Consider the following 72,089-nt stretch of genomic DNA (forward strand, 5'->3'; position numbering starts at 1 on the left):
ATTATTACGACCTCGGTGAAATGGACGGAGAAATGAAATATATATATTAACTTTGCTTCCGAGTAAAAGTTTTTCCTCTCAAAGAATTTAGACTAGTATTTAACCGATACTCGACCCTCAGAAATACTATTTTATTTTATTTAGCCCAGTCTTGAACAATTAAAAACGATTTTGATCGACTGAAGAAGCATACCGACGAAAAGGAACTTGGAATCTACGGTGACCGATAAATGTATTTAAAATGTATTTCTTTGAAAGTTGCGAAAAATCGAAGCACGCAATAGGTATGGCATGTACGTCGAGCATCTATTCTCATTTAGCAGTCATGTACAGAGAAATCAATTACATTCCCCGCTGTGGCGTTGCAGCAAGATTTACTATACACGTATTCTTTGAAGCGAAGAAGCGACGCGCAGAAGCTGCGGCGTAAGAATTTTTATGTCCCGAAAAAAGACAGAATCGGCTGCTCGTTGGCGCGTGTACGCGTACGCACACAAGCGAACAAATGAAATATGTTAAATTTTGTAAAAATTTTCGTGCAAATTCGCGATCGCGTATCGTGAATTCCGATTTGCGTCAAAGAACCGCGAACGATATTTATGACCAGAGTGCACATTAAAAGTAAACAAATTATTAACCGTAAAGGGAAGCAAAAAGTTACATTCCATAGTTGTTAATTAAAATTTGAATAGTCAGAAGACACGACAAATAATATCTTGATATTTACTACAGAAAGAAAAAAAACGAATATGGAAACGAAACAATGTAAAGCTTGCGCTGGCTTCGAATTTTTATTTTGTTCTGTTTTTCTTCCAACGTCATTTAAATTATGTTGTAAAAATTTGTCCGTGTCAAGAAAAATAGTGAGTATTTTGGTTGGACACTCAGTATACTGAAGTAAACTTATATAGAGCCAGTCATGAACTCTAACAGACTATAGGTTGGCGAAGAAGTTGAACCCATAACAGAATTTCTTTTGAAAGCATCGTATTCCACGTTGTTATAGAATCGCCATGTCCAAAGCTGAAGTGAACAACTTACGTGTAAAAAGAAAAGGCTTCCTCATTAATCTTAACGGCGCACAAGTTGAAAGAAAAGAAAAAAAATACTTTCGACACGAAGTGTAGACGTAAGGACGTACCTGGCTGTTCGCGTGCAGAGGATTTAAATGTACTCGCGTGGGCGAAGAGCCTTCCCGAAGAGTGCAAGGAAGTCGAAGACGAAGCAAAAGCATTTCGCAACGATAACGTATCAGTAGAAAGTTGAATATTTCAGCTGGAGATTAAATATGATGTAAAAAGAAACGAAATCAATGCAACGAAGATATCGTCTCGTTAAGTTTTGTATAATTAGGTACAGTAGTCACAATTAATAATACTATGCATAATGCTTCTTCCATCTTACTGATTCTTTGCGCAATCTTCTAAATAGAAATTCGAATTTGTTTTACATTAAAATTTTGTTAATCCTTTTTGAGCCTGAAACTTACTACGCCATATCTTATTTAAAACTCAATTTCCTTAACTTTAACTCGCTTATAAACCGCTTTCGTTCGAAGATAACGAATTGTCTTTAGCAAATACGTAAGATATAATGTTGTCCTCACATGTTTCGTTAGATTTAAACGTTAGTTTTAATTGCTTTGCTAACCGCGACAATTTTAAAACTTTACTGCCTCGAGAAAGCTTTATATCTTCATTCCGACCAATTCTTATGCAACGATCGTTGCATAAGAATTAAAATCTGCTGAAAGTACCATGAAAATGAAATATCGAAAACCGTTGCAATTACTGGTTGCTCTTAACGGTTAATGTAAGCTGCTGCAGCCAGTACCTAAATGCTATCTACTACCACATTCTACCAACAAAAGTATAACTTCTATCCAAGTATCAGCAATTAAATATGCACGTCTCGTTTCACTGAATGAACATCATTTCCTATTCGCAAAGTCGGCTGTAGCATAGCAATGCATGGAATTTGCAACAAAGTTTCAAGATCTATGAATAATAAATACAACATAATTAAGTTTGATACGAATAATACATTTTGCGATAATACGTTACACAGAATAACTGTAGATCTCGTATGCAATGATTTAAGAAAGCACAGAGTTAACAAAATATGAAAATGACAAACGATAGTAACACGAAACTTTTTTAATAGACTCTAATTACTTTTACAAGAAATATTAAGAATTTACAATTTCAAATGTACTCTTTAAATGTGAAATAGAAAATTTGGAGTAAATTTAGAAAAATAGAGTAATCTTGAAAGCAAATAAAGAAAAATATTGGAACGTTGTATTTAATTTTCCCAATATGAAATTTACTGTAGAACATTCGCATAAAGACATCGAATAGAAATACCTTGTAACATTACTCGACACAGCAAAAATTTGAATATAATTCTGTGTTCGGATCATTTAAACACATGATTTATGTCATTGTCTGCTTAACAAACCTCACAGGTATTGTACAAAACGTATTAAGACTGATTGTAACATTATTCTTATTTCGCAGCGTGCATTCGCGTCAATTTCGCAACCGCATGCGTGAAACATTAAACGCTATAACTCGTGAACGAAACATTTCCCCGACATCCCACTCGAGCCGACCGAAAGATCGTTGATCAAGATATAATTGAGATACTCTTTCCCCAAAATCAAGAGAGAATATTCTTGTTTTACGAGTCTGAATTTTTTATGAAAAACAATTTGAAATCGATAATTTTTTATTATTTTTTTACGCAAGTCTCGTTGGAATATTTTCAATCGTTTTACATTCATGGATTTATTTTGACTTCGTAAATCGTACTTCAAAATCCTCTTGCCACTAAAAAATTTACCGCGTAGATTCACGAATATATCTAGAAAATTTTGGAAAGCATTTCATCCATTTAGAATAAGGCTCTTTGAATTTTTTATTGAATCAGAATAAATTCACTGGCTTCCGTCGAGTTAAAATTTCAAACTAGAGAAATATTTTAAAGATTGAGCGAATGGATATAAAGTAGGACCTTTTCAATTCATAACCGGTATAACATCGTTTTGGTTTTTAAAGGGTTTCGGTCAGAACCTTTATATAACAGTTATTTTCAGAACCTTTTCGATCGTGCACAATGCTTCTCACGTTGACAAATAATATTTCACGATAAAAGATTAATGCATCGATGTACCGATTTTTTAATAGAAAATTCCTCCACGAAATATCAGTCGGGTAGAATCTATAGGAAAAACCGTCCGGTCAAAGTATTTCATAATTCTTCAATCTTGGGGTTCAATGTGAATTGTAGATTATCCGATAAGACGGTCCTCGAAAACAAAGACGAAAGAGGAGAAGATGGAGAAAAAGGATCGTTTACGCCGGTTTACTAAGTTGGCAATTACGCAAATCCTCAAATTTATTCCCTTTTCATTTTCGAACAGCGGAAAACGAGAAGGATTTAAAAGAAGAGAAACCTTTGGTGCACCGACCCATTCAATTTGCAGACGCACATATACATACATACGTGCGACGTTTCATACAAAAGCGTAAATTTAAACGTAAATTCACGATCACGTGCTCGCGGGCGCGTACTTGATCGTTTCGCTCGGACCATTCGGAAAAAGAAGAAAGGATGGAACAGGGAAGGAAAGAGGAGGAGGGGAATCGTACATGAAAATTACATACTCTTTGGGGCCTGCACTTAAAAGCCCTCGAACGTATAACCGTAGGCAGCTAAAAGCTTCGCATACGTCAATGCCAGGTTCGTGATATTTCGTAACCCGCGCGGTTTAAGTAAAAATTGTTCTCCGATGCCACTGCTATTGAACCATCGACGTAAATGTTACTTTCAAATAAGACCTTCGTCTCTGCATGATTAACTTTTTAGGGTAAAAGGTACCATGGACAATAATACACCACTGTTTCAAAATTTTCTAGCCAACCAGCAACAATAATTAAATTATCAATAATAAGAAATAATTAAAATATTTTAAAGAAGTGTGTGCATGACTTTATATAATTATATATACACATTGTGAATTTGTATTCTGTTATTATAATTATAATTTTTAAATGTATGCATTTATATTTTTCAGTTTCTCAATTTCAATGTATTTTATGTATTTTTTAAAACTATTTTTATATTGAAAAGAATTTTAAAAATACCTCCAACAATACCGCAGTAATCATAAATCGAAGCCAATACAAAAAATTGAATCGATTTTTAATTTATCGTAGACGTAATTTGCATATGTTGATATATTACACTTACAGTCAACGTCCACAGTCTTCTATTTTAAACCGTGAAGTATAAATCCTTAGATCGTTAAACATGTTTTTTTATGAATAAATAATTGTTATTACTTTACTCGTTCTATGACTAATAAATTGTGGTTGTCACAGTTTTATTTTGATTCGCACGAACGAAATGAAAAAAATTTAATTTAATATTCCATGAAAATATAGGACCTATGGTCTGGTAGACTGATGAAGACTGTTGGTAAACGTTTTTGTATCAATGACTTCAAAGTACGTAAATGTGTCGGGAACCTCTTAATAACAGTGATTATCAACAATATGCATAAGAAATTATGTGTTAGTACTATTATTATGTATATTCACGATCGTTTTAAAACATTATTATAACATTCATTCAGTGTTCGTGCATCAATTTTGTACATTCAAGAAGCAAGGTTTTAATTTAATAAACTCTTTCAGATATTATGTGTTTTATGTAGTTATTCCATTATTCAAAATTTTATTATTTCAACACATGTTCCGATCTGCAGTAAAACGCAAGTAGAGCGACTAATATACACAATTCACGTCTCAATTATTTCAAAGAACATTGAAGTAGCCATTATCCAACTTATTGCCAATTTTAAGTCATGCCATTACTTTTACAATTTATTGCTAATCGAATAAAGTACTTTGTTCCTTGATTAATTTCTTTTTCAATTTTAAATTATTGAATTCTAACGTACAATATATAAAATGTTTCGAATAAATGGTAAAATTCTGTACTGATTTATAATAAAAAAAACTAAGTCATTTTTACGATTTATGGAACTCCAAACACCTCTAGATAATTGCTTAGGTTTGCCTGTGCCTAAATTCGGCACCGAATATACGCTAAAGGTTGTAACGTGATCAACAATTTCGATTTCTACGAAGAGATAAAATTTAAATTAAGCATATATTTGGAAGCGACTCTTTTGGTAAGCAGAACGTCTTGGCATTTCAGCTCTCGCACAAATGTCAATCCTTTCTAACAAAATTTAAAATAAATCAAGAACTAAATTTACCAAATTTTAAATTCTTTATGAATTCAGTTTCTCAAACATTAATTAGAATTGTTTTATTTCGACAGAATATTATACGTTAGAATTCTAAATTCTTCCTAAGGCGAAATTGTAAATTGTTGGGTTTCATATCGAAATTCCACAAAAGTATTTAATAAAGCTTTAAATGACTTATGTTTATAAACATTTTTTAGGACACCCTGTACAAAACACAAAACTTACAAATTCTATAATACGATGAAACAATAGTAAACTGTAATTGAACTTACCTTAGCTGTGACAAATCTCTTCGAGAACGGTTCTGCCATAATAGGTAGACATCACTTCCCATCTGATCGTCACTGTTTTCGATATTTTTCACAAAAACGTCGATCACCTTAATCACAAATAGGCTGCACTTTTCGAAGTTTTTTGCTTACGCGTTGCACAACACTGCTTCACTTCATCGACGTTCAAACTTTCCAAACTTTTTCTTACGATGTTTAAAATGATTCTTACCGTTTCACCGTATACCTCGATTCCACACAACACTTTCAAGGAGCTTATTAGCTTCACATTTTCACTCGTAATTCACACCGTTAAATAACAAATCTAGACGTTCGTAAACAAAATTAATGAAAATACTAGGAATTAATTTTATCCCGCGAATATAGAAGAATGATTTTTGCGGGATCATGAGTAATACGCTAACCGATCACGCCTGTCGTCGTGACTGCATAATTTTCCACGAGAGTTACGGAATAAATCACTATAAGCCGTAGCTCTAAAAGAACTATAAACTTTCGAGACGCGTCCTGTAAATCATTTTTACAAAAATTAATTTCTTTCGACCCACGCGTTACATTGTCTGAAAGAAATATTTCATACAGATTTATTGGCTGACGGACAGAAAAAGATTTTCAAACACGATTTTTTCGTTATCCCGATCGACATTTATTTGCGCTTCGATCCTATACCTTTGGACGATGATAAATACGACTGCAGAGTCAAATTATTACGTAAATAAAAGATAACAACAAAGTAACTACCTTGCTCCGGAATAATTAAGATAAACCATTAAACGATTGATCCCTTTTATTTCTTCTAATACCTATAGAAAAATTTTATAATCCACGTGTCTTTTGACAATTTTCATGATCGAAGTTAATGCAGATATATTTAATACGACAACGATTGTATGCTTCGGTTTAATAATTACACGTATAGATTTAAATATTTAAAGAAAATGAAACGTAAACATAGCGACAGACCGTAATGGTCAATACACGTTCTTATCCCGCGGCGGAAACGAAAATACTGAGCTATCGACGGCCCAAGATACCTGTTCGAAACCTCGTCGCGACAATAACATTAAGTATTCGTGAATGCACGAAAACGAAGGTGTGTTTATTTCCATTATATTCGTCAACCTTGAACGATTTCGCTCCGAACATTGAAATAGCGATACGGACCAGGTATACCGATTCTGAGAATAAACTACGTTTCCAACAAACATTTAAGGGACATTCTTGATTCGTTCGACGCTCGATATTATCCACCAAATTCATGTTGTTTGAGAAAACATAACTACCGTATAGATGCTGCTATTGCTAAACTCGTGATCGCTGTCAAGATCGAACGCTCGTTACCAAGAGTACAGAATTTTTCCAAACGTCGAGCATCAAAAGTGAACGTCGGAAAACGAAGAATGCTGTCGAACCTGTTGAACTGTTAATGCTCAAGGTCAACCGATCATCGCGTCTATCAGAAGTCAGTCGACTACAGGCAATCGCCTTTGTGGGTCAACCATCGTTAAATCACCGTGACACGTGCGACTGGAATGTCATCCGTCCGAACGGATCTGTGTCAACAGACGTACATACGACACCCTATTTAAAATTATTCGAATCGAGAAATCAGAGTGCACGACGAGCAGCGTAATTTAAAAAACACGTTCGTGTAAAGCGATACCTTTCGATCGACGCAAACTTCTATCGAGACAGCAATACCTATCGATCATAGGATCAATTAGCCAGTGTCAGCAAGAGTCGTTAGGCCCGCGCCTACCCGATAAACGGGTTTTCCGTTTCGCGTTATTCCGTAAACTCGTTCGCATTCTAGAATAAGAGAAACCCGAGGGGTGGCTGCGTTTATGCAAATTGAAATCCGGAGTGTTCTCACGCTAATATGACCGGCGGGCGTGCCGGGACGCGACATTGATTGATTAAAATACTCGCGTACCGCTCTCGCGGAAGCTCCCTACCGACGGTTTGACTCCAAATTATTTCCTCGGTTAATTAAATGAACCTGCATCGCGAAAAGATCGGGCGATCCGCGAGGTCGCGGTGTCTGCCGACGGGTGAATCGCGAACACTGCACCGCGCACTGTCACTCCGTAGGAAGAAAGACGTTCGTACGACAATTTCCATGAACCGGACACCGCAAGAAGCACAAACCGGGCGTTCACTCGCTGGACATCGTCGAGTCACCGACGAACGGTCGAGGCAGGAAAACTCGCGGCACCAGATCGAACGCGGCGATGAATCCGATCGAAGTTCGGGTCCGTGTACGTCGCCTGGCCTCGGGCACGAGCCGAACTCGCTAGCCGGATCGGTGAACTCCCTGGTGTCCAGGTTATCGGCGACGCAGATCCGACAAACGGAAGGTCGAGAACGGTTAAACATAATCCGCTAAATCACGTGGCAGGAGCGACGGAGGAGGTCCATGGATGACCAGAACGCGGGGAAGCCTCGGCGAACGCGCGACGAACGACTGGGCCCGCGAGATCGTAAGAGGTCCCATTACTGCGGGGCCTGATGATACGGTGGACGGCAATCGCTAATGGCCAATGGCACGGATAAGAGGAAAAGACGAGAGCCGTCGAGAGGTTAGGAAGAAGCTCGCGGGATGGAGAAAGAGGGACTGAAGGAACGAACGAAGCTAGCGAGCAAGAAACAGCCAGAGGAGCGTGCCCTGGAGAGAGAGAATGGGCGAGGAGAGAAGTCGGACTGGAAAGGAGGTGGAGGTGAGTTCGGCAAAGGCTGGTCGGGCACCTGGGCGACACTACCTCCTCACCTCTTCCAACTGCTCTCTCGCATGCTGCTCGGTGCCCTAACGTAGAACCCTTTCGTTCATGAGTTGCCTCATGCGAGGATCGAACGCTTCCTGATTTCTGCGAGAGGCTCTTCGATCGAGAGAAAGATTTCGGGCAGATTGGGTAACGCGTCCGGATACGTTCGTAAATTTTACGGTAACATCAAACTTTTACAAGGTCTCTTAACGATTCGTAATGAATTTAGAATGGAATTGCTGGTCGAATGTATCGGAGTAGTGTTTCGAATAGAAATATTTACAACTGCGAAAAGTATTGAACCGCGTAGCGAATTTATATGTAAAGCTTTTTCTTTTGTGTTTCGTCGCGCAGTGTTTCTCGAACTTCGCGTTCTCATGCAACTGCATTTTTCGAATAAAATTAAATATTTATTTCTTTAATGTAATTTAAAACTATCTTTTAAGGGCATTCGATTAAATAATTTTATATTTTTGCACTTTTCCCAAACTTCGTGTTCACATGCATCTACTCGATAGAGAAACGTTTCTCGAGTAGAATAAAATACCTATTTTTTAAATGTAATTTAAAACTAACCTTTAAGGGTATTCGATCTATTATTTTGTATTTAATTTATATAATTTTATATTTTTGCACTTGAATGGTTCATTCAAAAATAATTAATTCAGATTTTATTGAAAAATTGTTCTATGGTTAATCTAATTAAATTCGCTACTTTTTACACAAGCAGAATGAACAATAACGAATACTATAGATATAAAATATTGTTGATAAGATTATTCAGAAAGTTTTAATTTTTGGAATTGATATTTCAGAAACCATTACCTATTTTTGCCTTTATGTTTAGATTTAAAAATACGCCATTAACGCACAATTGTTAATACCAACAATATTCTGCTAACAAATAGGAAAAATAGTTAAATTAATAAAAATCGAAGATTATATTTTGAGAATCCACCCAATTTATTCAACATTATATCATTTTATTAGTACTGGTTCAGATGATGGCCACGCTCATATAAATTAAAAAGAAAAACTTGAATCAGTTAATTCGGATAATTGGGAAGGGCACAGTTAATGTCACTAATTGGCAGCAATTTCAACACAGGATGTGTGGCATCGTACAGTATTAAATATAATTACTCGAAAATTTTTTGCAATTAGTCGAAACATAAATAAATATTTGTACAAAACATCGATGCTTTGCTTCCGGTGGATTCTTCTTATTTCATTTTGTAATATCTATCAATTTTTAATACTCTAATTTTCTTTTAATCATTTCGATATTAAGTGAACCAATTTTTAGTAAACTCAGGTTCAATGTTTGCTCAGTCTTATAGAAAATCATTACTTGCTTCAATCATTTTTCCAAGTAGTTTAAACATATATATTTTTTGGAATACATAATATTAATATGTTTGTACAGACTAGTAATGAAAATTATATACATTATTGTCACTAATGTAAGCAATCCATTAATAAACAATGTATACTGTATATTTAATATCGTTGCCTTATTGAAAATAAAAATTCCTTAAAAGAATGACTTTTTCTGAATTGTTTAATTTTTCTTTTAATACACTCGTATATATTTGTTCACCAATTAGGGCAATCTCTGACTCCAGGAGCTGCTAGATAACCCTAAATCAACAATTTCAACACGACTGTGCTTCGGTATACATCATACGTTTCATGCATCTGTTTGATTATTAATTTTTCTCCAGACGTGCATACTCCCGTGTGATTTTAATATATTAAATTTGAGTTCATCAAAAAATAGTATCTTATACAAAAAATCAGAATCCTTTACTATGTTTTCTGTGAATTATCTCCCTTACTTTTATTTAATAATCTTGAAAGTAAACTCCTATTCTATAACTAATATCAAACCAATGACCAATGTTCTCCTACCTCTTTAAATTTAAAATTAAAAACACTTCTGTAAATCGAGAGCAATAAATACTTTGAAAGAACGAAAATGGTCTCTGTTTGTCTAGTAGAGAGATATTTTGTTAATTCATGGACAAATTGATTCTCACAGCATAAAATGTGCGAATCCCTTAGTATTAAGCATTCATGTACTGACGCGTTAGCATTATTTAATAATCGATGCAAGGTCCATGGCACTCAAGAGGTAGTTTTGGAAACGGAGAAGGAGATGCTGTCGAGTTAAGTAAATTTGACGAAGACTGGTCTGGCACCTGGGTCAAGCTACTTTTCCGCATATTCCTGCTGTTCACAGATGCTGTTTTATGCTTCGATGTACTTTGCATGCAGCTTCGTACTTGCTTCAAGGTTCCGTCTATTATAAAATTATAAAGATAAATTTGAGACAACATGCGTAATTATATGAAACATGTAAGCTCATGGAACTCGCCCAAAGGAAGAGACGGAACGAAAAAGAATTGATTACACACTCCTCCAGTGATGTTAGAAAATTTCACTCTCTATCTCGCACGACGTAGTAGTTAGTTTCTTCTATAAAAATGCTAGCTGAATTACTCGATGCTATCCAAGGTAGAAAACATTGATTAGAGGTAAAAACTATCCTAGTATCCTACAACGTTTTTCATATTAAATTCTGAAGCATAAATAAACGAGTCTCCTGAATTCACCCTCGTAATTAAACGCAGGAAGGTTCAGAGAAAATTATTTATCTCTAATTATGCGAGGAAGTTGCCACGATAAAAAAAAAGCGTGGGAAACGTTAATTTATTTTCTTCCAAAGTGCAACGGCGATAGATTCACCTGATTTAATACATTTTTAGATTTGATTTACGTTTAATATAGGGTTACGTCGGAAGGCACCAAAGGCTAACCTTCCTGCCGTGTTATTTATGGGATTCGAGGAATTTTTATTCCGTCTATTTTTTTGCAAAACCAATAATACAATGTCGTATATAGAATTTAAAAAAATGCAGTTATTAAAAGGCTAACGTTGCTACAGCATCTTTAATTAGTAACGATTTTAACAATCGCCTAGATTAAATTTTTAAATGTACTGTCGATCTCTTTTTGGGGGATACCCTTCGCGTAGGACATCCGGCCACAAAGTCACGAAGTTTGTAAAAGGGATTCGTCGTAATAAGATAATTTACAACAGAACGACACTCTAAACGTCGAGATCGGATTACGTAGCTGACTTTTTACGCCCGCCATCGCCGCCGATACAGCCTAATAAAATCTTTTATCAATTCAATATCTGTCCGACGTGAAACGTATTAAGAAACCCTAAAATTTTCACTGTTGCGTGTCCGCGTAACCTGATCGGTCCGGATACTAAACCGGAGACGTATAATATTTTCACTTTTACCGTTTGTATAAAACGCATTCAACAGGTTATCCTTACAATACTTCTGTAACAGACACGTTAGGATGATGTATCAATCGATGTTGGAAGAAAACCTGCGATAAACGACTCTTTTCGATTCAATTATTTTAGATTAGTCGACGCTATTTAGAAAAAATTCATAGCAAACGTTTGTAGCCTAAACTATTTCATTGAGGTACAATTCTAGTGTCAAACGACTCCGCCAATTTTAATTATCAGAATTCTCGAAGAGTTCATTTCTCGCTCGACTAAATTTCATAGCATTCAAATTTCGCAGAAACAAATAATATTAGTTCCACGCGTCTCTGCTAAGTTTACACAGATAATTGAACGATCTGAATATGTAATAAGTTCGTACAAAATTCTCTGCGGTTCGTACTGTGAGCTACCATTTCTCACTGGCGACTTCCAATTTCCATCGATTTACATACCGCGCGAAAAAGTGCGCCGCTCCAGCATTCCGCGGACAGAGAAAAATGATGAGTGACGATTATTTGGCCCTTTCTCGAATGTTGATTTAACGTTCTTTGCCTTCCATTCCATCATCGTGGATCATGCTTGTTCGGGTCGCGTCGACCATTAAACATAAGGAGCCGAGAAGCACCGCTCATCATTATCTCAGTAAGCGAGCATGTTAATGTGTCGATGATAACCACCGTGCATTCTCGTGTCCTTCATCGCTTACAACGTTGTACGCGTTTATCGCAACCGGCTTCGCAACGAGCGCGTCCGCGAAGTTCTGCTGATGGACTCTGCCCCAAGTCCTTCGGCGACTCTTCCTTTATTCTTTTTTCAACATGTAACGATTGATAATTTTTATTTATTTCATCGTATTGATCTATCGGACCGGTCCATAAATTTGCCGGTATTTTTCAAAATAAGAAACTAACAGACACTCGGGGCTAAAAAAGTGAAACCTTCGTTCAGTCCTTAAAATCCAGCAGCTTCTAATCTTAGCAATTGGGCTAGAAAATTCACCCCGCAGCGTTGCAAGTGCAACGACCTTGTCTGGGCGTATGCGTTTCCGACCATCCAAAAGGGTCAAAGTGTCAAGGAGGGAGAATTCTCCGTACGGAAGTACGGAACGAGTAGTTGAAACGTTCAAAGTTGAAACTTGAGCGAACGAAAGGCGCCAAAGTGCAACAGTCAGAGAAACGTATTTTGAGGAAAAAAGGAAACCCAGGTTTGACGATGCGGTTCGAATGTGTTGTGTTCGTTGAAAGAAAGTCGAAAATGCAAAGACGAAAGCGTTCGGCGAAAAAAGGAGCACACACGATAGTTCTGTTCCCAAAGGCAATAATATTTGATTATATTAACTAGCGAATTTAGATATATTTCATTTTCTAGAAACGAATTCAAATGGAGACGTAGAAAAAAAGGTACTTTTTCAGTTTTTATGCTACATACGTTATTTCTGCAAGGAGACTTAAACAAATTTGTTAAAATATTTGTCAGCTACGGTGAGTCTGACAGATCACGGACAATATCGAAGAGATCCTTGAAAGAGGAATTCACCTGGATGGCGGCCAGTCGGACGGTACATAAAAAACTGTCTCAGAGAACAAAGAAGGACGACGAGACATATCAGGAATGCATACATAAAACGGTCGAAATCTCGCGTCAAATGGATATGGAAACTGTGGCTGTCATAGAGTGTATCGTTTGGTGACGTTCCAGATAAGGAAGCATGCAAGACCGTTTTGCACGATACCGAAAACTTTCCGTGAATTAAAACTGAAACTGGCGATACGCGGGACAATGAAGGACGGTATGAAAGCGAAATCCAAACACGCAGAAGAGATGGAATCGCGACAAAGGGAAACGGACAGCGAACGTTGTTTCACCTGTGGATCCGCATCAGGAAGGAAGCTACTCGTAAAAAGTACCACGAGGAGATAAACATGGCGAACAATAACTTGGTAACTGTCATGAGCACGTGTAACGATTTGAATTTAATACTTGTCGGATAATATGGACGACAACTGCATCGCTTTTAAATAACGAGGACGTTAATTTCTGATATAGATATTTTGACAGATGATGCGACAGTCTGTGAAGGGTTGAGAAGGTGGCCCAGGAGTCAGATTGTAAATAGGCAAACTATTCACAGCATATACATACAAAAATTGTAGTCATGTTGAGTAGATGAAGCTAAGAAATTAAATCTAATGTACCGAATTCTTAATTTTCGTTTGCAAGATGCTGGCCAAGAATAGTGGATCGGTTAATAATCGACTCGAAGACGAGAAGTTAATTAGTAATTCCTTTAAATAATGATACTATTCTTCCATTGGTTTCTTTTCTAGACCCTTTCGGGATTGCCACTTTGCGTTCTTCCAAAAGTGATGCATGATAGAGTACGCTTTTTACAGCTGCCTTTGACACGAAAATGTCGCTAATAGGCTATCTCTATCTGTGTAAAAAAGTAAAATTAAAATATCTTTGAAACCAAAGAATATTCTTCGAGAAGAGTTGATATTTTTTAGGTCAAGACTTAGACTTGTTATTCGATCGTTTTCACAATCACGTAACCGAGGTTGCATCACTCGCGACGAAAGCAATGGGAAATTAGCATATTAGTCACTGAATAAGAAAATTCGTACGATTATACGCTTTTACGAAGGAAATATTTAGAAGAATTTGAATTTATTGCATTCGTGTGATTTAGGAAATTGCAGATTCATTTTCTACGAAATTGTTTCATTCTTTGTACGAATAAGTGAAAGACGCATTGTACCTACGAAAAGAACAAAGGAGAAAGTATAATAAGACTTGCTAATGGCAAAGGAGATGAAAAGTACTATAAGGCGAAACGAGTTACAAAAACTAGAGAAATTCAGTTGTTTCGAAACTGAAAGGAATATTTCATCGTGAAAAGTTTATTTGAAAATAACTTATATACAGGACTATTTATTGTAAGATGTTGTTAATTTTCGTTAAGACTTGTTAACAAAATACTTTCGATTTAATAAAATTCTAAATCGAATCCGTTTAAAACCGGATTTGCGTAGCCACGCGAACTTTGAAGTAAAGATATTTCTGAAGTTTAACTTGCACGCTTCAGCCAATCGTATAGTCGATCTCGTCCGTTCTTTTTGACGCCGTAAAAAGTTGATCGTCCAGTTTGTGCTACTAAGTTGGAATGATCTGAAGAACCTTAAGTGTTTAATAACATTGCGATGTAAGCGCGACCCGAGAGCATATTCTTCAAACGAGATAATTAATTGTCAACGATATCAATACGTTAAAACGATCAACAGCGCGTGTCAATATTTAACGATAGTTAATTTCATTGTTTGCACGTATACTACTTGGATCTCTTTTATGTAACGAACTTTCACGTTCCAGAGAACATTTCGGCAATCTTTCCAAGAACATACCGAAATAAAATTTCGCTTCGATAACAATGCACTACTATTAATACTGGAATTTCAATTTAGTGATATTTATGAAAAGCTATTTCATTGCTGATCAAAACTTCTTATTCCATAAATTAATGATTAATGGTATTATTATCGCGGAAACATAATTTATGGGCATAAATACAAATTTCTCTTACATCGTGAGCATTACTCGAGGGTATTGTATATAGCTTCTGGTAGTACTTAATTCTCAGCAGGAACTTTTCGATCACACGCAGCTTGTATTTTAACTTGCTGCCCTATAAATACGGTCCAAGCTTTATTGCAATTATTCCAGTCGATCTCTAGCTATATGGAAGCAAACAAGAGTGCATTTTTGTTCTTATTTCGTTCATCGTCAATTTCAAATACTCTTGGGTATGCGATTTTCAAATTTTTCAAAATTTTCTCATAATTTATGTTAGCTAAAAATATGCAACGCTAGTACAATTTATCATTCGATCTGTTCCGTTGGAAACGTTCGATGGGTCGTTTTCATCAAATTTTTCCTCGATTATCCGCGAACGAAGGTTACGTTGGTCTTCTTCCACAGTCGTTGCCAGTTCCGCTGTAAATGCAATTTACGAGCGAAAGACGGATTTCTTTCGCACGGTAAACGTCACTTAAGTACATTCTGCATAGATCATTGCTGTACGACCCGAAGGGTCATCCGTGCCCAAACACGACCGGAAATGTTCGACGAGGAATGTAGCGTTTCATCGTAAACGATCCCATATCTCTGCGAGGTTCAACCGATCCATCTCGAAAGGTCGATGGGGATTAAAGTTTCGAAATGCACACGGTTCGTACGTAACTGAAACGGTGAATCCGCCCCTGGCGCCATGGTGTGTGGTTGTTGGTTGCCGGCCGATGCCCAGTCTCCAGTCTGGCTGCAGCTGCGAACCGGTTATATACTTTCATCTGGCAGTCTTAACACGGTGCCTAAAAGAGAATCCGATGACTATAGTCAGACTGCACACGCGAGTAAGAGAGAAAGAGCGCGCGGGGCGTAGAGGGAAAGGTTAATACCTGTACCAAGGCACGCTTATGCATTGGAAGAAAGGACGTCCAGCGTCGTTCTTTTTTTTTCCATCGTCCTGACTTGCTACTCCTTCTGGTGTACCAACGAGCTCTTTTTGGTAACGTTCATCTTTCACTTTTTGTTTGTACCGCGCAGCCAGTACGAAAGCTCACGAAACTGGATAAATGGAGAATATGAGGAACGAATTATGGTTGCAGCGTGAGGACGACTAATTGGAAATGTTTTCGGAGAAATGATGTGCGGATGCAGAGGGATACTAATGCCCGACTGGGCCAGCAATGTGCACAAAAAAGATATACACAAAGAATGCTACCGCTAAGGAGCAAAAGTCGCAAAGAGGTTTCCTGTCGTCCGTTGTAAGGAACGATTCTTCTTATACGGTTTTCGTTCAATGAGGTGTTCTCGCTTCCGAAACGACGGGGCAATTCTTGCTCGTCCATTAGCACGTCCTATATATTTTCCACTTTTCATCACCTTTTGTCGTCGCATTGTAGTTATGGTTTTGTGGTTAACCAGTTATCTTTCGCTCATGAGTGTTTCGACTTTAAATTGGTACGTTTCGTAATTCAAATTACACCATTTTATTCGTGTCTCTTCTTTTCGTAAAAGAACCATTGTAACAAATAGAAATATTCGAACGTTCAAAAAAGTATTATTTTGGAGTATTAATAATGTCAAGGAAACGATTGTCAACGTGTTTACATCGTATCCCTTGTTTACCTCTTATCAACGAAATGCTTAAAAAATTAGTTTCCCAGCGATCGTTTCGAATCCACATGATAAATTACCGAGGTATATTGCGTGATGAAGCATTTCAATAAGTAGCGTGGGCTTTCGGTTCATTGAATTCCGTTTCAATGAAATCCTAGACGAGGTACGGAAAGACTTTAGAGATCTTTTTCTTCGCGTCATCCTTGACATTTCATTCATATTCCGCCCACGGAAACGAGTTTCTTCTCTAGGTGAATATCATTGAATTTCTCAGATACTTTCTTATGCTTAGCATTCCATATAAGAGTTGCCAAGGTTTACGGGTTGGATTTCACGATCACGATCATCTCGTTGCTATCCGCGGATTATCGCAAAAAATCGGATAATGGTAAGGAAAATCCTCGATACCAGTCAGGAATACATACGTACGCCCTTGTACGCGAGCGGAATACACGCGTCGTTAATGACTCGAAATCCAATGAAAATTAATTTATTCCTGAGAAGCGGGCGAAGAAATCACATCTCGGATCAAACATGCTTCTCATCAACTTTTTCTGAATCGAGAAACTGAAAAACTCTAATGCGAGAGCTACCTGTGGAGCGCGATTTACATTATCTGATTCGCGCAAACGTGTAATTTCAAAAATACACACGATAATCTTCTTCGTATCTTTGAACACCGACGGTCTACTAAAACGTACAAAAAATTTTAATGTAAATAAAAGACAATCTACAAATGACTTTAACACAGCTGTATACATTTACAGTTACGCATTACATTTATCAATTAGATTCTGCTAAGATTACACACTTTTTATTGATAGTAAAGGAAGACTTCTTGAATTAAAAACGAAACTATCACTAGAGAACATGTCTTCCTAGAAGGAATTTACATGGATTGTATGCATAGAAAGGTGTTAAGTTCCAGTTCCCTTTGCCGTGGTTCTAAGTACCTCTGTTGACCCTTCTTCTTCGGAAGAAACTGTGGATTTTAGACCTAGGATCCTTCTATGATGATTTTTATGATTTTCCTTCGTTTCTATTAATTTTATTTCTCGATGGTAATACTGGTAACAAAGCTTTTTCTACGTTGCAATGCCCGTCTCCCCTTTTCAGATTATTACTGAACATCTAGTTTGCAATATTTTTTGTTCCGATAGTTGTATTAAAAAATTGAAGAAAATAGTATCTGCACTCTAGTGTCAAAATATTTTGGTCATTCGTTGCACGTCTCGTGTTGTGTTTCGATAATCGTTCGTTTCGGATAATCGATGCTCTGCAGTACTTCCAAACGAGAATTCAGCTTTTAAGATGAATGCGCATACACGTTACGTCCAAGAAGGATCGGTACACAGGAAATCCATTGTGAACATGGTACAAATAAAAATCCCGTACAGTTACCTCATCTTCAAGTACGTAAAAGGACACGGAAGGTCAGCCCTCTTGGAATTCACATGCACGTAGTTTTTGACCGAGGAAGCACTTACAGTAACGTCACGTAACGCTCGAACAGGGAACAAGTCCTGCGAGAAGAAAGACCTGTCTTCCTTAAATAAAATCTGCTCGCTATCCTGGGTCTGCGTGTGTGTGACCGTGAAGTCCGATCCTCTGAGTCACCGAAGAATACTATGCATTAACGAGCAATTGAAATAGCAGACGTGACGAGACCCTTTAATTTCTGTATTTCCCCCTCGTCAGCCTCTATTTCACGAAAGAGAAAAGTATCATCGTCAGTCTTTTTAACTTTCATTACATCGAGGTACTTTTAACCAAATCCGCTTAAATATCTCGATGACGTTCAAACACACAAAAGTGTGAAATACAAAATAAGAGAAGCTGCTGGTTTCAAAGGGTGAAATACGACAACGACTAGGTACTTGTTTCAAACTTATTCAGAAATTTCTAGTACACCAGATTTCAGATTGCTAAATTCAATTTTTCAAGGGTTCCGTTAATAACAACTGATTTTAGAGCTATTATCTATTTTAAAATAATTTATTATTTTAAATTACGCTAGTTTAATGTTATTTTATATCTCAGAATATTTTAAAATTATTTTGTAACAGAAAGAAACTTTCATTTATTTCAAAGAGTAGTTTCGCTTCAAACCTTTTTCAGGATCAAACAGAAAAAAATGGTTTTGTAAGTATCAAAATATTCCTAGTTTCTAGGTTTAATAACCTAGACGCTTACATCTAAACGCTTCAGTTTGCATCTTTGCGGCTAAGAGGCTCTGATATTGCCTTTTTAGTTGCTTAGTTATATGTATATATAGGATTAGTTGATAATCCCTTTTTAATTGCTTATACTGTTACAAGCTGATGTTTCCCGGTGTAATGACCAGGAATCTGCCGAAGTATTCTCTCTATTTCGTTTAGCTGTATCCTCTCACAAAGTGAAGAATGCTTGGTGAAACTTCTTCCCGTGTTCATCTGAGATCGTTTCCATGTCCCCAGGACAAATATCCAAGCGTGAGTGGAAAAAACATATTTTTAGAAACATATTGCATCCAAGTGCATCATACGAAGAAAGAAGCACGTTTACTATTTCTGCATAGTAGTCTTCTATTTTGTTTCCCAAAAAGTTCCCACGCAAGTTCTCAGACGATTCCCAGATTCTCTTCTCAAGTTTATTCAGCTTCGATTTGAAATTGGTGTTCTCAAAAAGATTCTTAATTTTATTTTTACTTTGCTTATACGAGGGATGTTGTGCTTTAAATACTTGAATTCTTTCATCTCTCTATTTACTGTCTTCATAAAATGTGTTATTAAAATCAGTTCCATATAAAGTGTCGGAAAAATGATTTTTTGTTTACCATTCAAAGCAAAATTGACGACGTTATCTGTGACCATAGTTTTACTATGACTGAAAAAGAAAAAACTTCATATAGTTTGAATCCAGTTAGAGAATACATTTTTTTAAGCGAACTGTTCATATTTTCCTGCTTCTCTTTCACGTTTACTGTGTATGGTAGTTGAACTAAACGGTATATCTATCTAGCAAAAATTGCTTTGAAGCTAATTTTGTATAAATCTATGGATAGTAGAGCGCCCTACTTATTCCACTTTCTTCAAAATTTGATTATTCAGGTAACACCAGTAAATGTTGTTGGACAGATGAAATTTGGAGTTCTCCAATAAATCTCCAGCGTTCTTTCACACACTAAACAGAAACAATACTTCATAATCGTTTAAAACCTGACTTATATATTTTATTTAAATATTTTGCAGAGTACAAATTATTGTACTAAGCAATCACAGTGTGCGACATCTAAATAAAGCAGGTGAGATGTCAGAAAGTTCCTAGTCAAATCGAGAAATTTAATTTACAGTAGGTACAAGAACACGTCTACAAGATTAGGAGCTGATAACATCAATTGGATCGTGAACGAGGCACGCTAGTTTTATTCGTTTACGCATTTCGTACTACATACTTGGTATAAATGATGTTATGTTTCCTGTATGCTACTATGCAAGCACGTGCATGCAATGGTAAAAGAATTGTCGGTATGTTATCTCGTTAGTTGATAGCATCTGCACAAGATAAAACAGGAAAACTCGTGGATCGAGATCTAAACTGGTTTGCTTGTCTCCACATAAACTATATGTGAAACAGGTATGCGTACGTAGAAGCAATTAGATGTTAACATGTGAAAAGTACACGCCTCGATATTACGAAATCACCGATGCGTCTTGCCCCGTCAATTTTCAAGGATGGAATAATAATTCGAGTATCTAACCAGATAGTGGAGGAAAGTCTAAACACAGACGAGGTATACGAGTAGACCTTACATCCAATGTATTTTTTTGGCCCATTTTTATGGGGCTCTAGAGCCCCATTACCATTTTCAGGTAACTCGCAACATTACCAACAGGTTACACAAATGAACACAAGAGAAAGTGAGACAGAAAATTAAATTACATCAATTTTATTGTTTTTTAACGAAATGAAAGCTGTACTGCCCAGAATTAGGCATCATTCGATTAGTTTAATTGGAAACAAAAAATTATTAAATACGGCCTTTAGACTTCATCACAGTTTCTGTCAACTATCATTTCTGATCCTACATTATATTTTCGGTAAAGAATTTTTTTCTCGAAAGTGAGCAGGATTTCGGGAGTATGTCTAATCGCCAAAAATGATTGTAATTGACCCCTGCAACCAAAAATAATTATTTCAGAATGATTTGAAATTTTTTAATTTCATCAAACTCCACCTACCGATTTCGTAAAGAATTTTTTTCTCGGAAGTGTGTAAGAATTCGTGGTTATGTTTATTCACCAAAAATGATTGTATTTGACCCCTGCAACCGAAAATAATTTTTCCAGAACGATATGAAATTTTTTAATTTCGTCGAAAAATTTGTCCACCTACCTCCTATCAATTTTTATTAAAAATTCATGAAATTGTACAAAAAGTTATTGAAGTATTTAGATCGAAATATACTTCGTTTAAAAGATATTTTATGCATAAAGTTCCAGCTTAAAAATCAGTTGAAATATCTTCTAAACTAGTTATTTATCAATCTTACAATTAGTACCATAATATACTTTTACAGAGAAAAGCGTGTCGGTTATAAACAAAGTAGGGTTGACCTAAAAATCAATAAATAGCTTCCTATTGAGAATTATGCATCATGTGATGCTTTGCTCGAAAAAATTTGATTTCTTTCTACTGTTTTAACGATATTGTTTCATTTTTGAATGTATTGTTATTGTACTTTCTAGAATCGTTTATTCTATGCATTTTTCTCGTATTCTGAAAATTAGACCTCCATGTACGATAATTTAATCCGTAAGCCATTTCATTAATGTAAACAACTCAATTTCAGAACCACTTGACCATTCAACGTGTAAAGAATTTCGATCTAAGCTTTCGCTAATCTAACAACGGAGGTTAATTTATATTTTTATATTTTTAAATTTGCTAACCTTACCGACTTTGATGGATTCAATGTTTCCAGAGTCACCGCCCATGAAAGCAGAGCGCGCTGAAAGACTATTCATTTTCAGGTGGTCGGTATTTTAGCTCGTCAGATACAAACTCCCATTGATTTTCCAGTCCTTCGTGCATTATGTTAAAAAGAGGGTCTAATAATAAAATTACAAGAGCTTACAATACTCTTGTCATCTTTTAAATTTTATTTAAAATACCCAGTCGAATCAGACAAAAAGATATGTGGATTACTTGGTCACTGGAGTAAATACTGAATATAGTAACCAATGTTTCAAATTTCTCTACTGCTTTGAGGAAGAACTATTACAAGATCGAAACGTTGCTTCTCCATAATATTAAATCATCTAATCAGTTCGTACGATGTCTTAATTAAATAATATTTAATCTATCATGTATTTTCCACCGTTGCTTGCGACCTCTTTTCAACACTCTGGTAACTTTTTAAATTCGCATTTAAAGAATCAACGGTTTTTAACTGAAACTAATTTTCAATTGATTTTTCAATTAGATCAAAATTTCAGATACTGTTTCGTTTTTTATTATAACTGAAAGTCTGTCGGTTCATCCTTTTATTCTTTTAACTTTTTATTTGTCTTGAACCAACTGGTGTTTCAAATATATTGCACTCTATTGTTAGCGAAGCGAAAGGAGATGCGTTGCACTCGAGATGGTAGCAGTTTGTTCCCGAATGTATCAGGAATTTTGGTCGTCGACCGACCATCCGCTTTACCGAAAAGTATAGGCTACGTCGACGGGTGTCGAAGCACAGGTGACCAGAGGTTTCGAAGAGGGGAAATCCATCGGTGCACGCCTCAGGGAACACGATGGGCTGAATTTAACTCCGACAACCGTACGTTTTGTGGTGTTCTGTGTACGGTTAGTGCTCACACCGCAGAACGAACACCAGGCACCGATCTCCGCGCGGTTGTCTCGGCTCTGCCTTCAGTTCGCTGTCGTGAGCACACCTGAACAGGTGACTCGATCGTTCGATAAACCTCACAGTCGACGTATCATCCTCGATCAATAAACACCACTTTCGATCTGTATGCTACTACAATTTACAACGCTTAGAAATTTCGATTACTCGCTCTAAACGCAATTTAAAGTCTCAGGCGATACCTCGTGGCACCCTTAACATTCAAATTTTAGGTTCAAATTCAGTCGCCACGGTGACTACTGCGAAAAGAAACTTCGATGTCCGAATTCCCAAATACTAATTGAGCTGACAGAAAAACGAAGCAAATTTTTGCTTACCATAGTTTAGAATCGATTGTTAATTCTTTCGAATATATATATTGCTTGAAAGATGTCTTAGAGTTTTAATTGCACCTCGGTTCAGCACGAAATTCGCGGCACCTGTAAACAAAGTGAAGTGGGTGATCGACTAGCGTAGGTAAAATGAAGTTTATCGCCGCGAACGAATATTCCGTGTAACGCCGAGAGCTCACCTGGGTAGGTGAACATGCTCGTGTGCTCTGCAGTTTATCAGTAACGTGCTGACAGTCCGCACGGAGCCACGGAACGGGTATGTTCGAATAAAATCTCGCGTCTCACGTGTGTCTTATGATACTTGGCAAATTGTCTTTGATAAATCTCTACCGAATAATTTAAATGTTTGGGAAGTGGGTTTTCGGGATATTAGTGGAAGTGAAACGAATCGTGACATTTGAACCGAGTGACGTGTTGTCGGTGGAAGTATACGAAAAATAATCTGTTGCGCAGTGATATTAAATACTTGACTATAAAAGAACAGATTAAATTAAAACGTTGAAAAGTGCGGTAAAAAATGAAAAATCAATATGCGTTAGTGAGAGATAAAAATTATAAAAAATAAAATAATATGAAGGATTGAAGAATCTTCATGGAAGAAGTGAGTATGGATAGATCGTTAAGCAAAGTTCATTTTGCAAAAGTTTCCGAAACTCGTCCGTAATTTTTAGAAACTTAGACAGCGCTTTGGAATCCTGTCAGCAACTAACAACACGTCCATCGCGTGGAATGTGTTTCTACGAATTCTGTCAGCGTGAAATTTCGCGAACTTATTCAAATGCAATTCGAACTCGTCACGTCGAATTAGTGCTCGAATATCGTTTGACAGCGAGCTTGGAAGCTTCTGATAAATACATTTCCATGAAAAGTTGCGTGATAGTTTATTGTAGTACTGCTTTCGACGTTCGAATCGAAAGGTCTGAAGTTTACGTTATGAAAGTTAAACTACAAAAGAAATTTTAAAGAGTAATAAAAACTGGAGAAATTGCATTCGAAGATTTTTTACTATCTAACATGTAATCAAGAGTATCATAATAGAAAGAAATTTCTGGAAGAGTTACGAAATTCTTTCCATGGAAAAACACGTTTTATAATCCCCTGGTCACGTTTTGACTATTATGGTAGACTTCCCCTAAACTAGTCCTTATGGAACCGGTCTACTAAACGAATGACAAAAGAAATAAAAATAAAAAATTCTAAGGAAACACTGTTGAATGTTAGATTTTCTATTAATTACTGATATTTGGAAAAATTTAATACAGTATAGAAGATAGATAATTTGGTTCTGCAAGAAGTGAACAAAATTCAAAAGCTTAAGTCTCGTTACTATAATGAAACGAGCAAAATCCATTTTCAATTAACATATTATATTAACTACCGTATATTGCAAAATCTAATAAGTAATGTCCAATTAATCTGGTATTGTATTTAATAAGAATTTAAAAAACCATTCCTTTATGAAAACATAAAAATTCCTAACAAAATAGTGATTCAACAATCTTTATCTTGGATACAATTGCTTCCTGCACTTGATTAATATATGCACATTTGATATAACATAAGAAAACAGGTTTAAAAATTCTGCTAACGGTATTATTTGAAAGCTGTGAATTATAGAAGCATAATATAAAGATCGTTCTATTTAAAATTAATGTTATTCGTCCTGAGGAAAGGGTTGCTAGATACGCCTCGATGAGTACCTTCTTCAGCGATCTACAATCTTTTTATTAGTTTTTTTATTAGGATACCATCTGTTCTCATGAAAGAATATCTTTTAAATTCTTCTTACAATATAATAAACTCCAATTTTGAAATAAATCGTCATTCGTGGTGAAAACTGAACTAATATAGAAAAAACAAAAGTAAACAAGATGCTGACTGATGAAGAAGAATATCCTCTATAGATATAAAAATAATATTATCTCATATATAATTTAAATATGAACTAATTAAAAAATATGAAAAAAATTTGTATTAGATAATGAAAATCAATTTAAAATACTTGTAGGTATATTTACTAAAGATAATGAAGCTATTAAAAGTCATGAACTGATAGTTACCAAATAAAATTATACATTTTTCTATTGCTTTTATTTAGTGAATGAAATTGTGGCATAAAATTAAGTAAAACAAAAATAAAGGAAACATTTGTATAAAATGAATTAAATGTGAAACATTTTTTAACACATATAAAATAATATCATTTTTAGTGTAAATTATATATTCAATACTGTTAAATAGGATCATTCTATATTACAATTGAAGTTATTAAATCCATAACGATATTCATAAATGTCTTTGCATAATATTTGAGCAATATTTAATTACACAGATCACGGAAATAACCATGTACAGTAGAATATGTTGTGTAGAATGCATAAAAAAAATTCAACGAAAATGAATAGTACAATCAATATTTGCATTTGTACAATTCGCGTCTTCCGATTAACGTAAAATAAAAATTGCAATACATAATGGATGTGTCGATACTGCAGACACTGATTGCGATTACCAGTGTCCTCAATTTCTTTAATAATTAACTGCTAATAATCGTGTCGCAATCTCGAATGCTGTGTAAGGATGTCATTGTAATCACTTTTCGCCTGTGCCACATGACACAATAACATTACGAAATCACATTTCTCTTTTTCATTCGCGACAAAAAAATTGTGAGAGCGCTATAGAATTAATTTTGCTAGAGTTTTGTTTTGTAGGAGAATTCGTTCTCACAAAGAGCACCTCGTTTCACAGAATCATACAATTACTTCAGTTTTATCATAGCATTAATTGTAGATTGAAAACAACAATATTTACTAATCTGTATTGTAGTAATCGACATGTATAATAAATTTTAAAAAGTATGTAACTTGTTTTGAATTAAATATCAATTTTTGTTTGTGCTTAATAAAGATAAAATATTGAATTTATTTATTACTTGCAAGTATATAAAATTAATTTATCAGGCAAATCATTTAGAAATTGATGTAATACAATATGAAATGTGTATCTGCATGCAAGCGTATGCACATTTCACAGTAAGTAAAGTGCCGCGGGTCTTCTAGAAGTGTGTAAGACGATCGGTGCTATGGAGATCATGCAATTGATACTTTGAGAGCATGGGTGAATGGATTATGCAGTTACTCACACTGAAAATCGCCCAACATTCTCGCGTTTCTCAATACTTTAGAAAAATTCTGTCTATATTATTACACGATACAACATAGAAATGAATAATTTTCTCACATAATAAAAAGAGCATAACGTTTAAAGGTACGTGTAAAAGGAACTTCAAGAAATTCTGCACTCTCTTATGTATATTTCCAAAATTTAAATAGTAATTGAAAAATATTGAATGCTTATATATTCTGTACTTTTATTCAATGAATCTCGAAACATTTATGGATGAATGTGTTTTAGTGCGATTTACTTTCCCTCGTCGTCGTTCCATGCGTTAATTATATGACACTTCTAATTTAAAATAATTCTTTTACATTTAAAAAAAAAAATAAGTTTAATAATTTTAACTTCAATCAATGTTTTCATCAAAATACTATTTATGCGAAAATATTACCTTATAGTGATATTCACACGTAATGAACGACTACTTAAAATACGATAAAAATGATTATTCTCTTGCTTAAACCCTAAATGACTATCTTCTTCATAATATCTAATTGAAATACAAGTTGTTTTGGAATAACTTATTTGACGTTGATGTACAATAGGGATGATTCTTCTAGATTATTTCTCCAAGAAAAGAAAGGAATTAATCTGAATTATTCATTATTTTAAATATTTATACCCGGAACTTGAACTTCAAGAATCCGCATCTTGTGTATAAATTTTCCAAATTACACCTCGTACTTCAAGCGGACAACCATTACGAGCAAACGCAACAATACATGCGCATACATTGCAGTACAAAAGTTTGAGATCGTTTGTTCCGCAAGGACGAAACTTTAATTTTTTGAAAAAATAGATTTCTAATGACTATTACTAGTCAGTATTAAATAACAATCTACCGCTTCTGATAATTTATATAATTTGTTACAAGCTTGTGTATACTTTCAAAATTCCATTTAAACGTACACATTAGCCATTCCTTTCTTATTTTCTTATTTACTTGTTAGAAGCAATGGTCTCCGACGAGGTCTCTATTTTTTAACACTCGACTAATAAATCGCGAATCTTGTAACCGATTTGAAATTTTTAAACGGTAAGAGAACAATCAAGGTGGTGGAATAAGCGAAGATACTGATCTAATGAAGATTCCGACACGAGGAAAAACGATATCCTTAACTGTACAGCGGCATGAAAATGGAAATTTCTGAAGTCAGTTGGCACGAGCACAAATAATTATCATCGTAAATGGCAAGTTATCGTTGGTGCATGTGCATCGCGTTAGGCGAACGACCGTGCGTGTATGGCAGGGACGACGTGGAAGGAGTCCGTCACGCAACGATTTTCAGTATGGGGTGGGCAGGATAGCAGACGGTGGCATGGGGTGTGTCAATACCCCGTGCGGTGTTATCATTCGGAAGCATGCATGGCAGGTGTAGGAAGTGACGTCACGCACCTCGGAGTATCCCCGTTCGAAACACGACCTTACTGTCTATTTTCGTCGGACCACCATGCATAAAAACTTCCTCTGTTCTACCCATGTGAAACGTAACAAAGGATATCCTTGCCTTCTCCGGCTAACAACACAGGTGTACTATAATTACGAAAGTATTTGGACGGAAAATAAAACGAAAATTCCTGATCTCTTTTTCCTTTCGTCGTAGATGATCTACTAATTAAACTTTCGTAATAGTTTCGGTAAACTCTTGTGATAAAATATATCTTCGAATCGAAGACTTAATTTCCCGTCGGATCAAAGTTTGCTCGTATTACAACGAATCCTTGACATTGAATTTGCAGAAGTTTGAAGAAGAACTAGCCAAACCGGATACGATCGCGCTGAAAAATTACTTTTCATCGATATATGTATATGTATATTTCTTATGTTTCTACTGAGAAGCGTCGGAATTAGGTCGGTTCTTAAAACTTCATATCGATTTATCAGTTCGATAAACTAAAGTGTGATTCTTAATGGACGACTTCGTTCGGTTCTCGATCGTACTCGGGGTTGCAAGAAACATTTTTATTTTCCAAGAGTTATGGTAAACAATTTGGAGAATCGTAGGTCTTGAAAACTTAGGTGGACATAAATTCCTATCGATTTTGATATTATCCTTTTCTTCCTCGCGAGAAATCAGAAAGTTACATTGTACGTACACGATTTTTCTGTGAAAGAGTTTTAATGAAAAAAAGTAACTGTACAATATAATGGGCGTACTCTCGCCCCAGTTGTTACATTACCCTTTTGGGGCCATCTGAAAACAGCGAACCTTCAGAATGGTCTCCTCTTTAACAGACTTAAAAGTCAAGAGCGTGGCCGACACACTCTGTTGGCAAGAAGAACACCACTGGGCATACAACTCCAAGTGTTTCCAAAGTGTCGTAGTATCCGAAAGAAACATCTCCACACGTGCATTCAAACCTACTATTACCTTAATCGTTTGTTGCATAGTTCGGTGACACTTCGTTGTTGCCACACGCTTGCTTGCAACGACTTTTTACCATGTAGAATTAAGCCTACGGTGACCTTGACACAGAATTTAAATTAGGTACTACAGAAAGCGAGATTTATACGAACAGTGAACGTTTGACAACTATAACAGTTAATTTTCTTACCCATAGAAAGATCTCTTCTGGGAAAGCTGTACTGTAACTTTAATTCTCTTTTTAATTCGAATCTTAATATTTTTATAATCTAGAAAGTGAAGCGTTAGTATTTCCAAAATGACGTTTATACTACTATTCCAGATGTACAATCATGAAACAAATAACTCTATCAGAGACAGAAGATAAAATAGTGAATTATGAACGAATTAAAACGAAAATAAAAATTCAACTGTTCGATCGAATAAATCGGTACGCGTCGATATCGTTATTCGTTTATTGTTCTCTGTCTACGCTCCCTTAGATGTAATTATCGCACGATAGCGTTTGCAACAAGAAAGGTGGTCGACTGTGAACTGTAATTTGAAAAAAGAGCTGGTCATCTCGGTCACGACTTCTTCCGTAATCTAGATGCTCTTGAAGATTGAATTAATGATGTTTTGTAATCTCGCTTAACTATCTGGTTTCCGGGCATCGGCCTTGCAGACCACTGACCACGGCCGGATGCTCTTGTCTACAAAGAGCGAGAATGAATAACCACCGAGAAGAAGCCGGCGAACAAGGCTTTAATGATGTCGGTGCAGTTTCCTACGGTCAGGTACTATTATCAGAAAAATGAATAATGCTTTTCGTGATTCGAAGAATTTAAAACTGTTATTCTTCAATAGCCTGTAGCGCTACTAATTACTCGGATAACAAACCAATCAATTACACAGGATGTTATAAATTACGCGTTACAACTCAATTGGAACTGATTATCCCGGAGAAAATAAATCGAAAATGTATAATGAAATTGCTTTTGCAAATGCCTTCCTTTCTCCAGATAGTCGTTTCGTTAACAAATGTATAAATCCCTCGACTCTGCGTATACATTTAACTCGTTTCCATAAATTGCAAAATACCGTGTTTCTTCATTCTCGATTATTCAGATTGCAATTTTAACGAAATCAGTTTCATTCCTGGTCCAATGAACATAACAATGCATGATGTGAAGTAGAGCTGTCTGCGGTTGATCGTTCGCGATCGCAGAAAACATCAACGGTAGTTGAGATGATCGGAAACGCAAGAAACGAAACAATAATCTGTAATTGCGTTCGTTGCAAAATGACTGTTTAAAGAATTTCACTCGTGCGAAACTTCACTATAGCTTTCATGGTGGATCTAAATTTACGTTATAGTATATCAGAAAGTTCTGAACACAAGTTTCGCTTTTACTTACATTACAAATGAAACAATAGTAGTAACTTTGTTTCCCATGCTCTTCTGTATAATCTTTTGCGTCACAAATGAAAGTAATTTCGTCGAGGCTGCAAGTAAAATAATCGCTAGTAACGTTATGTCATAGTGTTTGGAGAAGAAATCTATTTTAGTCCAATCGAACCTTTTCAGATATTTATAGTTATTTCCCTTAAATAATATATTACAGACCATAAATTGAAGTACCACATTATTAACCATTTATAATTACTTTTTGGAAATTAATGTCACGGTATGTTGTAATAAATATTACTCTCGAAAAAGATCGCTGTAATACATTACGTATTCTGCCTGCAAAGAAAATTGACGAGATATTTTCACCATAAACAAATCATTATCGTTAGATCTAAACACGCTGAGTTTGAAGAAACTAATACTCAACAATTTGTTCGTAAAATGAGAATAAATTTCTTCGAGCAGTGAAGTTGACCCGTGACAATTATCTCCGTAACTGTTACGTTTAATTTGACAATTGAAGAACAGATGTCTAGGTGCTTTCTCTCTGCCACGACGTGCTCCTCGTTCAATGTCAAGATTGCCAAGCGCTACGGGCGACCATAAGGACAATTAACCAAAGTGAAAGCTCGCCGGAAGTCATAGTTGGTTTCCCACGATGTCGGTATTATACCACATAACCGTAATACAAGCGTGAAAAATAAAACGAATTCTCGTCGTCTGAGAAGCCGTAATAACACGAGTCATTGACTGCGTGTTCGTTGAATTTTCATTAGGTACGATTTCCTCTGGAAATTCTTCTTTCACTTCGTGTTCGTTCGTCGACACTTCGTTCGATTAGAATTCTTTAAATTCGTTACCCAAATTCGTTTAACTTTTTCTGACTGTTTATGTCGAACTACTATGACTGCGACGCAAATGTATGTTTGTTTTGAACCGATCGTGAAGCAAATTACTTTGAAAATTGCTCTGTAATCTGTACGTAACAAAAGCACTTTCTAATGTCAAACATTTATTTCTACTACGAGATATAAAGATATTAAGGAAACAATAACATTGTATTCATTCACAAATTATTTAAAAGTTGAGGGAAAAGATTTTTACAGTTTTAGGAGTTTTCTTCTCAGAATTATTACCAGCACTCAATTTTGAATATAGTTCTATTACAAAAATTTTATAAACCTGATATTTTACTATTAAACTACTTAAAGAGGAATAATAATTATTTCGGTTCTATCTTCTGAATTTTATAACTTTGTAAATTCAAAAACGTTACTGTATGTAACTTATAATTATATATACTAACGTTATTCCCATATTTTTTTTTTGAATGTATTCTACTCCAACTATTAGATGTTAACAGTTTGAAAGCCTGTGAATTTCTCATTTACTGACTTTAATTAAGATAAAAATTAAAAAACATTAACTGATGTACGTTGGCGTTACATGAAAAATTGCCAATTAAGAGACAAATTGTATTTTATTACTACAGCTGAATGAACTTCACACCGAGTGCTAGTATTAATTATACGTTAACGTAATTGAACAGACGATTCATAAGTAAAAAAACTATTAGAATAAAAGGAAACCAAGCGAGGTGATAACGGGATGCTAAAGTCATTATTGGCCCATTAGTATGCCATCGATAATAGGGTACCATTATCAAGAATAATTTACGTAATATATATTTTTAATATTTAAATGACCCCAATCTGCATGAGAAAAGGTTTTTACTTGATTAACATTACAAAGTATTAAAGATACTGGATTAAAATTAAATATTAAATTTAAATCAAATTAATTTCATATTCGGCAAGCTGTTATACGAAATTGTAATTAAATTCGTTTCAATTGAATAACTTATTCCTACATAAATTATATATATTTCTCTTAGCCCACCAGAAAACTAGAAACCATGAAATTTTAATTTCATAAAGTCCATTGAGCCTGAAAATGATGACGGTTTCATTTGCAGACTTTAAAAAAAATTGAAAGCCACATGGTGTTTAATGTTTGTTCCACTCTGTACACTTTCGCTCAAAATATAGCAAGAGAAAATATTTAAAAGAAGATTGTAACCAAGAAGCTAATTAACGAATGTCGTATAGTCTTTCGTAGAAGAAGCGATTGCTTCAAACCATAATACAAGCTATCAATAGGAATAATATGCGTACGTATAACCCAGTGAAAAATGTAAATCGAATACTATTACGTGACAGTGATTCCGTGAAGTAGAAGGGAAAGTTAATAGCGCGAGCGTTAATTAAAACGCTTTATATCGCACGAAGGTAACTGTAGAAAACCCTAGTGATCCACGGACGAATTTTCTCTATTCTGGAGAAATCCGGTCGCGTGCCGCGAGAAAATCCATAACCTTTTTCTTTCCGTAACCGGTTTATTCGTACTTTCCTTCTGCCCGAGTTACCTTTACAGTGGGGTGCAATGCGCTTTGGCTGGGTTCCCGATCTTCCCCTCGTGTTTTCTCCTCGCTGCCAATTACGGCGTTCCGAGAAGACGTGGCTCTAATGTTGCACGGTTGGACTAATTATCTTTGGGCTTCCCGACCGAGGTCTCGTTACAATGCTTCAAAGACGATCTCGACGAGAAAAATCACACGTCAGCGAATTATTACGAGCGTGAAAGTGACACGTGTGCGAAAGTGCCGCATAGCAAGACATAATAATTCATTTGAATCCTCTTACTTATGAAAATCCCCGTGAAAAAATACTCGATTCATATACATACGTGCTCCTGGATCTTAAGAACCTTCGATAGATTGATCGTGGAAGAATTAATTTTCTATCCATACTTAAAATATCAATTATTTCCACCTCGAAATATGATAATCATAATGATTATTTAAAGAAACATTTAACTTCGAAATTGACATTAAGTTTTATTATTTTAATTTTGTTATGGATTGTAAGGAATTTATCTTAAATAATACTCTTTTAGTTAAATAGATTTTTGTCAATTATTTTAAAACTTATATTACCAGTAATCAAATCCCATTAAATTAATTAATAATCAAATTACGATATTTCTAACACAAGGATTATAATACTTGTCTTATTCAGTATGAAATGGCGTTGATTCTCATTAATATTACTCCAAGATTACAATAATTATTAATGAATAAGAACTTTCTAATTGAATACACGTGAGAGTTCTTAATTTTAACCAATTTTCTTTAATTTCCTTCATCACATGGACATGAATTCAATTTATAACGTATTTAATAGAGCGTTCATAACGGGTTTTTTTTTTAGTCCACAAGTATTATACCTATTTAGACAATTATTTCTGTATAAAGAGAAACTATGTTCGACTAAATAGAATAATTTTGGGTTTGGAATACAGTATGCAATTAATCGATCTTTCTCATTCAAGGATCAAGGACGCTCAATCGTACACAACCATTCGGTGGGGGATAGTAATAACCATGTCAATTAAGGGATGCTTGTCACCAAGATGACCTCCACGAAACCAATCATCACGTTTTCGTGGCTGTTACGATCTTATAAGAGGCGCAGATTTAAGTCTGAATGGCTTGCATTCGTATTTATCTGTCTTCTGACAAGCTGCTCGGCCAGAAACAATCCACCACGTTTTCTCATCGACGGCCAAACGGAAATTATTCTCAGGTTGAAGGAAGGCCCTGAGACACCAGTCGGTAAGAATAAAACATACGAGAGTACATCAATTTTGTGACCCTTGTTAGTCGTTTATTCAATTTTTACGTATGCCTACAAGCATCATTATTAAAAAATAAATTGTAAAATTATTTCAACAAGAATGCTTTTTCTATCATCGATTAATTGAACAGTAAAAAAATTCATTGAATGAAAAATGTTAATTTATCATACAGTCAAACTAACTAATCCAACTGGCTCTAATAGAATACCGATATCTTTATTAACAAATCAACAAAATATTAGTTTCAAATGGTATTTATTTCCTCTAAAAACCGGTCATGAAAGCAGATTTTCAACGCAAAGGAAAAACTTATACACAAGTGAAATTATTAATGAATATATATGAAGTTATTTTAAGCACTTTCTCGTCATTTTATTGTACCATACGTTAACGTGAGATTTTACACTCGCCAAATATTACATAAAATTAAATTTAGTTTGCTTTCTTCCGAGATAATTCGAAACAACTTTCCAAACACGAACGTATATTACACTCGGTACAATAATGATTGGTTTTCGATGCTGAAAAATAATTATTAGTTTTCTTTTAGAATGCATCACGCTTTTGTTCCCCAACTTTTTATTTTTCAAACTACAAAGTGCATTATCGAGCGATGTTTGCGATCCGTTTAACTCAAAAAACAATGTAACCACAGAATGTTAATATAAATTCCAATCTGAAATGGAATCATCATATCAAATCTCGCACGAACAACACGTAACTTTTTGTCCCACATTCTCTTTTTCGTTACACATATCCAACAATCTACGGGAAAATGTTAAACAATACAGTTTCTAAAAGTGTGAATTACAGTTTATTAATAATCATGAGATAGAAGATATGAATTACATTTAATTGATTCTTTCCTTATAACATATACATATATTTGGACGATCTTTATCGTTATTTTATACAATATGAACATCTTGGACAACTTCTATTTTTTCAAGAACATATTTCTCATAGGTACTAATTGAACGTAATTCATAATTTGTAAATGTGAGTTAAATTTATTAATAAAATGTAACTGTTACTTCTCCAAAATTCATTGCTTAATATTTTGTATAGATTGTAAACCATACAGACTAGCAAAAAAATTGGAGAAATAATGTGCATTTAGTTGCAATCGAAAGCCGTAAGTTACTAAATTTGATATATCATACTTCGAGAAACGTTAGAGAAGCGGTGAACGATATTTATCGTTCTCGGTTAGTTGAGGAACAAATGTTGCAACGAACACACGCAACAAGTATAAAATTAACAACGTGAGATAATTTAGAATTGGAACGTTCATAAATGTTGCGTTGGCATTATTTTCTAGATCTGACCTGGATCGATGTAATGTAATTAGTTTACGAATTAATTATGTGTTTCGAGTTAAAGATACGATAAGGAAATTATTAGATGAAACGTTTAAATTATTCAACGCATTTGTATAAAAGATCAAGTCTGAAATAAAAGAGGAAAAGACAAATTTTCTCCTTACGTGCAACAAGTTCTTTTAATTATAAACTTCAATTAATTTGCGGTAGGCACGAACTTTTTAATTATTAATTGCAGCTACTTCTGAGTTATCCTAAGAGTATATAGTCTTCTCATAAATTTTATGAATAAAATTCAAAACATTCTGCTGTTCGTTAACTTAAATGCACAACTTTGGTAATGCTGTCAGTATGAAGTAAATATTATAATAGTTTGCAGAACGAAAGTCCACTACTGCCCGCGAGATCTTTTTTAACAATTCGTGAACGTTATTATTAAAATTCCAAAGAACAAATAATATCAAGAAATCATCTATGTTCCGTCCGGTCAGCTCGGGTTTTTCCGCTCGTTTATGGTGCCAGATGCGGAACCTTGACTTTGTCGAAAAAGTCTTCGAACATTCCGCATCTGGCAAATTTCATCGTAAAGCATTCAAGCGCTTTAGCTTTTCGAAAGTGCAAGGCCCGAGTTGACCGACGAAGGGCTGCATTGTTCCGCGGGTGGCACGGTCCTCTACAACGACCGTCGCCAACTCATGGAACAATGCAGCCATAAAACGTCTGCAACGCACGTGTAGCTAGGCGTAATTCGGAGTCCCGTTTTTTCCTCGGCAAAATTAACGGGGCCTTCGACTTGGGGAGGAAACCTCGGTCACCCTCGTCCAGGGTGAGATGGGACTCTTCCTCCTCCACGATCGCGCGAGGGAGAAGTTTCCTGGCCAACGGGGCAGGAAAGTCGATCCTCCTCCCCCAAGTCGATGGCCAATCGATAAACGGAAAAAGTCAACGCGAATCGGTTGACGAACCCCCAAAATCGCATCTCGGAGGGGGTTCGAGCCGAGGAGGAAACGGGCTCCGGACACTTCGACACTCGTCGCTGAAACCTCAGACAACAACGATCGAAATCTTTAACTCGTCGCTGAAATCTCAGAGTAAACGTTCCAAAATCTGCAGTTCCATCGTTTCGGGAACACTCGTCATTCGATCTTCGAAGAAATCGCAGCTTAGAAAGTTCAATCGTCTCGTGAACCATTCGTTGTTCAAAGATCATTTCGCGAAACTCAGCTCAAGCGGTTCGTGAGCAACAACTCGTGATTCGACATCAAAGAGAACATTCGAAACAATCCGGCAATTCAATAGTCGCTCAAGATTAATTTGGCGAGCGACGGCTAGGAGCCCGCGTACCACGAAGGTTAAGAGGGCCTTACAACCCCTCAGAGTTTAAAAGAAAACTCACGCGACTACCTGGCTAGTACCGCCGCGACGCGACGGTACGATTCATGTTTCGCGAAATGATTTTCGAACAACGAATGGTTCACGAGACGATTGAACTTTCTAAGCTGCGATTTCTTCGAAGATCGAATGACGAGTGTTCCCGAAACGATGGAACTGCAGATTTTGGAACGTTTACTCTGAGGTTTCAGCGACGAGTTAAAGATTTCGATCGTTGTTGTCTGAGGTTTCAGCGACGAGTGTCGAAGTGTCCGGAGCCCGTTTCCTCTTCGGCTCGAACCCCCTCCGTGACGCGATTTTGGGGGTTCGTCAACCGATTCGCGTTGACTTTTTCCGTTTATCGATTGGCCATCGACTTGGGGGAGGAGGATCGATTTTCCTGCCCCGTTGGCCAGGAAACTCCTCCCTCGCGCGATCGTGGAGGAGGAAGAGTCCCATCTCACCCTGAACGAGGGTGACCGAGGTTTCCTCCCCAAGTCGAAGGCCCCGTTAATTTTGCCGAGGAAAAAACGGGGCTCCGAATTACGCCTAGCTACACGTGCGTTGCAGACGTTTTATGGCTGCATTGTTCCATGAGTTGGCGACGGTCGTTGTAGAGGACCGTGCCACCCGCGGAACAATGCAGCCCTTCGTCGGTCAACTCGGGCCTTGCACTTTCGAAAAGCTAAAGCGCTTGAATGCTTTACGATGAAATTTGCCAGATGCGGAATGTTCGAAGACTTTTTCGACAAAGTCAAGGTTCCGCATCTGGCACCATAAACGAGCGGAAAACCCCGAGCTGACCGGACGGAACAATCTACGATCAATAAGAAAGACATATTTCACGACATACCATTGCAACCACTGTTCGTCAGGATTTAAAGGGCCTTTCTACTTTGTGGGATTTAAAAAATCCTTTTTTGCATTATCTTTTAGTATGTAGTCTCGAAAATATATCTACCAAATATTAAATTGAAATTTGAAAAACTAACGAAGTTATAGCCTGTTGAAATGTACAGCGCGCAAATATAACAACTGGATATGAAACTTTAAAACTGTTTTTTCTCGAAACTACATTTTTCGGCACTGTGTATGTGATAACGAAAATACTAGTCAAGATATCAACATGAAATTTATACAGTATCTTTAGAACTTGTCTCCCTATAGCATGAACTCGGATAATTGCGATATATGCAATACTTTTTCTTTTATTAACAAAAAAGTAACCGAATATATGAAAATATTCAGTATTTTTTGCCATTTTGCCATTTTGCCATTTTTTGTTTTTCTTGAAAAGGTCCTAGTTCATGCTATAACCACACTCATCTACATTAAGAATATCGTTGGTTTTTGGATTTCGGATAACTTGTTCGCAAGATATCACATACGCAATCGGGCGCCGTTCGTAAAAACTGTTGTTTGTTGATCAACAAAAACAGCGTAATCAATAGGTATTATGCGCTGCAAAAATTCGTAAATATAGCTAAATATAATATAATATATAATAAATGTATCTACAAAACACGGAATTAATCGCTCTTTAATAGCCCGCAAAAAAAAATCACAAAGAAACATGTATTTTTCGTGCCTATAAGGTAGAATGGCCCCTTAAGAATTCGCGATTAGGAGAGATATACTGACAATTTATTAAAAGAAAGATAATTCCCGAGTTGTAACGTGGTCATAACTTTACCTCCACAATGATCTAGTGGGAATATTGTACGAAGAATTAGCTAAAGTTTATTCTTGGGAATTTGGAGTTAAGACGTTATCAAAAGTTTAGCGAGGAATGTCATCAAACGTTGTAAAATTCCTTGGCATTTCCTTGTTCTATGGAAAACAATGGGCTTCATGTAAGATCCTGCATTTATAAATGGGATTCAACGCATCCCCAAACATCTTGAGTCGAGGAACTCAAGAAATCACAAAACGTTTAAATTCTTTTGTTATTAGACGACGTTTGTCAAATGTTCCTTGCTTGAACAAGTTTAAGTTTAGGTTGCTCAAAGTATGAGACAGGCTGATATTGCAGGGTGCAAGGAAGATCAGTTGCAAGTGGAAATCTAAGTTGTATCAGATTAGAAAATTGATACAACATTTGTAAAAGGTCTACGAGTAAGCAAAAAAAGACTATATCACGTCCATACTCTTCTTAATTACGGTACACTGGGTCAAATTGATTCTTATCCTTCTAAGAGAAAGTTATCAGCTTAGATACCAATCAAGGTATCAACCCGAAGAAGACGAAGTCTTGATTGATGGCGGAGCTTGTGACTTTCTCTTAGAAGGGTAAAAATCAATTTTACCTACGTTTCTCTTAACCCAGGACTAATCTTAATTTCTCTCTAGAATATTAAAGAGGCTAAGCATGAAATGTTACTCGTTCAAGCATTGGTTCTTTTCATGTTCTAACCAACCGTTTCTATTCAATTTTATATTAATTTTAAGGGCATTTCGACGATCGAAGCGTGAATCTCATGCTTTAACAAGCAAGATTTCATGATTTTCTCTTATAAAGTTTGCTTCTAAATTTTAGTCATCCATGACAATAACATTCAACTCGTTACATTATTAATAATAGATAAGAAAAGAACTTGAAAAATTCATGTTCGTCCTATGAAAGGGAAAACAAATAACTGTGACAAAAGTTTAACTTTATATGTTTAGGAGTTTGAGGTAAAAAAATTCCCAATAATCTAAGTATTGACCTAAAAAGCCCTTAAAGCCTTTCATCTTCCACGTACACGTGAACGTACCTCTAGTTTCCATACTTGTAAACAGTCTAATCAACGTTTCTGCGCATTTTAATTAATTACGCCCTTTATTCGCTGACGCATCGCGTTGCCATTCGTGCCGACTGGTTTCTGTTGCAGGCAGTTTAATTTACAGGCTTCGTGGCGTCGATCCTGACGGTGACAGCCTGACGTTCGGTGTTAGAGATCAACCTGGCAGCGACGTGATTCGGGTCGAGAAATTCAGTTCAAACGAGGCCAATATTTACCTGAACAAATTGCTGGACAGAGAGGTAAGTCCTCCTAAAGATGGATGATCTGTTTCGTTGCAATGGTCCCGCTTGACCGCCCGCGATACCAATCTCGCGAAATTGCTTCAAATGGTACTCTGAATGTTTCGTTTCTTTACTCTATAATTTGACAATGGGGGGAAAAACTTGCGTATTTTGTACAGGGAAAGGCACTCGAAACGTTCTTCTGTGTTTCTTCCGTCCTAAGTGAAAGTTTCAAGGATGCTCAAACATCATCGGCACTTTTTAAACGGAATAATATACTTATTTGTCCTTTAACGAAAGGATGATTCTATACAATTTTAAGCACAACCAAAAGAATAAAAGCAAATTGCTTGAGAAAATGGGTCACGAAGGTTGAAAATTTTACATACAAATAGACTCCGTAGATAATGTTTTCATTAATAGCTAACGTTTGAATCAGTACCATTAGTATTGTTCTAAATGTATTCAACGGTTACAACATACCATAATGCTTAAGTACACGTTAATTGTAATTTCCATATCCATCGTATTTCTTTTAATTCCTGAATAATCACGTTTCTGAAGAAACGCTCGTACGTAGAAAAAAACGTGCCATTGTTTCTTCAAACAATGCTGCATTCCTTTGTGCAATAGTAATTATAATTAAAAGCAAGTTAAGACAACCGATGATATGCCTTAAACAGAAAAGTGGTCGGCGGTGCATTTCATTAAATCGTAAGAAAAGCCAGAAAGCAGCTTTTACCTTGACTTGTTTTACACGAGACCCGGGAGAAGAAAATAATTTCTACGGTTTATTTCTCCGGTATTGTGTTTCTTTTACATCTCGCACGAGTGGTCACCGATTTTCGAAAAATCTTCTACGCAAAGAGCGTTCGATCATGGTAACAACAGTGTCGAACGTATTGAAGAGAAACTCAGGGACGTGTAACCGAGCAAGAGAAGCATGCAAATAGTGATCTGGGGTGGATCTATTCGTGGAAGTCATTATTTTGTCATCATCATCTCCTTTACGTGACCGTTAACATCGAAGTTAATTTCCTGTTAAAGGATACACCGTGCCTCAAAATTACTAGTTTGATGCTTCGTGTATCGTGACAAAGATTATTGGTATGGTTTTATAAAATCGAAACGACGATACGATTTCCTGAGCGACGATAGTTCCATGCACGCAACCTAGATTTTCTAATCGTACCATCATCTTAACTCATTTCTTTTAAACGTTGACTTACTTTACTTGTAAAGATTCATTAATCGACAGATTGTACGGTTCGTCTTCTTTCGATCACAGAATGTAGTATAATTTTAAATTATCAGAAATTACCCTCTGGCTTCAACTCCTGATTGTGTACAAACTCTTAAAATAACAGAGATTCATATGTCAAATCAATTTTGATATTGACATCTGCACGGTGGTGCAGTAGAACCTCGATTATTGCAATAATTGAGGTTTTCCAATATTCATAAATATTATTCCAAACATTCCTTCGAAATAATTTCATTCAAAAAATTTTGACCACTCGTTTATTTGTGCTACTCCTTTCAGTAACACACATATGTATATAATACTGTAATAAAAAAAAGGGAACACCAAGATTAGTTTGAACAAAGTGACAAGACCTTAAAGATCATTTTTGGTCACAGTAGTACCAGACTTTTGTAATGATTACTGACATAATAACCGAATGGGAAATAAATTTGTCGTCGATAGAAAAAGTATTTACGAATAATCGATCCGATTTTCTCAGGCCAGGGACGAGTACGCGTTGGTATTGACTTTGACGGACGGAAGGCTCGGCGAGGGAAATTTCCTCACGCAAAGTTTATTGCTGCTGGTAGAAGATGTTAACGACAACGTGCCAATCTTTCGATCACATCCAACGTCTTTGACAATACGAGAAGATTCTGGGCCGGGTATTTTGACAACGGTCGAGGCAAATGATGCGGATTTGGGAGTACACGGACAGGTAGTTTATTACCTGCAGGAACTGGACGGGGACAATGACGTGTTCAGCATCGCGACTGTCAATGGAAAAGGTGTCATCCGTCTCGTCGGTCGTTTGGATTATGAAAGGAAATATTTGTACCAGTTGAGAATTTTAGCGATCGATCGAGCAATAAACGAAAAGGTTTGTCCCTAGCATTCGAGCTTCCTTAATTCTTTAAAGAATTATCTATTAAAATTTCCCGCTTTGAATATAAGGGTACTGTTTACATTCTATTCAAGATAGAACCCCCATACAAAAGTTACGTTTGTGATAGAAAAGAACCTTGTACCTGCACGATAAACGTGTGTTGGAGTACGATAAACACGTTCGGAATAAATTAGCATCACATTCAAGTGTTTGAGAATTAAATTTTTAGCGAGGATAATTAAAATGAATTACAGACTATTTGGGGATAAAAATCTGGTGGAATGTCTGTCGATTTATCTCCAAATCTGCTCGTAATTATTTCAGGTAAATACAGGAACAACCGCGATACTCGTTAAGGTTCAAGACGTCGAGGATCAACCGCCTGAATTCATAACCATGACGCCTGTTGCCAGGATCAGTGAAAATGCCCGGATAGGCACGTCCGTTCTACAAGGTCCGCCTAATCACTACTACTGAAAACTACACATGTCATTTAACCCTGGAATACCATAGTGTAGTGGGATATTGCGTTCCCCATTCATCATTGTCACCGTTTTATTTGCAATTTCCATAGACTGTGTTTGTGGCCAAAGTGTCAGCAGACTGTAAAGTAGAAATCTGTGGTATTCAATATTCAGTTGCTAATAAAATAATAGTTTTCGACCGTTTAAGCTCTATTTTTAATTATTTTCGTGGCTTAAATATACAGTTTCTACTTTTTTCATTGAAAACTTTTATTTTTGCTCGACGAATAAAATCATTAAAAATAAATTATGAAGAATATTCGTAAAGGTTAACAAATTAAATTTTCAAACGTTTTGCAGTACGAGCGGTAGACGGCGACAAGGGAGTAAACAATAAAGTGACTTACAGCATCACCCGAGGGCCGAGATACTTATTCGATATAGACGCGACTTCCGGTCTGGTGTTCACCAGGGCGCAACTTGATAGAGAAGCGGAAGAAAATGCGGAAGGCGCCTTTGTCTTGGAAATCACCGTGAAGGAAGTGTCGAAAATAATACCTGCGCCGTCGGTCTCCACCGAAGTTACTATCATTCTTACGGACGTTAACGATGAGACTCCGAAGTTCCGAAGTACGCGATACCGTGCTGAGATAAATGAAAATGCACCGCACAATACACCGGTTAATTTCATCGGAGATGCGATACCGGAAGTTTACGATCACGACTTGGTGAGAAACGAACGTTAAAGAATTTCACGGGACGTTTGTAAAACTTGTAAGAAACATTTATAGAGCACGAAGTTTCATCAATACCCGTAAACGCAATAATATAATTATTGCCACTATACGAATTATTAATTTAGAATAATCCAATGAAACAATTTTTCAGGGATCAAATGGTACTTTTAGAATATTCATCGAAGGTGACGACGGAATGTTCGACGTGACGCCATTTAGAGGAATCAACGAAGCTCCTTTTCTGATACGCGTCAAGAATTCTAGCAAATTGGATTTTGAAACGAAAAAAGGTATTGAAATCTTTAAGCAACGCCAAAGAAAGACTAGTTAAGAGTAAAATAACACTTTTTCTTTAATCATGATATAACCATCACCAATACATATGATTTTAATTTTAATTTTATATTTTCAGAGATAAATTTTACGTTAATCGCCAAGGAAGTAGTATCAGTAGCGCCAAAATACAGCATGGTTCCAGTGACTGTATTCATAAAAGATCAAAACGACAATTACCCGGAATTCACCGAAAACTCGTACGAGGTATCGATTCCAGAAAATTGCGCTGCAGGAACCACAGTGGCATGGGTTCAAGCATTAGACGAGGATAGTGGCAATTTTGGAACTCGTGGAATCAGATACACGTATTTGGGAGGCAGTATTGCCCATGCGTAAGCTAACGAGTTGGAAATACTACATGATTTGAGAATAGTGCAAATTTTATTCAAAACAGAAATACTAAGTTTCTTTAATTGTAGACTATCAATGGATCCTTTGACTGGTGTGATCACGGTTAAAATAGCGGGTTTGAGTTTTGATCGAGAACTAGTGGCTCGACATTATTTAACTATCGAGGCAAGAGACGATCTGGGCAAAGGTAATCAAAATACGGTCCAATTAATTGTGAATATTAATGACGTCAACGATAACGCCCCCGTGTTTCTGCAAAACAAATACGAGGCTGTGCTTTTGGAAAACGAAGATCATTTCGAATCGCCATTGATCGTCGAAGCCTTTGACATCGATTTAAATGGTTTGCATTCTACTCGATTATTTACTAAATTGTAGATATAAAAATATATTTCTGTATTAGTTATCTTGATCTTAAGAAAAGCGGCTGTTGAACTATCAGTACATTGTGTTTTCTCGTTACAATTCGTTTTTAAACAAGTTTTAAATTTATCACAACTACTTTTATCAAGAATGAAATATGAGTGTTCTAAAACGGTCGAGAAAGTATGAAGATTAATTTTACTAAACTTTCTCTAGGTACTAAGAACAGCGAAGTGATCTATGCTATAGTTGCGGGTGAATTTTCGCGGAACTTTAGCATCGATCCAAAGCGAGGTATAATCATTCCAACGACACCTTTGGATTATGAAGCATTGCCTATAAGTCAAGGGCACAAAGAGACATCGGTGCGTCCGCTGAGACTGACAGTACGAGCCAGAGACGCGGGCACACCGAGTTTGAGCTCCAACGCACCATTAATAATTTATTTAAAGGATATTAACGATAATGCACCTGCCTTTGAGAGAACATTATACAAAAGAAGCATTCCTGAAGACTTGGCTGGTGGTACCAGCATAGTTCAGGTAATATTAGAAGAAAATTATAATTTTATGCGCAACTAGTATAGTAAAATATTGCTATCATTAATCCTTTGAGGTAGTATGCCTGCTCTTAGCCAGTCAAGTGCTTTTATCGTTCTGGTCGTATGTCTACTCTCAACCATCGTAGTTAAAATAGTTATATACGCTTCAAAAATACACAGGATTCGATTAGATTTTACGACTTTTGTTATAAGTGTAATTACACCACTTTTGCTGCATAAAATATTTAATAAAGTGTGCATATAACGATAGAAAAATATAACATATAATTTTTGTTATCAAATAGAACTGAATATTATTGCGTTAAATGTATGTAAAGTCTAAAAGAACATCTTTCTATATAAAAAAAAAGGTAGGCTTGTATAACGTTTTTGTTGTTCTTCTTTCCGAGCATTTATGTAAAATTTCCATGGGCGTGGTTCTTAAATAATAATTTATGGATTATCATCTTGGCTCCCCGCTGTGTTTTCGAGAGTCACTATACTTGTTCTGCCGAGCATAGATTATGGGTCGTAGGTAACGCGGAGTTCCAGGAAGTGGCCATAACTCTACGACAGCTAACGAGACAAAAAACCAAGACAATTATAGAGACAAGACTGTACAAGATGTTCCATAAATGTAAAACGATAATTCACAAAGTGAATATATGTATACAGGGTGTTCGGCCACCTCTAGCAAAAATTTTAATGAGCGATAGTAGAGGCCAAAATAAGACGAAAATCAAGAATACTAATTTGTTGATGGTAGCTTCGTTAAAAAGTTATTAACAATTAAATTCAAAAATTTCAAATCGTTCTAAAAAAATTATTTTCGGTTGCGGGGATCAATTACAATCATTTTTTATCATTACACATATCTCCGAAATCGTACGCACTTTCGAGAAAAAAATTCCTTACTGAAAATCCAATTAGGTGCCTAAATTTTTCAACGGTGAAAAAAAATTGCAAATCGTTGTGGAAAAATTATTTTCGGTTGCGGGGGTCAATTACAATCAGTTTTTGTCATTAGACATACCCACGAAATCCAGCCCACTTTCGAGAAAAAAAATAGAGAAGGTGTGAAATTAATCGAGAAAATTAAAAAATTGCAAATCGTTGTGGAAAAATTATTTTCGGTTGTAGGGTTCAATTACAGTCATTTTTGGTGAATAGACATACCCCCGAAATCTTGCGCATTTTCGAGAAAAAAATTCAGTAAGGGCGACACTTTAAACGTTAATAACTTTTTAACGAAGCTTCCATCAACAAATTGGTATTCTTGATTTTTGTCTTATTTTGGCCTCTACTATCGCTCATTAAAATTTTTGCTAGAGGTGGCCGAACACCCTGTATATTAAAACAACTTAAAAATGTTATACAAACATAGGTTATACGTAGTCTCCAAATTTGTTGTAACATAAAACGTTTTAAGGAAGACATTAATATATTTCCATCATATTAATTTCTTTCTTATTTTTTTTCAATAAAATCACATTCTTCTAGCAAAAAAAATTTTTTTACAAATGAAAGAAACATTTCAGCCTTCGAAACAACGAAAACAACCACCTGTATCAGTTAAGATCATCCAACATCATTTTAGTAATTAATACAGTAACAAAAGATCTTTGTTGCAGGTTAAAGCTTGGGACAAAGATCTATCATCGCCAAACAACAAACTAGTTTACAGAATTCAAAGCGGTGCAGGCGACAAGTTCGTCATTAGTCCGGAGACAGGCGTGATTAGGGTTGCTCCTGGCTCTAATTTAGATCCGGATCTCACTTCACCAAAAACTACGAGATACAGTTTGAATGTTCTCGCGATAGACAGTGGAACAGAAATTCAAAGAACGGCTGAAGTTCTTGTCAATATCACCATTGTAGACGTTAATAATAAACCACCGATTTTCATTGAACCCGGTACAGTTACTATTCGCGAAAACACTCAGGTATGTATACATGCTAATTGTGCATTTTATGTGCTATAATACTCTAATCTAATATAAATATAAAATCTAAATAACGTACAAGCAATTATAATGGTGTAATAATCTGTTAAGAACATAATGTTTCTGTTAACTATTGTGTTTAACTTTTTTCGTTTTGCTCATTTGGTCTCCGTATTTGAATCATTTATTTATCAGGTTGGAGCGTATGTACACCGTGTTATTGCCAATGATCCAGACATAGCACCGATTCTGCGATATCGCATCGATCCGAACTCATCCGAGGCAAGGAACGAAGAAGGAACGCTAATTAAAATTCAAGAATACGATTATTTGTCCGCGTTAGAATTAAACGCACTCGATGGCTTGCTACGAGTAGTCAAACTGATTGACAGAGAAAGAGTGGAAACGATACGATTGGGTCTTGTCGTCGAAGATTTGGCGGCAATTAAAGGTGTACAAACTGCATTCGGTTAGTAAGAAATATTCTCGATAGAAAATAATTATTTTTTCGTTTTCTATTTAATATTTCAAGCTACTATCTACTTTATGACTAATGTATTTGATCCAATGATAGAGCAACGTCATTATGCCCCTCTTTATAATACGACTTGTCAAGATTTGAAAGCTATTCCCCTTCATATATTACATTTTCATTCATAATTTATGCAAGACACAAAATTAAAAATGATATAAGCAAGGTAATGAACTCAATTGAAAACATAATGAAACTTAAAGGATTTTAAGGTATATAACATGATCTAAAATAAGAATGTATAAACTATCGATGACCATGACCTGTTAATGCGCCCTTAAATAAAATAAAATAAAAAAATAATTACAATAGAATAAATGTACAATGAAATGATTTTGATATAAATTTTAGCTATGCTGAACATCATAATCGAGGATGAAAATGATAACAATCCGAGGTTCAGAAGGCCATTTTATAGACGGTCAGTGACGGAGAACAGTAAAAATGGTGTTAATATTGCCAACATTGTGGCTGACGACGCCGATAAAAATCGTAGCATTACGTATTCTTTAGAGAGTCCAAAGGAATTGGCAGATTTAGTACATCTTGATTCTGAAACTGGGGAAATGGTTGTCGCAAATAAAATTGATCGGGAGCAATATTCCTGGCTTAATCTAACCGTCAGAGCCACTGATTCAGGAATACCGCCAAGGTAAAATCAATTTTTGAATAGCCAGCCTTTCAATTTGTTAAAACGTACATCCATGAAAACATAGTTTAAAATGACAGCAATGTTCTTAAATTTTACATCACTTTATTCAAATGTACCGCATATCACGCAACTACTATTTAAATTTATGAGAAAAAATATAATCAGTACAGAAAAGGAAAATCTAAAGCAACATTTCTGTTATTATGACAAATTCCATTTATAGATCAAGTCTCTCAGACGTATATGTCCAAGTATTGGATGAAAATGACAACAATCCATATTTTGTGACCGATATCACTAATTTAACTGTCATGGAAAATGCTAAGATTGGCACAGAGATTGCTGTTATTCAAGCTAAAGATCCTGATAGTGGTGATTATGGAAAAATCACGTATTTACTGGATAGAATGTCATCTCAAGTAAGAAATAGAATTATTAGTTCTCATTAAATTTTTTTCCACTGAAATCCTAATAAATTCTAAAAACTAACGTAAACAGTAACAATTTAACCCTGCGGGGACACCTTTGTTCTTTAACCAATTGAAGTGTTTTAAGAATTTTGAAAAAATTCAGGTATTACCTCTGACATCTTAAGAATGTATTACAATGATAATATTGATCAAATTGTTTATTATTTTTTATGTATGCAAATGTAAACAAAAGAATGCAGAAAATTAATTTTTACTTAAAATCAACTTTGCTTAAAAAGACTTGTGGCGTCCACACAGGATTAAATAAATTATTAAATAAAGTGAGAAATCGTTTTTTGGTACAGGGAACTTTCGCTATTCATCCTGAATGTGGTGCTCTAACTGTAGCTGATTCTATCGATTGGGAAACTAAACAAAATTATATTCTAGTCATAGAGGCGTGGGATAACTATCAGTTCGGTTACACAGCTGGAGAATCGAGAAACGCCTTCAAACAAATCCAGTAAGTTAAATTGTTTTTATGATTTGAGACAGAAAATATTACTCTGGAAAGATAAATTGTCATAATTACTATACTACGAATTAAACCAAAATAGCTTGATCAACTACGATGCCAATTTTAAAACGATTTCTGTTTTGTTTGAAGATAAAAAAAATGACAAAGAAAAGAGTCGTATGATATAAACAAATTTATCCTGTTCAGTGTTTTCATAAGTACAACGATGCATTTTATTGTATATTAGTATTCTAATTCTACAATTTCTAATTCAGAATATTGAAACGTCATTTTTTAGTGTTAAATACATTAAGAAATGAATTGAAAAAAAATAAAAATCACATTTTTAAAGAGTCACAGTAACAGATGTTAATGACAATCCACCGAAAATGGACATACCTGCAACATGCATCACTATATCGGAGTTCCATGACGTCAAAGACTTAATTTTTGTAATTAAAGCAAAAGACGTCGACGATCCAACGACTCCCAATGGTCGCGTGAAGATTAGAATCCTTTCTGGAAACGAACTAGGTTTGTGCAAACAATTTTGTACAACAACAGCTTCTTTACTTTATAAATTAACTATCGCGAAGCTTCGTATCTACAGAAGCTGCAAATGAGTAATGTAAATTTATTTATGCTCTAGGTTTATTCATCCTAGAGCAGAAAGATTATTGGACCGCGAATCTAAAAGCGGTTCACTCGCTTCGAGGGAAATTCGGAAATTATTCATTGCCTTTGGAAGTACGAGATCTCGGTAGTCCCGCTAACAAAGACACGTCAGTTCTAAATATTTGCGTCACAGATTACAACGACAATCCACCAATGTTTATTAGTCCGCAACATAACACAACGATCCGGGTACCAGAGGTGATTATTGACCATTCACGCCTAAATTAGCCAGAAATAAGTAAACTACGATCTGTATTCGTATTATTACAAATGAAATGATTTACAGAACGTAACAGTTGGGACGCAAATTATTCAAATTGAAGCCCATGATGCTGACACTGGTCCAAACGGTGACGTTCATTACCGCCTGAAGCAAGATTTGGCTGGCCATTGGAGAACTTTTCACATCGACGATAGAACCGGAATTATTTCATTGAAACTTCCACTGGATAGGGAAATTCAAAAATTATACGAGGTACTTTAAACACACAAGAATAAAATGTGAATAGAAGTATTGAACTAATATCTTCTGGTGTCTAAAAATCTTTTTTATCTAACTTTTCTCCCATAAAACAACATTCACTCAACAAAAATATAATTCGTACGCAGATCAGAGTGGAAGCATACGATCTAGGTACTCCGACCCCTCTAAGTTCGGATCTAGATCTAATAATTTACGTTCGGAACATCAACGACTACGAGCCACAATTTTTGGTGGATATTTTCAACACTAACTTCACGGAAGAACAACTTCCCGGATCGGAAATGGTTTTACTTCCGCAGACTGTGGATAGAGACGAAGTCGACGATCTCGACGATCCCCCTGCACAAGTCTGTTACTTTATAGTCAGCGGAAACGAAGATGGATTATTCGCCCTCGATATTTTCAAACACGAATTGAGCGTGAGTTTTAATAAATACAAAAGAAACGATACATAGAGAAATACTTACTCTAAAGAATTTAATGATAAATATACACATTTTAATGTTTAAAATTTATTTAGAGCTAGGATCACTGAAATCTATATTTTATTTTGGTAAATATTTTCAGACCGCCAAATTTTTGGATAGAGAACAACAGCAGCAACACTTGTTAATTATAAAAGCGACGGAAGACTGCAATACAATTCCAGCGAACGAGAGTTTTTACGACGAAACTGCCGACGATACTACTTTAAAAGTCATTATAGACATAATCGATGTAAACGATAATCCACCGAAGTTTGTTAGTAAAATATTCACGGGAGGCGTTACTACAGAAGCTGACTTTGGCACGCAGTTTATGCACGTACAGGTAAAACATTATTCTTACAAAGTTATTTCCAAAAAAAATGAATATCAAGCACTAGTAACTAAATTGTTAATACTCTTGACATCAACAACATTTTAATAAAATTTTAAATATAATAAAAGTGACTAGAAATGACTGGTATAAATAATTTGAATAGAATATATATTTTGAAAATAATTTATATCAGCTGTATCAAGCAATAAAATTCGTATGACTGTTCTAGGCAATCGATCTAGATGCAGGCGAGAACGCAGTAATTAATTATTACCAAATTGGCAAAATGCACATGACTTTAACTGAGGGACTGGACGATATTCAATTACAACCTTTTCTCGTTAACAAACTCACTGGAGTAGTGAGCCTAAATTTTGATCCCCAAAGAGGAATGAAAGGATACTTTGACTTTATGGTACGTTGAATCGATTTTAATAAAACACATTTAATATTATTGAAAAAAATAAATTTTGATTAATCAATTCAAATAGGTCATAGCCAACGATACGCACGGTTTGCAAGATTCTGCAAGGGTATTTATATATTTATTACGAGAGGACCAAAGAGTTCGTTTCGTGCTGCGACAGCATCCACCGGAAATTCGGAATCGAATAGAAACGTTCAGAGAGTAAATATGAAAAATTTTATTTATGAAATTGTCAATGGAATTTAAATAATTTTTTCTTATCCAAAGGAACAATTCCCATTTATATTAGTTCTAGACAAAGTGAACACAGAATTAATTATTATCATTATTTGCTCACAATTAATAATTCGAACTTTCAGGACACTGGGCAACGTGACCGGCGCGATAGTCAATATCGACGAATACAAAACCCACGAGAATCACGACGGTTCGGTCGATCGGACGAAAACGGACTTGTACTTGCATCTAGTAAATCGCCGTGACAACTCCATCCTCGAAGTGTCCGAGGTTCTCGAATTAGTCGACAGAAATATTGAGAAGCTCGATAGTTTGTTCAAGGAATTCAACGTTCTCGACACGCAAGCGGCACAGTATCAGCCAATTGTTCAGTACGAGCAAGCAGGGACGACTTTTTGGCTACTGACTTTGACCCTGTTTCTGGGAGCTTTGCTAATTTTGTGCATAGCGTTGTGCCTTTCGCAAAGGGCCTCGTTTCGAAGGCAGCTGAAAGCAGCGAACGCCTCTCCTTTCGGTAAGTGTCAAGCATAATGTTCAAAATTTTGGTAACAGAATAAAACCTATCGCTTACAAATATATTTTCTTCGTGATATATTCAAATTCGTCTATTAACGTGAGATTTTGAGACAAAACTGTGCTTAAAATGACAATTAAAACTGTAAATTGTACTGGCAAATGAACAAATCTCAAACGATAAAATAAAACAAGCAATTATTCGTATTTATAATCGGTGAACACCGTTTCTCTGTCAAGGTACTTCGGATGCAGAATTTATTAGAGGACCAGGACGCGTTCCTAACACGAATAAACATAGTGTGGAAGGTTCTAATCCAATATGGATGCATGCTTACGAGAATGAGTGGTTCAAAAGCGACGAATCCGTGAGTCACACGTCCGAGAGGGATTCTCTCGATGAGAATGCACTGAACAACGAAGAATTGATGAACGAAGTAAACACAAACCAAAGACATGAAGATAAACCATATTATATCGAGCCAAGAGTCTCATCCATTTCAAGGTAAACACATTTTTCTTCACAAATGATTTGGCGTATCTTAAAAGTGTACTATGATGAATAACAAAAAATATTATTTCAGCTTAGAAAGCCTCGCGAACATTGCAAACATTCCAAACAACTTCCATCGAAACTCGTCGCTACATCGAACACACAACACGATTGTCAATCCTTTAGGCAAGAAAATCGAAACGACAGAACTGTAATCGAACAAGGATGGGCAACACTTCCGACAAATACATTTCTTTAAGTGCTAATATCCGTACACTCGTAAGAGAACTGTAAATTTAGAAGTGATCGTGTAAATAGTCACACATCGTACAAACGATAGAAATATTTAATATTTATTTTATAATAAATTTAAATATCATTAAATATTATATACTATCAGAATTTTATTATCTATAACTCATGCTCTACATCGAATATGAAATAAAGCCAAATGATTATTCCAACGAATCTCGTTTTTAGATGCGTAAAAAATTGACTACGGTCGATATATGAAGCAATTGCATATTGATGATCTCTGCACACTAACCCCTGTGTTAGAATGTTTTGTACACCTTTGTATATTTTTCTGAGAAATAAACAATAATTCGATAATGTTCAGAATTCTTTTCTTTTGGTAACGATAAACGATTATTTATTGTTGACTTCGATGCGTATTCTAAAAGTTGTTTATACACGGTAGTTCTGCAATATTTCTAACAATTACGATTTGAAATAAAAATTAGTTTCTCATCACATTCAAGTTTATTAGAATTCCTTAAGTCAGCGGTTTTTTAAATAATATTTAACTACTGCATTTTAAAAAATATTCGGACTACAGTAAAACACTTTATAAGTATATTCTACAATGCCGTAAATAAATCTCCGGTATAATCATGCTGGAGTTCTACTAATCACGTACTATTACACACGACGAAACTTATCACGAATAAAATCGTAATTAAAACCTTTGCGATGGAATCCTTTTTCTTTAATAAGAAAGAGTAGTAACTATCGCGAGGTGGACAGCCTGTGTAGATAATATCGTGAAACGAAATACCGGTAAGCGAAGAATCCATTGTTAAAATGGAAATTAGCTGGACGTATAGCTGGCCTCGATGGGTCAATCACACCCAAGGTTCTCCTTCGCCTATAGGTTCCACTGTGTAAGTTTTACAGCAATATTTTATATTTAATTCAAATTTACGGATGGTCTACCAGAAAAATGTAGAGCTTCTTTTAGCTTTTTATCTAGGTGTATGTAAAACAAGTAATTTCATAAACCTGTGTACTCAACTATACAAACTGCTGGCTATATGTTAATATAAATAAACAATAAATAAGTATAGAAAAGCCATAGTGTGCGAGTGGAAACATCTGAATTGGCCAGGGACTTGTTAGAAAGGGTTAATATGTTTATCTCGATACTATAACATGTTTTGTTATCGTCTGTCTATACAACAGATGGGTCGTAACGTGCACTAAATTATCTTTGAATAATAAAGGACAAAAATTAGAATAAAATAGTTGGCATGGGTCGTATACGGCACGCCATGCGACAAGGGGTTAAATGCCAAGGGGCTGAACGCGCAGCGACACACGCACACTCGTACTCGAGAAATATGCTTAGAAAGACGTAGATATTTTATATCAATCACAGCAAATTGATACACATTTTTAATAGCTTTAACCGTGCTTTGCGAGTCAAGTCTGTACATTTCTATCGTTTCTATGGCTTCAAACACATTTATTGTGCAATCAAATTGTTTTTACTTACGGTTATATTAAACCAAAAGCGATTATTTTCATCGAAATATCAATAATTCATGGTGCAATAAAATGATCGAAGTAAAGCAAAAGCCACGCGCAGATGTCCGTAAATACAGAATTTTGAAACTACTTGTTTCGCAAAACACTGAAAAATACAGAAAATCAAACCTTCCAAATTTAAAAATCGTATAAAAAATGTCTGAAGTATAATTAAATTAATTTAAAGAAAAATAAAGCTTCGTATGAGGGAATTTTATTATGCGTTTTTGGTTTATTTTAGCACGAAAAATTGGCCCATTTGTGATCGTAACTCGACTTCGGCCAGACTATGTACACAGAGCGTATTACACAGAAAACAAGCGAGTCAGAATTATGATTGAAGCAATACGCACAGTCGGTTGTAGGTTGGAAGGTAAGAAGCCGTGGAAACAGGGCACGTACTCCCTTATCGTGTTCCTGAACGTCAGCCTCGCGTGTAACTTTATGCTAATCTTCGGTGGCTATATAAGCGACTGGTCAGTGTTCGAGTCACTCCCCTGTGCCGCTCCTTTTCAATCCTTCACTGGCCCAGACTGCCTGCGGAATAACCTAGTGGCGTTTCCAGCAAGAATCAGTAACGTAGCAATACTTAATGAATAGAAACAGTCATTCGTTTAGCATTGAAATTTACTGAACGAGAACAAGTGCATTTTAAAACTATGCATATAAGAAACGTAGTCGACTCTAATTATCTTCGTTTTTCTTTTGGCCAATTATATATAATTATAGCCGCATTCATTACTGCTGGCTATTAGCAACTTGTTGCGGTTTAAAAAACTTCATTTTATGTTTTAGGTTTGTTAAAGCATATTCGATCGTTTCGTATTCTCAGCCCTTGGGGGACGATGAATGTACGTGCTTAGCAAATTTTTTACCTTATTTCATTTGCCATAGATGCATATTCATACGTATGCTTCAAAAGTAAAATAGCAATTATAGTAAACTCGATTTTATTTACTTGTACTGTATTTGTGTTCGTTTCTTTCTAACGACGATTGCTTGGCTTCGAAATGCTCCGCCCTTAGGGGGTTGAAGAATTCAACGATATTCTTATTGTCTTCCAGTATGGCTAGTGTTTGGAATAGGTCCAAGAATCGACCTATGCCTTTCATACTTCTTGCATTCAATTAATGTATATATTTGACTGTTAGTTATGTTCTACGTGATTATAGCAAGATAGATCTATTTTTTAATGTTATTTCTTCAACTCTACTAAAATCATTTTTCTTTATTCGAAAGTTGAAATTCTATATGTAATAGTTTTGTCTGTATTTGTTGCTTTCATGAATATATAAATTTTATTTCATTCTTTGATCGATATACAACTTCTGTTCTGTTTTCAGATTGCAAATCCTGTTACAGATTCGTTCCTCTTCTCTCCTGATATTACTTTCTTTTATAAATAGTGGCTGTAATTAAACATAACGTAGCGAAATGAACAATTCTTATGAGATAATCAAATTTCCTTTCCAGAGACTAAAAATAAATCAAAATTAGCGGTTCTTTATAAGTGGCGTGCGTGTAGCGTCAGACATTATCCAACGAATATGCATCAGGCTCTCAATCTTTCCATAAAGGGTGTCGCAGATTTGTTCGTACACTAGGGTCCCGCAATTTTTTACGCAACACGTTCCAGTAAATGATAAATAATCATTATTTCCTAGGGCTATACTGTTACTAGTTCCGATCCTGTAACGCCACTGTATACACTCGCGGCGATGCATTCATTCTACGCGCAATTTGCATGCATGGCCCTTTGTGTGTACGTACCGCAAGCTCGATACGCCATAACAGTTCACCAAACATCCTCATTTCGTTAGAATCGTTAATCCCGAAATGTTTTATTATTCCAAACACAGTAAATCGTTAGTGTATTCAAATATTTGATAATATCAATTATTAATAGCTGGCAAAATATTCATTTGTAATACTTTCTATTTCACTTTTGCTCTGACATTTTCCTTTAAATGTGTATCACTTCAATTCCATTTGCATCTTACATAATTACGTTTTTTTTTAAGATGACATGAAAGGCACGAGTCGAAACGTTAGAAACTAAAGCATACGTATGTTAATTGTAGTACTAAATTTTCATGTTGAAATTATTTACACAGTATATCCAAAGTTTTATATGCCTTTAAAACACGTTACAAAATATTTACAATACGTACTTTACTTCTAATTAAAATTTTTATTTCGTGATTGCAATCAAACTTAAAAAAAAAAGATAATAAAATAGCGTCAATGTGTTATATTTAGACTGTAATCAAATCCCCACTATTATTAGCATTGATATTATTTATGAACGTGCTTCGTCATATGAAATCATATACATATGTAGGCCTTATCTCGTCCAGAACCGGTGATTAACAATAAAAAATAGGCGCGAGATGTCTATTGGTGAAACTTGCTCTCCGTTTTAAACCAATCACGCAACCCCTGCGTTAGAGAACCCTTCTTATTAGGGGTTGTGTACGTACTAGTACCCCGACTTTTCAAGTCCTGACTCATCGAAGGTACGCTACCTTTCTGTATTACATCGATAACTGGCAGTTTCTTCGCGCACACATTGAAACCTGAATTTCTAATTTTTTGCAATTTAAAAACAAGCAATTGATATATGAAATAAATGAATTATATTATAGATAAAAAATCGTAGCCTCGTAAAATAACTGGCAGTCAATGTGTTTTATTTCGACGTATAGTTTAAATACAAAATAAAGGTTGATATACTCGATAAATGGTGGTTAAATTGTGTTTTAGAACAAGCTCTATAAATTCTAATTAAATTCTGAATAAATTATTACTATTAATATCATTTTGGATATCTCCCAATGAAGATCAGCGATCTCGGAGGAAAGGTGGATGCACCTTCAGCATCCTGTGGTGGGGGTGGTTAGTGTGACGCGGCGTACACGTGACACCAACGCACGACGTTGGTGTTGGGGGTTGAACGGATGAACCCCTTCATATGCGCGACGTTCGCGGCCACGTGAAGTGTTGCGTTCTTCCACAACCCTCGAAAATGTCGACCCTCGACCACGGCTAATTCCCAAAGTGAAATCCACGCTTTCGTCGAACCGAATAAACCGCCAGACGACGCAAAGACACATTATTTGCTGAAACAAACGTGGCGTTCAAAATCAAACTACACATAAATAACAACAACAATGGAAATTCTAAGTGACAAGTGTTAAGTAATCGTTTCAGTGTATAGTGGTTCGTTCGACGTCCTCGGACCGGTGTTATTTACTATGACAAGATGTTACGTAGATTTCGTTGTTTTAAGAAATTTCTCTACTCTATTCTTGAAACTTCGAGGGGCGAATCTTTGTTATCACAAACAACAAACGGTTCTTTGGGGGAAAAAGGAAACGATTTACCGGAAATGCATATTAAACGGTGCATGAATTATTTTGCGCGGGAAATGTATCCTCGAAGGATATGTTAAATGAACGATCGATGGATGTCCATGGGAACATGCATTGCTTCACGATTTCGCAGTATTGAATGATTCTGCGATCAGGTAAGTATTGTACTAATATTTTCCGAGAACCTAAATCCTATGAATTTATTAACCAATCTATGTTTTTTTAACTTTACCTAATAGAGTACATTTAAAATGATAAACGAAGATTATATTTAGTTTTAGTTCTACATTTTTAAGAATTATTTCTATATGTATATTTATTTTACTTTTGTATACATGAACGATCTGAAATTATTGTTAATATCTTTCACGGAAAATAAATATATTTATATGTGATGATTTTATTCGGGCTGAAATTAAATATTTTCTGTATACATATATTACAGTCATTCTCAGACATTTGAATTTTCAATAAATCTGTATATCGAATACAGCAGACAAAATGTTTTAGTTGACGCGTATCGTGTGCTTTAAACCAGACTAGCATGCCAGCACGATATTGTGTTTCCCACTAACGAAGATATTTGATTGTCCCACATTTCGTAACACGAGGGGTGTCTAACCGTTTGATTAATTAATAATAGACATCCTGTCGAATTGAAGTAAACATAAAAAATTCATTCCAGAACCATTTATAGCGTTTAAGCAAACAATTTAATTGAATTAATTTCTGTGCTCATTCTATTTCCCTACGCAATTTGTCGCGTAATAAATCTAAGCTTCGTCTAATTACATCGCTGTAATTGATAAGAAATAATAACTATGATATATTCAAATAAACCTGATTAATGAAATAAATAATTTAATATTATTTATCAGTAATTGATCAGATGTATATTATAAAACTAGTTGAACTATTATTTATTACTATTCTGTATTGCATTATTTTATATATATTACTGTTCTGTCTATAATATTTTAATTTTAGTAGTACTTTCGTTAAAATTACTGTGTATTTACATTATAAAATTGTTAAACTTGTATCAAAATAAAAAAATTGAAATATTCATAGTCTGATTACCATAAAGATAAGTTAAATTAAATATTGCAAAGACAAATAGAATGAATTTCAGTCTATATGTATAGTTGATAATATCTTGTCGAAACGCTTTACTATTCTTTTCAATGGAAATTCTTGGTAATCATAGCGAAACAGTATTCGTAATTGTACGTTTACTTACACATAATAAGAGTTTCTCATTCATGAAATACAAAAATAGTATAAAGCCGACACTTTACACTCTAATTTTATGCGATAAGAACGTTCTATAAATACTTGCACTTGCTATGGCAACAGCAATTTGTATGTCCAATTTCATTCACATTTCTTGGTGCCAATTTGATTGCTTAAAGATCAATAATATTTCCCCCTTTGTCGATCGTTTGACACAAACAAAATATACATGATCTAAAGTGATAACACGTTTACGAGCATGCTAGGAAGGATATAGTCAAAGTCGAGTAATTTTTTATTCTGATCGAAGTTCACATAAACGTAGGTTGTACGTTCGCGAGTATTTGATAATACCAGTGCGTGTCAAACGCTAAGGGAAAAAAGAAAAGCAAATCGATCCACCCAGAGTGGACATTGACCGGCAGTGATACCATTAAACTCTTATACACAAAAGACGAGTTCAAGCTCGTCTTCGAAGACGTATGTACATACATTCGCAATTACATATTAATGTGAAATCTGAATCTTTAAATATTTACCTACAGTTTCTGATGCTCAGACAAAAAGCAATTCAAATTTAATGAGCTCTAAATTGTTAACCACGGTGGTTTGAGCCGTATAATTCTTCGAAGTTTCGTTAAAGTTCTTTGAACCCTAGAAGCAAGTAGTATTGAACTTATTACTATAATTAAAAATTAACTGTGGACTTTGACATGTCGTAAATAAGTTATGAATTAAGAGACGCCATTCGCTGACATGGCAATAATATCCAAAAACGTAGAAAGAGTACATACAATGTATTAGTATTTATGTAAACACTACATTTTAGATATAAACTATTTCTTAATGCCCAAAGCAAAGATTGAGAAGTTCATTGAAAATAGATTTACTTGTTTGAACTATATTTTCTGTAATAGATGATTTCAGTAGAATAAGCATACATTTTTATCATATTGTTACTCATTTTTTAATTACTATTAATTTACGTTTCAGAAAATTATAAAAATCACAAGTGTGTCTACGCTTTGAGATAATATTATTGTATAGAATTGATGCTAGAAAATGTTTTCGATTTCTTGAAAAATATTCTTCAGCGATTGATACTATCTTCGCGTCCTTACGCGCCAACAAAATAGGGAGACAAATTTGTTGGCCTTTTCTGATAATAGTCGATAACCTACATATTCCCTATTCTAATATATTACTGATGTAATCGGCACGTGGCAAAAGTACGTCAAAGGGTAAACTATAATACTGGAGAAAAAGTAGTTTACGCAAACTGCGATGAATTCTTTTATCACCTTTAAGCAAGATAGAGAAGGCAAACATTAATTGCAATAAATTGATTTTCCTCTTACGGTAATTGCAAGAATGCGTTTGTAAGAAACACCGAATCAATTACTGATTTCAATCGCCCTGAATTGCTTTGCAAACTGTTCTTTACTTTTGAATCTGAGAAGTATGAGGGTCTGTATTTTTTAAATGATTTTAAAAACAGCAAACTGATGTCTTAACCCCCTTCTATTTTCACACGGAGTATACCATATTTCAATTTGAACAAAGTCCCTTGCAAAATGCTTGCAACAAAGGAAATTGAAAAATCCAAAAGTGCAAGCAGCGAGGAAAGAAACTCGAAACCGAAAGTAACGATAAAACGGAAGCGTTAGAATTAAAATGGGAATTATTTTATTATCAACGTTCGTTTCATTATCACTTAACTGAAATTTCTAAAACTGTATGCATCATTCTTCCATCGTAATCATTTGTCTTTTGAAATAACCTCGTGAAATTTACAGTCGACGCAGAGAACTGACCGATGACTCAACGAACACTATACAACAACGTATTGTAATCATGAACAGTGAATGGTCACGACCCCGTTTCTTGATTATAAAATCAATATTTGCGATTTTATCGAGACCCAAAATCTCTTTGCAGTTAATAAAAATTGCTCGGTAGTAACGGTGATGGAATTATAAATTGTATCTCCACATCGAACATAAATTTCAAGAATTGCATTCTTTCAGCCCGCGACCGGACATATTAGACCCTTGACACAAATTGTATTTGTGATCGAGTCGACGAAAAAACGTTCACGCTCTGCAACGTCTACTATCGTTCGTACACTTTGACACAGTTTTACATTTTAGAAGCAAAAATAGCCCTTCGTAGACTGACAATTGCCGTTCCGTATGTAAACAGTTTCATCCCGATGGACTTCAAACATTCTGCAGATGAAATAGAATGATATATTATTTTATTTTACAAATTTATCGAAATAACTGCGTTTGATCGTTCTTGGTTTCGTCTGATCTACCTTCCCCTTGTCTGTCAGCTGCGAAAGTAATGATAATGCGTGTTCCGTCTTTGCCCCTAATTCACTTTACTACCGCAATTGTACCGTCTTCTGCACGCTTATGCTTCGTGTATATGTACAGACTGTCGTTGTGTCAGTCCTTCATGTGACGGGGCGATGAAACTTATAACGTCTCTATAGGGTGGCTAAACTTGCGGTCTATGCTACAAGACATTTCAACACTCCTGTCTGACAGAATTAGGCAAATTTCCCATATCAAAACTTATATGGGTCAGAAGAAAATAAGTTCTTTCGTAAATCTTGTCACGAGAAAATTAAGGAAATTAAATTGAAAATTTAAATTCGATGAGAACGTTTTGACTCGAGTTCAAGTTATTTTCAGCCTAACGAAGTACGAAAATATATGTAATATAAAAAAATGTATACTGTAAGAAATTAAAGATTGACGTAGGTTTGGCGAGGCGAATTTTATTTGCAAAAAACCCTTCTAATTTGCATAGACAGAGGATCATGGAGGTTGCCAACCAAAAAACTGTATATTGCAAGAAAAAAAAAAGAATAGTCCTGGATTAAGGGTAATGTGATAATTCGAATAAGTAGAACGTGGACATCGTTAGAATAATTTGACTTACAAAGGCTGAATATAAAATCTGACCTACTACAAGTTGCACGAAAGGACCTGTTTTTCCATAAACCACGCTTTCTTGCTTACCGTTGCTTTTAAAGCTTTGATCCACATCATAGAAGTTGATGCTAATTGAAGTTGGGAATTCTTTTGTTCTACAAAAACTTTTCATATGATTGATAGTAACCGAAATATCGACCAAATCAAAATTTTATCTCATTTAGATGTCGGTTAAAAGAACATTAGTGATCTTCAATTTATTGATTTGCTATTCTTGAATGAATTTAAATCTAATCCCACAAGTACTAATTCTATTAACAGTATTATTATAAATACCATATCAACTCTTTTATTATAAATTGAGTATTTTATGATATTTACTACTTAGTTTGTTCGATAAATCACTTTGACGTATAAAATCGATCAATTTTAGCTCGACGAACGGGTATTAAATACAATAGTGCACTGCTTAGGAAGTGCATTTCGTTGCAGTTAATTTCCGGTAACCTTATTCAAACGGATTTTCTAATCGTACGATTATATAAACGTTTAGTATTAAACTCTTTATAAATAACTGTTGAACTTGACTAGATATGTTACTAATTTTAATAAAAGGGAAAGTAGCTTTCGATTGAGATATAATATTATTAATAATTTGAAAATACAGGACTACGTACAGATGTACTGTATTTTCGACAAAAAGTAACATAGTCTTCTGGAAGATGATCATTTCATCATCCAGCGATCCATATGTGTATAATAGTAAGACAAATGTCAATTACGTAACACAAGAAAATAATTAGACACGAAATTATTTCTAAGAATAGTTGTTTTTAAGAAGATCATCGTAGTGTTTACCAAGAATATCTAAAAGACTATGTACTTGGAACGATCGTGAGTAAATTAAATTCAGTGCCCATAGAAAGGGTGGATATACCCGCCCTATCACGCGGTCTCGAGGAATGACTACCGATTTTCTTAAATAATTACTGGCTCGATAAGTGGAGTGGCTGCAAGGCAGTTGAGTGGATTTGAACTCATTCGGGCATCCTTGTAATATTTAGAAAAGAAACAAGCGAAACTCGTATAACGAGGTATCGATTTTATCATCAACCTAACGTAACCGGTAACATTCGACGATTATCGATTACGAACTGAATTATTATTTAATTGTCCCAGCGATAGAATTAACATATCTAATCTTACAGTTTCTATTATCGTATAGAATTTATTTGATTACACTGAGCGTAAACAAGCTTATTATTCTTCGGTTTTAACAAGATTTTCCAGATGAAAATAAATCCAGAAACGACCTTCTATGGAAGTGTACGAATTTCTAAAATTTGTTCATGTTTAGACTCTTCTTCATAATACAGTGTTAAATAAAAAAAAATAATTTTTATTACTGAGATCATCGTTCACACAAACAATAATTTTGTTACCCGAATCTGATGTAAAAATTATCATTTGACCACGGCAATTGCATTATCCTATTGATAGAAAATTGATGTAATCAAGTAAAGCGAAATATTAGAACAAATGATATTCTTTTTCCAGAATGCCCTTTTCAGGAGCATGGTGCAAAGTATGGATTTATTTCGGATTCGTTTTTGCATGGACGAAGGGGGCCCGTCCACGTTTTGATACCTCCACGGACATGGGCCTGGTTTTGGTCCCTTCCGATGCGGAAGTAGATTCGGTCATTTTTCGTCTTCGTGCGACTGATCAGGATGCAGACTTTCCACTTGTTTTCGAAATAACTGGTAACCGTTTATTTATAATATCGCTTCTTTGTCTTTTAAACCAAGCAAATTGTGTACATTATGCATCCTTTAATATTAATATGTACGAGTATGTTATTTCATCTCTTTTGCTAAATTCTGCAGAATTTCAGAAATATATCATAAAATGTACCCCTGCCAGCTTTCTTTCGTGTTTCTTTCCAAATTCGTTTTCGCAAAAAGAAATACGTTCAATTACCATCTAAATGCTCCTATTAATAAAATAAATACATATATTCCTGAGTCAATTTTTTGCCCGACGAATTGACCTATACCGGAAGACAGTTTTATCGATTAACTAATTTAAGAAGCGATCGTTTGTTTCATGTTGTATACATACTTTTTATTTGTTTAGCTACAATCACACCTGTTGTAAGGATCGACAACCTACCGTGCACGTTGTACAATAAAGTATGTCAAGCTAATGTGATTCTAACGAAACGACTAGTTGCCGGACGCCTTCACGATTTTGCTGTGAGGGTTAGGGACACGAAGGGTGACTCGAACTCGATGCAAGCTACTATTTCTGTTACAAATGCTACAACACCGCGTGATAAAATATTCCCGCACATACCTTCCCTCATAATGGTACCCGAGGTAATTATTTATCAGTCTAAACGAAATTTTCTAAGACTCGATTGTGAGATAAATGGCGGTGCAACGCTGCCACAAATCTATCGTTGCATCTCGACGTACGACTCATTGTATGATAAATCGTTGCGTTTATGGTTCCCATTACATTTATGTGATTCTACAGTCGGAGGATATCCGCAGCGTTCCATTTAGCTATCCCTCTACTGTATTTCAACTTCACATTTCAAGCTCTTATGGCATGAAATCAACTGTGTTTTCTGTGATTTATGGTAGGAAAAGTGACCTCGAATTTACCAATTGGTTTTTATTTGAGGTAGAGTTTTGAGAAGAAAGTACACTTGAGAACAACTCGTATGTGCCCTTGGAATTCTTTCAATTTTTTCTTTGTATTTTTATAAAAGAAACAGAGAGATCAATTGTGGGAATTTGACTACTTTACAATATATTATAGTCAATACCTTAGAATTATCACCAACTTCAAACATAAAAAGGAAGAAACATTCTATTGTTCGTGCAATGTCAGTTCTAAAAAAAATTACTTTCACAAACACTCTTTCTTTCTACGTGCAACCAGTGAAACGACCGTTTAAATTTTCAATTCAATTAAAACTTTAAACTCGGTTCAAAGATTGATTCTCCGTTATAAAACAGTTAAAAACGATTAGGCTTATTTGTTTAGGACACTAAGCCAGGAAAGGAACTGGATTATCTTCTGGTGAGAGCCAATTCCTGGAGCGGAAAACCTGTATACATCGAACTCTGGGTGCGTTCTACACATAAATAGTTTCTTTTGTTTATAAATAGCAATATTGAAATGCAATTCGATATCGTTGTTTCAGCAACCGAAGGAACTTTTCACTATAAGGCAGCGACAAACGCCCACGCAAACGCGAGGAGTTATTACTTTAATCGGTGAATTGGATTTTGAAACGCAATCTGTGTACACACTCACCATGTATGCTACGGTACGAAAGATTTGAACGTTTATTTTCATAAAATAGTGCTTAAAATAAAAAAAAATAAATGCTCTATGGAACGATTCTTTGACCCGTAATAAAAGTAAATTAGTTATAAGAAGCAAAACAACGAATATACAATGTCTACTTCCAGATTTTCTGCTTTTCATGACTTAATTTTATTGCTGTAGTGAAATCGTAGATTGGTACTTTCGTAAAATGTTTAAAAAGTCTCGAAATTGAATGTTTGATTTACTAGGACCCGTATACCGAGCCCGGAAAAGATACTAGAAATATTGCAGGCTTAAATCTGGTGGTGATAGTTCAAGATGTTCAGGATGTCCCTCCGATTTTTACGTTAGCTCCACCTCTCACCAGAATTAATAATTCTATACAGCCTGTAAGTACATTTTTTCTTAGATTTATCTGCCTTTGATATCCGCGTGTTAATTTTATTTAAAAACAAACTGTTCAACTCTAAAATACTCCGACCATAAAATTAACTTTGTAAAACTCTCTCTGTACTTTTAATTTTACCAATTTAATCCAAAGTTTCTCTAGATTTTATATTTTCAATTACCCGTTGGTTGTATACACAGCGTTATTTATATTTGAGTACACGAATTAAAAAATAACGATCTCGGAATACAAAGAGCTCCGAACAAATCTATTGATTATTAAATTCAAATAATAAACAGTTTATTTTAGTGTTTAAACGGACATTGTATGATATTAACGATATTATAAGAATATAAATTGAACAGATTCGAAAACATTTAAAAACAGAACCATTTTTATGCGAATTTTAGGGTGATATAGTCATACGAGTGCATGCTGAAGACGGGGATAAAGGAGTTCCGCGGGAAATTGTTTACGGTCTCGTGTCCGAAGGCAATCCGTTTACACCATTTTTTAATATTTCGGAAACAAGTGGTAAGAATGTATATCATGATTTTATTAGTAGCCTCAAATTGAAATCATTGTTGCAACAGAACCGATCGTATTTTATTATCTTTGACGAAGAAAACCGTAGCAACGATTAATAATCACGCAGTCACTATCTCTGCTGAATATTTTCCTAGCAGGTTTACTGTTACACGAAAGGCTGCAATTAGTTTTCGCAAAGATTACTGTTACACGAAACACTGCAATAAGTAAAGTGCACTAACAATTTTTCCCCAAGATAAATTAAGAATATCTTTTCCAAGTAAGGAGAGTAACACGCATTATAATCTGTAGCCATGATTGCAATTTATGACGCCGTTATTAGTAAATAAATGAACTGAAAGTACACAAGCGTAGACATTTATATGCACCATCGTGTAACCCGATTTCTCAAGATTAATCAAGTAGATCGCTAACCTTTGAAATTCATTTATCGCTTTGTTAATCGCCACTTCCAGCTGTGAAACGTCATGAAATGATTTATTTTAAGTTTACTAAGAAAAATAAATGTTTGTTACTCTAATCAGGCACAAAATAATTGGAACAATCCTCATAGTAATGAAAGAAATCTCAATACGAAAAAAAAGATTTCTGAAAAGAAAGCCTTTAATTTTTGAAAATGACTAATCCCACGGAATTAACTGTTTGAATCTGAAAATATTCAAAAGAAAAATTGAAATATTCTCCTACTTCTTAGTAACCTTATTAACACAACACAATTTATAACCACATACCACTTTTATCGTTTAAGCCAAAGGTTAGCAACCAGCTGCGTGCAGGTCTTTAGCTAAATTATTGCGGCTTTTGATCAGAGTTAAATTATGTAGATTACGTTTCCATGAAATCCTTCGTAGCTTAAATAAATGCATATTTTACCTACTATTTTTGCTGATTGCCTCGGTGCACTTTTTAAATTTGACATTTATGGATACAGAAATATGAACGAGTACGAGCTCGAGAAAGTGCCTGCATGTCTGTGTGCGTTTGTGTGTCTAGCCTGAAAGCATTCGCGTGTACGAAAAAAAGAAAAGATATAAGATTATTTGTTCTTTATAAATTTGTATGAAAATCAATATTTACTAAAAAAAATTGAGCTGTAATTTATTTGTAACAGAATATCGAATGTATGCAAGTTTTGTTACATTTTACAAAACACTTATGATTATAATTAACAATATTTTTATACCCAACTTGAACAATCAAAGTTTATTTCTGATATATTTTTCTGTCTTTCCACATTCTCGTCGTTGAAACTCTTAGCAATTTCTGAATCTTACTAGAAATAAATATGCTACATATTATGCAATATGTAATATAATAGATTCGTGTATACGTAGTTTGAAATATGCAAAACTCATGCATTATTCAGAATATGCAAAATGAAAAATTTATTTTTAAACCAACCCAACGACGAAACGAATTTCTGTCTCACGTGTTTATCCATTTTTCATAAAAATATGCATTTGCACGAGCATCAGCTGTCTATTTATAATTGTCCTAAAACTTTCGAGCTACAAATATTTCTAAGTCAGTGTATTAATGAAATATCAGATTTTCGTTGCGCGTTTTTCAAGATAAGGATTTAATATTCACGGAAAAATAAACAGGAATGGCCCGTGAACGAAGGGGTTACTTTTACACGCCTATTTTGCGTGCGTTTGCGGCTCGAGGGTGCTATCTACCGTCTCAGATCGGTGATAGCGATTTTTTCGCGGAACCAAAAATGAGTCAGGCGAGGAAATGGCCAGAAGTCGATAGAAGTGGTCAGAGTAAGGTCTTGACGGTCTACACCGTAGTATCGATCGTCCTTAGGGGTCAGTATCTGCTTTTCAGGCTGCGATGCTTATCATTTCGTGACGTGAAGCATGCGACCTCTTCGCAGGCGTGTGGGTGTGTAAATGTAGGCACTAGAGAGAACCGGTAAAAAGGAACGAATAGAGCCAGAAGGAATAAAGGAGATAAACGTGTCTGCTTTAGGTTGTATTATCGTTTCGAAACATTAACAGGCAGCTATAACTTTGCGTGATACCGCAGTAAAGAGTGTGATAAGGAGAGCCTTAACTTTTTAATTGCAGCTTAGAAATTTGTATTTATTGCGAAATTAGTATTTGTCGGCTAGGGAAACGGGTTTTCATTAGAAACAGGGGACATAAATTTTTGAATACGCAATTACAACAATGTAATTGCACAGACACGAAGACTATTGTAGGCACGCTCTCAACACGATCAATGTACGCATATAATATATATTCTGAACCGTTCCTAGGTAAGTAATTTGGCGTTCGAAGCAGAATGTTAATACGAAAAATAAAAGTAACGATAAATACTTTCGTACGATGATTAAATTAAAAACATATTATTTTACGAATTTTAATGGTGACTACAGTACGAGCACAAAAATTAAATTATATATATTTGTAGAGTAATATGATTTATTATTAGTGACTTAATTTGCCTCGAATATTATCAAGAATATTGTTATTATCATACAGGTGAATTATATTTCTTATTTCTTTCTTTTTTGAGCGTACTTTCGGCATTTGGTAATTGTACGATTTAACGATAAGCTTGAATTACAGGTGTCGTACTTGATAGGAGGGCTGTTATTCAAAACATGCGTGTGAATCATTTTAGGGTATCCTGATCGTATCCTGATTATTACGACTTGTTGCTTATGTCGTGTCAATGCTTATGTTTTGAAGTCACATAGCGTAGGGACGGATTGGAATTAAATTCAATTTCTGTTTTCGTATTAGTTCCACGTTTCTACTAATAACAGAAATTATGTTCAACTACCATTTGTAAATACATCCAGTTATTGCATCTAATGTTTCACACACAGTAACAAGGATTTTGATTGATAACATTAAGATTTCTTAGAACCTTTGTTTTAGAATTGCAATAAGAATTTACTGTAAGTAAGCATTATAAATGTTTGAAGCTTCCGTTTAATTGACAGGTGAAATAATTCTTGCCAGACCTTTGGAGGAACTGACGCAAATTACACACGTTGGTGCACCTGTAGTGCTTACTGTGGTTGCTGAGGAAATAAGAAGAAGCAGAGACGAGCCTCCAGCGCAAGCTACAGTCGTCGATGTTGGTTTTCTTCTCGGAGAACCGGGCAACACACCTCCCTATTTCGAAAGCGATAAGTTGGTACCTGAGACACAATTTGCTATCCAAATAAATACCAACGATTCTATAATATTGATTCTTAACACCTATCAAGTAGTAAATTAACTCAATTTATCCAAATCAAAATGTAGCATTTAAATTAAGTATGCAACTAATAGAATACTAACTATATGGTGTGTTTCTTACTATGAAAATGACAATTAAATATTTTATTTTCTTGTTATAGTTACATAGCTACGATCAATGAAAATTTAGAACCAGGTACCGTGATAAACTTTGGTGAACAATATTCGACCAAAGTGAAAGATGAAGATATTGGGAAAGCTGGGGTATTTGCATTGAAACTGGAAAATAATAATGGCACCTTTGAAATAAATCCAACGGTTGCAGAAAGGACTGCAGATTTCGTCATCATCGTTCGAGATAACACGCTCATTGATTATGAATTGCACAAAACCTTGTCGTTTAAGGCAAGCAAAACTTTTATGCAAAAAAGTAACAATAGCAAAGCTTGAAAAATTTTAAACCTTACTTGAAAACAAGTATTAACTATTTAATACTGTAACTCTAATTTTTCAAACCAATTTATGCTTCACGAAACACTATTAATATTGACTTCAACGTGCTTAGATCATTGCTCAAGAAGTTGGTCCAGCGACAAATCTCTCAGCATCAGTGCCAGCGATTATAATTTTAAGGGACATTAACGACAATCCACCGGTATTCGATGAAGAATCATACGACGTAACATTGTCTGAAAATGTCACCGCGGGAACACGTGTTGTTCAGGTAAAAGTACTTTTTGATTTCATGATTTTTGCAATAGAACGGTAACTCTATTTTTGAAGATATTCTTAAATTTCTTAAAGGAACAAGAACTAAACAACCCTCGATTCCTATTTTCTTCGCAAGAATACTTACAGAAAGAAATGAATTGAATGAGACTATTTACACAAAAGTATACGACAAATTCCAAGTGACGAAACGTTGCAATTATTTTGTTTTATAACAGGTACATGCAACCGATATAGATACAGGAACTTATGGCGATGTTCGGTATACCAGTATGACAGGCGAAGGAAGCAAAGCTTTCACGATAGATCCTGAGACAGGATTAATAACTGTGGCCATGGGATATTCCTTAGACCGAGAAGTTGCAGCGAAACTCGAACTAACCGTTGAAGCTCGAGATGAAAATGGCAACGGTAACAGCGGTGTCGTTCCTTTGATAGTTAATCTACTCGATGTCAACGATAATCCACCCTTATTTGACAAAGATGTCTACGAATTTATGTTAAACGCCGATTTAACGAACTTCACTACACCGGCTGTTATAAAGGTATATTCAAAGTTCTATTAAAATATCAATTTGTTTCTATTTTTTAACGTAAATATCGATTTACAGGCCATCGATGCCGATGCAGAGCCACCCAATAATATAGTCAGATACGAAATAATTCACGGTAATTACGAGAATAAATTTTATTTAAACGAGACTAGTGGCGAATTAATCCTTCGATCGGCGATAACGAAGATCAGACGAAAGAAACAGAGTGCTTACGATAAATTCGTTAAAAAAACTGAAAAGAAATTAATAAAAAATCAGGAAAGAATTCCGAATAACGCGATGAAAGTATTTATGGATGTTGACAGTCGAAACAAAACTGTTCCCAGGGTAGCTAAGGAAGTAATAAACGAAGTAATAAAGAGGCGACGAAAACGGGATAATCAAGATGCACTATACACGCTCACTGCCAGGGCATACGATTTAGGTAAAAGAATGAAAGATTCACTATTATCAGTAGTCTTTCTAATTTACCTACAATACAGTATTAAAAAAATTCTGAAATAATAATACTCTTTAAAAAATCAACTTTCAATCGTTTCTAGTTTCTCGACTAAACAAGACTTTGCTTGTCATTACATTTAGAACATAGTAGCAACAATTATTCAATGGCGACAAAATACTGAAGATATTTCGAAATCTAACCTTGCCAGAATCTTACAAATCAGTTTCAATATTGCCAGGTATACCCCACCTCTCAAGCGTAACACAAATTCGTGTCATCAGCGGAATCGCCATGGAAGCTCGAATAATGATGTTCGTAGTACCAGGAGAGCAACCAAATTCGATAAAAACTGCTGAAACTCTGGCAACCATAACTGGTGGCCGAGTTACGGTATTAGAGACCCGACCTTACACGCAACAAAATAATACAGGCAGTGCAAGTACTCTGGCTGGAGGGGGAAAAAGGTTAGAGATGCACTAATGTTAAGATACGAAATTACTGTATAAAATATTCAAGGTGTTCCCAAGTCCTGACAATTCATTGTGATTGAAAAATCCACGTTTGCATTCCTCTCTTGATTTCACCACTAATTTAAATCAACCCCGTATAGCTATTTACACACACATATTATACTCCCTGTTTGTAATCTCTTTAAAATGGAAGTTTAAATATTCCATTATAGGAGCATTATTGTAGCACGCGTCGAACAAACGGCGCCAGGTACACCTTTGGTGGACGTAGAGAAAATTCGGGAGACATTAGCTGCTAATGGCGTGGGTATTATCGGTGGCACGGACACAGTTACGACAATGAATGTCAGTGACACGAAAGTACCTGTTAATGGGATCCCACATACTAACAATGGTCAAACTATCACTAATAACAGCATCGTCAGTGTGCATAATGAAGAAGTCGTACGTATATACATACAAGTAGATTCCAGAGGCCGAAATAAGGCGAAAATCACAAACTAATTTGTTGATTGAGGCTTCGTTAAAAAGTTATTAACAAAATTATTGTTAAAAATTATTAATAAAATTTGCCCACCTACTCGAATTTTTGTTTCGAAAGTGCGTAGAAATTCGGGGGTATGTCTCTTCACCAAAAATTATTGTCATTGACCCCCGTAACCGAAAATAATTTTTTTAAGACGATTTGAAATTTTTTAATTTAATTTTGTAATAACTTTTTAATGAAGCCTCAATCAAGAAATTGATATTCTTGATTTTCGTCTTATTTTGGCCTCTAGAATCTCCCTTAAAACTTTCTCCCAGGGGTAGCCGAACACCCTGTATAATTAAAAGTATAGATAATCGATGTTAAACATTGGCGAAATATTTTTAATATCGAATGCGCAAGAATTAAATATAATTTTCAGACGGTGTACAAAGCAGAAAATAAATTATTGCTTTGGCTTCTGATCATTCTGGGCTTGCTGATGCTATTGGCCATAGCCGCGTTGATTATTTGTTGCATCTGTCCTGGATGTCCATTTTACATGGCACCTAGAAAAAGACGAGTGCATTCCTCGGAAACGTTGGTCGCGCGATCGG

The 72,089-nt window shown here is 35.3% G+C and overlaps 2 protein-coding genes across 2 annotated transcripts in view; both read left to right on the top strand.

The window, feature by feature from the left end:
- The first annotated feature begins 33,450 nt into the window (after positions 1-33,450).
- LOC122404519 (cadherin-23) lies at positions 33,451-52,428 on the top strand. Its single transcript, XM_043408556.1, has 24 exons — positions 33,451-33,652; positions 39,242-39,393; positions 41,121-41,501; positions 41,832-41,961; positions 42,332-42,699; positions 42,860-42,998; positions 43,121-43,376; positions 43,464-43,738; positions 43,975-44,300; positions 45,931-46,242; positions 46,438-46,711; positions 47,126-47,426; positions 47,650-47,845; positions 48,202-48,359; positions 48,706-48,887; positions 49,003-49,226; positions 49,315-49,503; positions 49,638-49,931; positions 50,080-50,322; positions 50,543-50,728; positions 50,805-50,941; positions 51,100-51,491; positions 51,731-51,995; positions 52,075-52,428. Exons 1-24 carry the CDS (start codon positions 33,451-33,453, stop codon positions 52,196-52,198), a joined length of 5,706 nt encoding a protein of 1,901 aa, XP_043264491.1. The 3' UTR covers positions 52,199-52,428.
- A 10,465-nt stretch (positions 52,429-62,893) lies between these two features.
- The window catches only part of LOC122396112 (titin homolog), a 17,011-nt gene continuing 7,815 nt past the window's right edge, over positions 62,894-72,089 (top strand). The window contains exons 1-15 of the mRNA XM_043394242.1: positions 62,894-63,098; positions 63,472-63,872; positions 64,390-64,473; positions 64,550-64,675; positions 64,926-65,066; positions 65,476-65,599; positions 68,571-68,842; positions 68,891-68,919; positions 68,973-69,216; positions 69,377-69,535; positions 69,759-70,085; positions 70,152-70,518; positions 70,775-71,000; positions 71,219-71,450; positions 71,915-72,089. The exon at positions 71,915-72,089 is cut by the window's right edge and continues 51 nt beyond it. Coding sequence (XP_043250177.1) covers positions 62,894-63,098; positions 63,472-63,872; positions 64,390-64,473; positions 64,550-64,675; positions 64,926-65,066; positions 65,476-65,599; positions 68,571-68,842; positions 68,891-68,919; positions 68,973-69,216; positions 69,377-69,535; positions 69,759-70,085; positions 70,152-70,518; positions 70,775-71,000; positions 71,219-71,450; positions 71,915-72,089 — 3,112 coding nt within the window. The remainder of the gene's footprint in view (positions 63,099-63,471; positions 63,873-64,389; positions 64,474-64,549; positions 64,676-64,925; positions 65,067-65,475; positions 65,600-68,570; positions 68,843-68,890; positions 68,920-68,972; positions 69,217-69,376; positions 69,536-69,758; positions 70,086-70,151; positions 70,519-70,774; positions 71,001-71,218; positions 71,451-71,914) is intronic.

The sequence above is a fragment of the Colletes gigas genome, unplaced genomic scaffold, assembly GCF_013123115.1.
Source record: "Colletes gigas isolate AHSC1104 unplaced genomic scaffold, ASM1312311v1 Colletes_gigas_Sc00001, whole genome shotgun sequence".
NCBI classification, from domain to species: domain Eukaryota; kingdom Metazoa; phylum Arthropoda; class Insecta; order Hymenoptera; family Colletidae; genus Colletes; species Colletes gigas.

Coding starts and splice junctions, on each gene's coding strand:
- LOC122404519 (XM_043408556.1), top strand. CDS start 33,451: ATGACCTCCACGAAACCAATCATCACGTTTTCGTGGCTGTTACGATCT. Junction 48,888..49,002: donor CCTTTCTGGAAACGAACTAG/GTTTGTGCAAAC, acceptor TTTATGCTCTAG/GTTTATTCATCCTAGAGCAG. Junction 51,996..52,074: donor AGAGTCTCATCCATTTCAAG/GTAAACACATTT, acceptor ATATTATTTCAG/CTTAGAAAGCCTCGCGAACA.